This window comes from Cryptomeria japonica, unplaced genomic scaffold (assembly GCF_030272615.1).
Source record: "Cryptomeria japonica unplaced genomic scaffold, Sugi_1.0 HiC_scaffold_165, whole genome shotgun sequence".
Lineage (NCBI taxonomy): Eukaryota > Viridiplantae > Streptophyta > Pinopsida > Cupressales > Cupressaceae > Cryptomeria > Cryptomeria japonica.
In genome coordinates this window covers 252,665-324,753 of record NW_026728987.1, presented here as the reverse complement: position 1 = coordinate 324,753, position 72,089 = coordinate 252,665, and the positions used below count along the sequence as shown (strand labels likewise).

The 72,089-nt window shown below is 34.0% G+C and overlaps 5 protein-coding genes and 4 pseudogenes across 5 annotated transcripts; 7 read left to right on the top strand and 2 right to left on the bottom strand.

The window, feature by feature from the left end:
* The window catches only part of LOC131867212 (xyloglucan endotransglucosylase protein 1-like), a 1,382-nt pseudogene extending 599 nt beyond the window's left edge, over positions 1–783 (bottom strand).
* Positions 784–4,654: 3,871 nt separating this feature from the next.
* LOC131867198 (xyloglucan endotransglucosylase protein 1-like) lies at positions 4,655–5,146 on the top strand. Its single transcript, XM_059215503.1, has one exon. The coding sequence runs from the start codon at positions 4,655–4,657 to the stop codon at positions 5,144–5,146; it is 492 nt and encodes a 163-aa protein (XP_059071486.1).
* A 3,637-nt stretch (positions 5,147–8,783) lies between these two features.
* Positions 8,784–9,832, top strand: LOC131867197 (xyloglucan endotransglucosylase/hydrolase 2-like; the record flags this gene model as incomplete). Its single annotated transcript, XM_059215502.1, has 4 exons — positions 8,784–8,865; positions 8,962–9,062; positions 9,175–9,368; positions 9,485–9,832. Coding segments are annotated over 4 exons (558 nt in total), but the record flags the coding sequence as incomplete, so codon positions are not given.
* Positions 9,833–15,950: 6,118 nt separating this feature from the next.
* Positions 15,951–17,396, top strand: LOC131867211 (xyloglucan endotransglucosylase protein 1-like; annotated as a pseudogene).
* A 10,805-nt stretch (positions 17,397–28,201) lies between these two features.
* On the top strand, positions 28,202–29,604 carry LOC131057089 (xyloglucan endotransglucosylase protein 1). The gene is made up of 4 exons (XM_057991276.2): positions 28,202–28,437; positions 28,537–28,637; positions 28,753–28,946; positions 29,069–29,604. The coding sequence occupies exons 1-4, from the start codon at positions 28,275–28,277 to the stop codon at positions 29,433–29,435; spliced, it is 825 nt and encodes a 274-aa protein (XP_057847259.1). The 5' UTR covers positions 28,202–28,274; the 3' UTR covers positions 29,436–29,604.
* Positions 29,605–41,628: 12,024 nt separating this feature from the next.
* LOC131867207 (xyloglucan endotransglucosylase/hydrolase 2-like) lies at positions 41,629–43,368 on the top strand (annotated as a pseudogene).
* Positions 43,369–59,377: 16,009 nt separating this feature from the next.
* On the bottom strand, positions 59,378–60,752 carry LOC131867205 (xyloglucan endotransglucosylase protein 1-like; annotated as a pseudogene).
* Positions 60,753–64,623: 3,871 nt separating this feature from the next.
* LOC131867196 (xyloglucan endotransglucosylase protein 1-like) lies at positions 64,624–65,115 on the top strand. Its single transcript, XM_059215501.1, has one exon. The coding sequence runs from the start codon at positions 64,624–64,626 to the stop codon at positions 65,113–65,115; it is 492 nt and encodes a 163-aa protein (XP_059071484.1).
* A 3,628-nt stretch (positions 65,116–68,743) lies between these two features.
* LOC131867195 (xyloglucan endotransglucosylase/hydrolase 2-like) lies at positions 68,744–69,792 on the top strand (the record flags this gene model as incomplete). Its single annotated transcript, XM_059215500.1, has 4 exons — positions 68,744–68,825; positions 68,922–69,022; positions 69,135–69,328; positions 69,445–69,792. Coding segments are annotated over 4 exons (558 nt in total), but the record flags the coding sequence as incomplete, so codon positions are not given.
* Between the last annotated feature and the right edge of the window lie 2,297 nt (positions 69,793–72,089).

Sequence of the window (72,089 nt, the reverse complement as noted above, 5' to 3'; positions counted from 1 at the left end):
ACCACCATGATATATTAGAACTATAGATAATTATATCCATAAAATTACGAGTAATGCTTGTATTACATACATAATAATTTGTTGAGGATTCCAGAGTAGAGAGTAAGTGTGAAAATCGGCGGTGTGATCAAACCAGAGGTTAAATTGTTGTTCCCGATTGCCCTGGCCTTGAGAGTAAACATTTGTGTGCATAACGTAGGGATCTCCAGACAGGTTTCCCAAAAACTCGAAGTGAATTTCATCGTGGTTATTGCCTTGGGACGAAAGCTGCACCAAATATTTCAACACATGAATTTATCTGCCATGCTCAGCTAAGAAGGATAATATGTCCTATGTCATTACTAATATGAATACTATGATATATTAAGCGGACTTACATAGTATGTCGTTATAGTGCCTGCCGAGTTACCAGGAACCAACTTGATTTGCATATCGATGTTTTCGAACAGGTATTCCTTCTTGGATTGAAATCCCGAGCCTATCATATAACATCTAAATTAAGGTTCGACATAGAATTTGAATTATATACAATAAGGAAAGGATGATATGAGTAGAAAAATATGGTTTTTCGTTATACCTGAGGATCGGTCGAGAGTAAGCTACAACTGTTGCCCTTTGTTGAGTATATTAGCGCGATCACTACCCCATGTGATATCAAAATCGTTATAAAAATTTGCTGAAACATGGTGGGAGATTGAGACCATAAATATGAGGAAAAGCACGAGGAGGGCCATTGATAACAGAGTTGAAATGAGAAAGTCGAATTTAGGTAAGGTGTTAAGAAGATAGTGGATTTGTGATGGCTGAAAGCTACCAATCGCTTGTATATATATAGTACAAAAGTATGAATGAGTTGTCACGCCTTGGGGTTTATTTGGGTACGTGCAAGGTTTGGCTTTACAGGGATAACAATCTGGATTTTTTTTCTGGGGCCGGCTCATTTGTCTGGAAGCTCCCTTTTATCCTCATCTTTTCAACGTTTTGATACCAGAGCTCACATCCCATGATAATTGTAAGAGAAAGTGTTTTCTAGCTGTATTTTAGCTGCTTCATGTAAATTTCAGGTTGTTAAAGACACACAACTCCATGGCACGTTGTAGTCTCATGATTACCGAGAATTGATTAATGGAGAACAACTTGCAATAGATTTGAGCGATCAGAAACAAGTTGCAATTGATTTGGTCAAAGGTCTATTTTGAACAACACGCTCCTATTTGAGAAGGGAAAGGGAAGGGGCATGGGGCTTTCGTTATACCTACAACACTAAAAGTTATGTTTCTTTTCCCTCTAGGGTGGGGAAGGGGCTTGGGGTTTTCGTTATACACTAAAAGTTATTTTCCTTCTTTCTGAGGTGGCAAGTTGGTATCTAAAAATTTTACCAGCAATTTAATTCTAGTCTATTTTATGAATTTAACTGTAAGTATTTTATTAATTAAAAATTATTTATATAAAGAGAGAGGGGGTGGATGGATACAAGATTATACTCTAGGGTAAAAAAGTAGAATTCAAAATAAAACATAACAATAACAAAAAAATTAAGTGAAAAACAGTAATAGTTTTAATCCATTTTCGATAATACTTTGAAGATTTTTCTTTCCACTATAATATTTTTAACTATACTTAAATCAAATGTTGTTTTGATAGCTATAATCAACAATGTCAAATAATATATTTTTAAGAAAATCTAAAATTCTTCAAGAGGCTATCAAATTTTAATTAGAATAATAAACCTTATAAAAGTTGTGCTATTCTTAATGATTACCTTATGTAGTGATATAGTATAGTATTTATATTAATATTTAGTCTTTTAAATAAGTAATATTAAATTAAGCTATCAAAAATTATAATTATATTATAGGTAAAACAAAAAAATAATTAGGCATGGGCTGAGTTTGGAACTTTTATAATGTTTGTTCAATTTAATTTATAATGTGCTTCTTTAATGCTAAACTTCTTAGTTTACCAATTAAAATAAATAATATTTAAAAATTAATAAAAAATATCATATTATGAAAATAATAACATGTGTACATTAGGGTTGCATTTTGAGAAATAGATCATTTTTTTAATACTTTTGTCTTTTGTGGTCCCTTTAATTTTGATTTTATGTTCTCCTTCAATTTTATTCTGTATGGATTACATTAAAATGAAGTGCATTCTATCGATGACTATATTCCTATTATTAATTTCTCACAATGATGTCTCTACCAAAAACCTAACTCTACATCTAAAAAATATTATTATGTTTTGATTAATAAAAAGCAAGATAGGCCTGCACCATTACATAAATGCTAAAAGTGCTACGTAGGGCACATGAGACATGCACACCAAGCAAAAACACAAAAGAGGCAAAACCTTTTTCGAAAAGAGGCTTTTGACCATAACCCCAACTAGTGGAAACAATGTCCCAAACACAGGAAATCACCTAATGAAAATGGAGGGGGTTAGGAGTGTGCCCCAAACCATCCTCTTGAAAAACCCCCTTAAACTAAGAGCAAACTAGCCAAGGGATAAAAAAATCAAAAGCAAATTTGAAAGACATTCTACAACCTTTTATGATTAGGGATACTAGAGAACACTGATCTGGAGACACCCACGAACCTAGTAAAAATAGAAACTCCTAGCCATTCTATAGCAGTAACAAGAAAAGACATCATGGAATGGACTAGCACAAACAAACACAAGGGGTTTTGAAAGGCACCCCAGAACCTTTTTCATGATGAGTAGCCTGCTAACAAAACATCAAGGGTCACCTCAATAGACAAGCTGTCAACAAAAATATTGGCAGACAAATCCCCAGACAGAAAAAATATAGGGTAGAGACCCTAGCCTTCAACCCAGTGACAAGAAGATCTCAACTCAATCGCCAATCTAGAAGTTCTAAGCTAATTGATCCAAACATGCCCACTACATGACGAGGGTAGTAGAAGACAAAAGCAAAAATTGTCAAAAATAACATCTTCTGAAATAAGAAAGAGTCTAGTGCCATCGCGAGGATGACAAAAATAGAGCCCTCTCTGGTTAAACTCCCATAGGGTAACCAACCCTCAGCACTCCTCTGGAAACCACCCGCCACAACATGGGAAGAATTGCCTCCAAGAAGAACACTATCATTCTCAAAAAATACCAAATCCGACCCCCAAAAAAAGCCATCAACAAAATAATATTTAAATAACAAAACACCTTCAAGGCCCATCTCCATAGGAACACTAAAAGAAGTAGAGTAAACATCATGTCAATTACCCTTCCCAACTAGGAGAGGAGTCCCAAGAGGAAGTCTTAGAGAGAGGAAGGAAAAGCTACCCCACTCCAGAGAACCTCAACACCACAGGAAACCATCCATCCTAGCACAAAATCCCACCTCCATACGATCAGTACTGAGCAGGGGAGCCCAATGCAGCACGCAACCCACCAACAAGAACCAACCCCAAACGAAGTTGCTCCACCAATGAGTGAGAGAAAATTAGGCACACTCAGCCCTGAATAGAATCTAAAATCCCCAATCAACAAAAGCAAAGAGAAGACCACATAGGGGCACACATTAAACACCATAGAATGAAGGGTTGTCACCAAAAACAGACCCTACAAAGTAGGCCCAACCACCAGAGACTCTCGACACCCACCAAACTTAGGAAGCAAGGCAAAGAGATGAATAGAAACCCTGCACCCACCAACGACTCTCCTTGCATACTGTCAAGAAAGATTCACTGATTATAGGAAAAGGAAAAACAAGGGCCCAATCCAATAGGGAAGAAAACCATCATCTATTAGGGGCCACTTCCTAACCAATGACCCAACATGAAATAAGCATAAGGGAGGCACGATATGAGTAGATATCGAGACCCCAGAAAGCGAAAGGGGCGTAATGTCTCTCCAAGCAGAAAACCAAACAAGGAGCACTGAAAGAGCTACAACCACTATCCAAGAAAAAACCAAGCTACTAGCCACCTAAATCCCCTAACCATCCTCATCGTCGCCCTCACCTCCATCCTCTACATCGTACCCTGAAGAACCTACACCTCTAGAAACCCTAACACTCCTCGCTCCTCCTTGCTCCATTGAATCTTGGTGTACTAGTTCATTTCTTATAAATACTATTATGTTTTTCATTGTAATGATGAGAATTAAATTTTGATTATAAAATATTTGATTCACCAACTTGTCATTGAGCCAATCTACTTTTAGCACATACTTAGAGATATATTTGCAATGTGATAGATATTGACTCCATTATGATTGTCAATCAAACAAGGGGAGGTTTACACTATGTGGTTTAGCATAGAAGCAAGAAGACTACAATTTCTAGAAATGGGGTTTTCCTTTGGGTGTTAAAAGCCCAATTTCATTCCCTTTCACAGTGGAAAATCTATCCACTTTGCCTCTATTTTAAATAAAAGGCTATACATTCCTTGATTTAGAAGCTTTCCCTCATTCTATAGTTGCTTAGATAAAAAATAATAATTAATTGCTCCTATTTTAACCCTTCTATAGTTTTCGACGATTGAGAGGACACAAAACTAACAAAAATAGAGTTCTTGGTTACATTAACTTAAAAAATTTATAAATTGTAATCTTAATTTGACAAATAATTTGGAATGGATAAATCCAATGTAATATTTTTGTGAATTATTGTTATTTACAAATTTTGTAAGCAATGCTAAATTTACCCTTACCCCTTCAATTTAAGTGCTTAACATCCCTCCGGGCTAAGGCTCTGAAGTATTACCGTGCCCGTTTCAATAACATAAATTATTTTGATGTGATGGTATTGAGCAGATTTTCTTTGGATGGAACTCCCGTGAGAGTGTTTAAGAACAACGAGAATGTGGGTGTGGCGTATCCAAAGAATCAAGGCATGAGAATATATTCGAGTCTGTGGAACACAGACGATTGGGCAACTAGAGGTGGGCTTGTGAAGATAGACTGGAGCAAAGCCCTCTTCGTCGCCTCATACCAGAGTTTTAATGCACAGGTGTGCAGTACTTCTTCCTCTGACTGCTCTGCAAATGCATGGTACAATCAAGCAGCATTGGATTCGGGTGAGCAGCAGCAACTTGAATGGGTGCGCAAGAACTATATGGTATATGATTACTGTTCTGACACCAAAAGTTTTCCACTGGGCCTTCCTACTGAATGCACCCGTTAGACATCAAACGCTGAGTCAATCAACTCTACCTTCGAACAGGAAATTTTTCCCTCCTCTTTAATTGTACAATATTCACACTCTTTCATTCTTTTAACTTTCCCACAATTTCAATGTATTATTTCTTTCAACATGGAATAAAAGAAGGCTTCACACCTTTGGTAGATTATGTGGATGTAAAATCTTATATGAACAAATGCACACGAGTGCCCACCTGATTCCGTCCAGTAATTTCGGTTCTATTTCATAATCATGAATGCTTAGATTTATTTCTCATTTATTTCTTTTATAATCCCTCTCATTCCAAGACAATATCAATCAATGATACTTCTACACATGGTGATAATAGAATCATAATTCCAAAATCAACAATCAAGTTTACAAGGCAAGTCCCAAATTCCTGCAAGAACACTTTATCTATCAATACATATAAACAAGGTTAGATATAAATATTCCTTTAATCAGATATATTTCCTAGTGATCTAGACATCACCAATTTATTCCACATACAATATCAATTTTGTGTTTAGATTGGTCATGGATACTGTGCTTTACAAAGGTCATGTATCATGTTTGGGTTGCATAAAATTTTAACTTAGAAATAATTATGAAACAAATTTTGACTCACAGATTAGTCACCCAATTTTATCAAGCATTGATCATATGTGACAGTGTGATCAAGAGAAATAGAGGAAGGGGGAGATATAGGGAGACAGAGAAAAATAGATATAAAGAATTTGATTATTTGCTTAAGTTCTTGCTTAACTACATAATACTAGAATGGTTCTTTTCTTGATTGATTGTGAGTAAAGGATCAAAATTCTTCAACCCTAATGTATAATGAGATATTTAGTTATATAATTTTCTTAATCACTTCCTTGAGTTACTTGTAGAATTGGATGATGGCTAATTTTATTTTTTATTATTTTGAAATTGTAAACTATGCTTCTCTCTTTAACATGGTAATTTCAAGTGTGCCAAAGAATATTTTCTTCCTATGCCATTTATTTCTCTTCTCATTTGTTGTTGGATACTCCTAAGATTAAAAAGTTAAATAAGATCATTGGTAGTTTCCTTTAGTTTATGGTCAATTTAATAAAGTTAACATGGTATATAACATCACATTTTGACTTATCTTAGAGCAAGTGAATTTGTGGCGCCTTTTTTACAAAGTGTGGTTGCAAAGGTGATCATTATGATATTTACAATGGTTCAAATTTAGTTGCTAGAATGAAGGTGGGTAGTTCAACATAGTGTACTCCATCAAGGACAATTCCATGAGAAAGAAGTACACCATCCCCTAATTTTTATCTGATCTAACTACCCTAAGAAATCTCCTCATAAACACATAAGGAGTTGGAATGCTAGCAAAACATTGCAAATTACTAAGAATGGATATCTCTGTGTGCAAAAGTCCAGCTTTTGTGTAAGCTTTGTCTAGATAATGTGAATAAAATCTTCAACAAGAGGAATAGAGATTTCTTCATATTTTTCTCCAATCTATAACCTCTTGCAATCCTTCTCATGGGCCAAAGTCAACAATGAAACTTTGCAAAGATCAACATGGAGAGATACCAAGACAATTCAAAACAAACCAAAACTAAGCGCAACAAATTAAAAAATGTTTTTGGTCAATGTGGATTGCTTGTCTACTTACGTGCTCTTGCACCAAATTCAAACTATTATGTGGATCTTTAAAATTATTCGGGGATTATTAAGTAGAGATTTGCATTAATGAAGATAAGGTGCATTTGCGAGTTTGATCTTTGTAAGGTAAAGCCAAGTAAATCAATTTCATTTGAAAAGTAATTTCTTACACTATCATTAGGGTATCCACCTAGGGTAGACTCTATGTTGCAAGATTAGGCATCAATTAGTCTAGAAGGTCAACCATTCATTCTCATAAATCAAGAAATCTTGCAAACTTTTTAAGTTTTTACACTTCCTTTACTTTGATTATACAACCTATTGTTGAAAATTTCTATTAATTTTATGGTGATCTTTGATTATTAAAAGCCTAGAGGATTGTTTATAGTCTAGTTTTCACTATCTCGATGATGTATACAACTATCATTGAAAGTATTTAAAGGATTTCTGACGTAATCAATATTTAGTTGCATTAGTTATCTAGATGCTTGAAACAATGCAACAATCCTTAGCAAAGAACAACAATCACAATTAAAGTATAAAGTCGTAGTTTTTGGTGTAATTGAGATATTTATCAAAATTCAAGTGTAGTTTTTCGAGTCAAACTCATTGACCCATATTTCATGGGTAGTGGTTCACAAGAACCCATCTCTCATGAGAATGAATGGTACACTTAGCACTTATTGCATTAAGATAAAATTTTAGTATTGGATCTTTTCCAAGATGTCACCCATCTGAAATGTACTCCTACTCCAACTGAAATGTTTTTAACAATAGAAATTCCCAAAATTAATTGCACTTAACTTGCTATCCTATTTGATAAACTTTCAGCAAGTGTTGTGAGTTCCCTTTAGTTTATTAATTGATAATAACTAGGATATAGAAATTACAGAACTGAAACTGAATTAAGTCAAACATTTAAGACCTGCAATCTTCTTCAATATTCGTATTCTTCACCGTAGCATAAAATTATCAAGAACAAATTTAACAGCCAGTTCCCTTTGGCGTTCATTAAATGAGCTCAAACTAACAGAGGTGTAAGGTGCAGATTCATTCCAGGCAGTTTGGAGTAAATATTGACTCTCCCGTACAAAACACTAACAGGAAATTCGAATGTCATTAAGCAATTCTGTTTTCTAATGGAATGATGATTACGAGTGTCTTCAATGACCAAAATATGACACCTCAGACGTGGACGACAAGAAAATTCAACAAGTCCGACTTCCCCGAGATTTTACGGAAACTAACGCAGCCGTGTACAGTAAAAAAGAAATTCGAAACTCTGATAACAAGTCAAATTTGAGATATATATTAAATTGTCTTGGATAGCATTTGTTACACACAAACATAGATTTATCTGATAAAATTACGCGTCGCAATCATATATTTAATACAAATTATATTGCAAAATTTTTATTTGACAATAATCTTTTTTTAAATTTCTAACATTAATATTGCATTGTATGTAATACTCACCCATTCACATAATATAATATTTTATCCATTATTAAATCATTCCTTTTAGAAAAAAGAAAGACATTGGTACACAAAATCTAACACTAGCACTTGCACCAAAACAAGGTGCGAGGGTTACGCCGATAGCAATGTATACTTTCAATGATAAATTGGAGGGTACAAAATTACATAATGTTAAAATTGCATTTATTAATGATAATTTTTTATTTAATGTAATCAAATCGATTTTAAAATATAAAAAATATAAATACAAATGAATGCAAATTTATCCAGGATATTATAATTTCTTGTCTTGGTTTGAGGCAACTCTACTTTTCCCTTATAAGCCCTTTCTAGTGTTTCAACATTTCTTATCTCGATGTGCCTATTTAATTTGTCATCCATCGCATGACTTTCCCTCCAGTCAACTCTTACCCTCTAACCCTAAACTTTACCCTTATCCTAATTCTAACCTTAACCCTTACTATATCCCCAATTCTGATCCTTAAATTAAACATAATTCTAACCCTAACCATACTTTGACATCACATGGGGAAATGATCGTGCTAAGATACTTGACAATGGCCAACGTTTGCAGCTTACTCTCGATCAGTCCTCAGGTATATTCATCTCTTTTGCCTACTTCATTTATATGATTTTAATAGTATGCTGAACCGATGCTTATCTCCTCCCCTGCCTCTGCTGTATGAAAACAGGTTCAGGGTTCCAATCCAAGAATGAATATCTCTTTGGCAATATTGATATGCAAATCAAGCTGGTTCCTGGTAACTCGGCTGGTACTGTTACTGCATACTATGTAAGTCTCTCCCTCCATTTCATTTTGTAGCCCTAAAATTAGTACTGGGTAGTACTAGTATTGTTGTGGGAAGTTGAGCATGGTCTAATAAAATGGTGATGTTCTGTCGCAGCTCTCTTCACAAGGGAATACACACGACGAAATAGACTTTGAGTTTCTGGGAAATCTGTCTGGAGATCCCTACATTATGCACACTAATATTTTCTCTCAAGGCGAAGGCAACCGCGAGCAACAATTCTACCTCTGGTTCGACCCCACTGCAGACTTTCACAGTTACTCTCTGCTCTGGAATCCCCAACAAATTATGTAAGTTAGTATTTTCCCTACAACTTCAAATCAGCTACTGAATGTCCTCTTTTGCCTAGCCCTCCAGTTTTAACATCATTGTTGTACTTATATTGTGCATTTCTGATAGTGTGCAGGTTTTCTGTGGATGGAACTCCGGTGAGAGTGTTCAAGAACAGTGAGGATCTGGGCGTTGCATATCCGAAGAATCAGACGATTGGGCAACAGAGGCGGTGCAGTAAAGATCGATTGGAGCAAATCCCCATTTGTGGCATCTTATGGAAATTTCAAAGCAGAGACATGCTCTGCCTCCTCTAATTGCTCTGTGAATTCATGGTATGCTGCAGAGGCATTAGAGTCAAGTGAGCAGCAGAAACTTGAATGGGTGCACAAAAATTATATGATTTACGATTACAGTCGCCAGGCGTCCAACTGAGCTCAAAGGACAAATACTTTAACCAAATTCATTAATTCAAATTCTTTTATTCTTTCAAATTTTGTGGCGATTTTGAAGCCAAGGAAGCTATATATGTAACGATTGGATCCCAATCAATTGAATATGTAGCTCAATATTCATTTTGTTAGCATTTGAAGAGATTCAGAATTCTTTCTACTATGGACCTCTTTTTTTGAATTTTGTTGTTGTCGTGAGTAATGACGTTTGCTTGAAGTCAATTATGATTAAGGAAAAATCTATATAAGGGAAAGGATCCATTAGTTGTGCACCCTAACTTCGCGCTTCTCAAAATCTTACTTGGAAATTTCAAATCACTCTGATTTTTTTACAGCAGCTTACTTGGCAAGTCCCTTGCTTATAACTAAGGTTTCAGGGCCACATCATCAAATATGATGCCACATCAGCATGCTTTTTGCCAAGGTGCCCAAAACAGCCCCCCAAAAAAGTGAGACCACTACGCTGCAAAAGAGACCGCAATAGTTGTGCAGCTGACATGGCATCACCTAATCGGTTACTTTTTACAATATTAGTACATTTTTAACAACTATTGGTACATTTCCTAACAACTATTGGTACATTTGTTTCAAACAATAGGTTTTATTTGTTCAATTTTTGGAACAAAAGGTATCAACAACCCTTACAACAATTGGTACATGCTCAACTACTGGGTCCTTTCCCCTATCCTAACTTATACGGTCATGGTAACACATTTTTTGAACTATTTTTTAAAGTATTTATTTGGTTAGTTTAGCAAAGCTTAATTAATATATGTACATCTTTGATATACATAATCTTAAAGAATAGTTTTAAGCTCATAAGTTACATATAAAGATGTAAAAAAATTTGGTGAATATTAAATAAGTTAATTGGAGATTGATAAGTTAGGATGCAAAACTATTTGATTCTCTTCCCTACTATTACCCAAAGGTTGAGCTATTAATTTCAAAGAGAAAAACATATACTAGCTATTAATAGGTGTAATATGAAATTCTATATGTTACAATTGAAAAGAAGTTTTATGATGGTAAAATATTATGTATGTTGCACTTGAGGTATTTGCAATAATTTTTGTGATGGTGAAAGTCTTTTTAAAAAAGACAAAATAATATTTGCTTAACGAAGAAGTATTATTAAGTAGTAATTTGGAAGTCAATTAGTAATATATGGAAAACGTTTGTAAATCAATTATGTATGTAATTGTAGTGGTGAAATTTGCATATCATGATGGTAGTTCAAGTAAATTGGTGGTTTCGGGTGGTAGGTAAGCATGATAGATAGTTAAGAGTTAAAATGTCTTTCTTTTTGAAAATTTTGGTAATCTTTATACTTATATTATGAATGAAATATTTCAATTACCAATAGAAAAAATGCATGTTGATAAAATAAATAATTATAATAAAAAATTATTATTTTTTTTATAGTCAAATCCTTAATTGCATATAAAACTTGATACAAAATATATGTAGTCCATTAAATGCTTCAATTGATTATAGAATAGAAATAAATGAAATAAATTTTATTACAGAACAATAAAAAACTAATTAGAACTAAAATCATGTAACATAGCTAAAATTCTATCTCATATAACATTTATTAGAATTCAATTTTATCAATTATATAATTTTAAATTCGGTATCATGGTTCATCTCAACATGAATGTACCTTAAAGTCTATGTTGGAATTGAAATGCATGTTGATAAAATTTGAAATTTTTCATCATGAAGGGACAAGTGGCTTGGTGGTGGATAATTTTACCAGCCACATGAGTGAGTTCTAAGTTTGACGGTTAGGGCATTCAATATTCTCATTAATGCACATATATTTCCTTGTAGAAATACATATAATCATTATCATTGAAAAGGGTCCCAATAACTATTGTTTACATGACAATGTACATTCACTCCAAAATTGGGAGTAAATATACACCTTTAAATTGTTTAGTAATTTGAGCTCCTTGAGTGAATGTTAGTCCATTCAATGTTTAAGAGAGAAATGGACTTCATTAATCACCACATTCTGGTAGAGATGAAGTGTAAAATTGCTATTGACCAATTGACCACTGAAAAGCATGATGTTCAATTAAAGTGTAGATAGATGGGACACTTTGTGCAAAAAACCTCTCTAAATATTGTATTATGTTTATATTGTGATTGGCATGGTAACATAAAATGGCTAATTTAAAGAAATATACTCAAAAATGGTATCTTAATCTTTGGGTCATAACTTAAAAACAAAATTAAAATAATCCTTTCAATATTTTAAATAATATTAAATTTGAGAACAAAGTTAGTACAATACCAAAGAATATTAAAGTTGAGAAGGAAGTTAATATAACATTAAATTGTCAAATCATTGATCAATATTGTGTGCAATTCAATCTAACACATAAACAAAAGATTTAAATAACAAAATCTAAACTTTTTTTCACACCTAAATACAAACTCAAGAGTAAGATCGAGAACTTGCAAGAAAGGATGATAGCAAACAAGAAAACTCTGAAATAAAGATTTGGTGATGTGAAGGAAATTGGAGACAACAAAAACATTGAAAGAAAATTTTGGGTTTATGCAAATCTTTATAAAATTGAGCTATCATTAGGCCAAGCATAATTGCAAAAAAATCAAATAAAAGTGTCACACTTTTTTGGTATAGGACAATAGAGGAGGGTGGTGTGGTTGTCTCCTCATCTTTGTGATCCTCTCACATAAGAAAGGTCAGTGTCACCAAGGAATTTTTTCAAGCATGACATATAATTTCATCATTAAATCTTAATTGAAGCTGGGCTCACTACATAGGTTGAAAATATCCCTATGTTCTTGCATCAACGCTTCTTTTTTCACATACACAAAATCCTCTTAATAGATATTTTTTTGGCAAAAACAATAAAGAAAGGGAAAAGGTAAGGTACTCTTTTGTTGGTAAAACCAAAGACTATAACATAGCGAGGAGTGTTTTTTATCATGGATCCATCTTATCATCTCCAAGATAGCCTTCCCATCTTTGGTGTAGCCCAAGAAGCTATAAAGGAAGGTATGCAAACATATGATCAATTAAATAATTAAAATATGCATAACGAAATATGTGAATGATGTTTACACCTTGTGACATAAAAAGAGAAATGGTATGCTCTTATTGTATAGGAAAATAAGGTGGTTGGAAGCAAGAGAATGTATGTTCATTCTAAAGAGAAGATCTCCATTGGAATCAAAGATGGTGAATTTATTGTTATAATTAATAGAATTTGATAAAGATAAATAGATAATTCTGATAATTGAGCCAAATTGGAGATTCTAGCTTGTGAAATCAAAATGTAAAATCACATAATTTATTTTCTATAAGAATATAATCTTTTTTTTGTTTTCCGTAGAGGTATCCTCATGACTCATCCCAGAATTTCCCACCAAACCTTGCCTTGGGCTTACTTTTTGTCAAGTTGGGGTGTTAGTGGGGTGAGAGGAGACAAGACTAATCCCCTAGAGATGTGTGTAGTCGCCCAAAAATCACACACATAGGTTTAATCAGGCTAGCGAGAATCAACCTCAGGACCTATATGAGAAGAACCTAAAGCCCTTAGCCAACTACGTTGCCATGCGGGCTTCGATAATAATAAAATCTTAAATTGTTTCCTCAAAAAATAATAAGATTCTATTAATTCTTCTATCATGTTTTTTCAAGAAAATGAAAACATGTGTAATTTTACCAATTTGAGGACATGCACAATCCTTAAAAAATAGAATAATTTCCACAATAAAAGTCATATGTTATCTCCTTTTAATTCTTTCATTGTATTGTGATTGAATGACTGGATTATATGGTTATACTCTCTCTCTCTCTCTCTCTCTCTCTCTCTCTCTCTCTCTCTCTCTCTCTCTCTCTCTCTCTCTCTCTCTCTCTCTCTCTCTCTCTCTCTCTCTCTCTCTCTCTCTCTCTCTCTCTCTCTCTCTCTCTCTCTCTCTCTCTCTCTCTCTCTTCATCACTTTTCACATATCTATCTGGAACTTATTGGAGGTGCGTTTTAGCCAATTCTTCAGCACTCTCAACTAGAATAAGAGATCTTCTCCAGTTGGGTGAGCTACCCAAATCAATTGAAACCATTATACCTCTCTTTTTCAAAGCTGATAAAATATTCAACCTAAGAAATTAGTGTGTATCTTGAAGATACAAGAAACACCTTTTGTGGAAACAGAGGTTCGCTAGTATATTTATAGCAAGTTAGGTGGGCAAAGTTGAAATTTAAACACATAACAATGAGGAATTCTAAAAAACATGTAGTTTAGACACCACAAATTAAATATTTAATTATCGCATGCTCTGTTTAAACAATGCTCAAAATTTCTTACTTACGACATTCTTGAAGATATCATTGGGATTTGTTGCATGCATGCAAATGCTTGAGCTTTAGGTAAGCAAATAATTGTTAGTGCTTGCAATATTCTTGTTAGGTCTTGTAGTTGGACACATTATCTAGGTTGGACATCCTACTGCGCTAGGGATCAATGGAGATCCCAACTCCCCGTCTCACAAGTCCTTTATTGGATCATAGGAATCATAATATTGGAATGCTAGCCCTTATAGTTGACAACTTAACATCGATTCAGCCAGACATTAAAGAAGGAAGTGCCCCCATTTCAGGGGAGCAGGCTCCTTCGACAACTATTCCAACATAAACAAAAGAGACTGCAGGTTCATCACAACAACCAAACCTGGAGGCCTCTCTATTCAAGGCGATCCAGCAACTAAAATCACCATACCCAAAATAGGCCATGCACACTTGGATCTGCCTCTGCGACCCTTTTTTATATAGTTGTTTCGTGGGGAAAATGACAAAATAGAGGAAGCAAACAAATGTTTAAATCGAATATTTCATTGATTTAGCAAACAAAACCCTACTTGCAAGAACAACAAAGAAATGAAACACAAAGAAACCCAACAACTGACAAATCTACAAGGTAGGGTTTCAAGCAAACATACGAATCTCCAAAAGTGCCCATGTTCCCCTATTGTATGGCTCTGCTCAAAGTTGGAAGAATCACTTTGTGAAAAAAAATGTTTTTGCCACTCTTGACCCGGACTTCTCTTTTTATCTCTTTCATTTGTTGTTTCTCTTCATGGAGATGGATAAAGGGGCTAGAATAGTTCACCCTAAATCTGATTTCCATTGACAAAAATCCACCATGCTAGAATCCTTTGAGTTCAAAAACACCACCAAACCAAAATAAAAAGAAACCCAATAACCTATAATCTCCGGGATAGGGTTTGAAGCAAGTATACCTCACAGTCTGCATAGATACATTCTCCAACAAACAACCGCACAGCCCTTGAACGTGGCAAAACGTCTAGGGTTTGAGTCGCTTATGATTCAACTACTTGTCGTCGAGAAGACACACCCAAGCAAGTAGGATGACAAATTTCAAGCAGTAACTGAAGAATTTGCACAATCACATAATTTCTTCCATTGAACCCTAAGATATTAACAAACGCCACCAATCGACATAAATGCCACTGTCAAACTACTGGAGTCATACAATTTCACTGCTAGATAATAAATGATGAAACACATAAAATCAAGTGACTACCCAAACAAAAACATGGCATTGTCTGAAAATGAAGAGTGGTCAGAAAGATGTCAGAAGTCCGATAATTACCAGAGCGCTGACACTTTGATGGACAAAAGCCCAAACAGAGAACCTATCAGCTAAATATAATATTCTATCAATTATTAAACCATTCTTCAAAAAAAAGAGAGACATTGGTATACAAAATCTACGGTTACAATTAAATACTATTCCAATAAGTATACCAGCGTCCTCCTCACATGTTTGAAGAATATTAAAAAAAACACGCGGTATGTGGCGTTTGACCGCTTTGTGGACAGGTGAGATGTCGACATCCAAGAAACTACATTTTAAGTAGCCTCGGAACTGCACCCACACTTATGGAATACAACTCCTCTTTCATAATCCGCACACCTATGCCAGCTGTTGCATAATGCACACAGCTATGCTGCCTGTACTCAACACTACACTCTTCCAGCTGGATCTCCGAGTGCAACAAATCCCAAAACCTTTACTCGCTGTAAATACAAAGCGCGCACTAACTCATCCACGTTAACAACTCTAGGTGAAATTTCTTGCTACTTTCCATTTCTTACCTGACCCTGCCTATGTATATAAATTCCATCGATTTCCTTCTGCAATCCAACATTCACATCATCTTTACCTCTATCAATACTCATACGGTTTGCATTCTTGTCTTCAGTTGTCAATGGACCTCATTCTATGTGCTCTCCTCTTAAGCCTTGCACTTGCATTCTCCCACCTTGTATCTGCAAATTTTTACAATGACTTCGATATCACATGGGGAAATGATCAGGCTAAGATACTTGACAATGGCCAACGCTTGCAGCTTACTCTCGATCAGTCCTCAGGTATTTATCTCATATGTTTACTGCATATATAGATATATGATTTTTAGGGTATGTTGAATGGATCCTTATCTCCTCTGCCTCTGCTGTATGAAAACAGGTTCAGGGTTCCAATCCAAGAATGAATATCTATTTGGCAAGATTGATATGCAAATCAAGCTGGTGCCTGGTAACTCCGCCGGTACTGTTACTGCATACTATGTAAGTTTGCCCCTTCGATTCACTCTGCACTCCTGAAATGAGTAGTGGGTAGTACTAGTAGTATTGTTGTGGGAAGTCGAGTATGGTCTAATAAAATGGTGATGATCTGCTGCAGCTCTCGTCACAAGGGGATAAACACGATGAAATAGACTTCGAGTTCCTGGGAAATCTGTCTGGAGATCCCTATATTATGCACACCAATGTTTTCTGACAAGGAAAAGGCGGTCGGGAGCAGCAATTCTACCTTTGGTTCGACCCAACAGCAGACTTCCACACTTACTCCCTGCTCTGGAATCCCCAACAAATTATGTAAGTAATTTTTATATAATCCCTGCAACTTCAAATCAACTATTGAATGTCCTCTCTGGCCTGGCCCTCTACTTTTAACATCATTTTTGTAGTTGATAATGTGTATTTCTGATATTGTGCAGGTTTTCTGTGGATGGAACTCCAGTGCGAGTGTTCAAGAACAGCGAAGATTTGGGCGTTGCATATCCGAAGAATCAAGCGATGAGATTATACTCAAGCCTGTGGAACGCAGACAATTGGGCAACCAGAGGCGGTGCAGTGAAGATCGACTGGAGCAAATCTCCATTTGTGGCATCTTATGGAAATTTCAAAGCAGAGACATGCTCCGCCTCCTCTGATTGCTCTGTGAATTCATGGTATGGTGCAGAGGCGTTGGAGTCGAGTGAGCAGCAGAAACTTGAATGGGTGCGCGAAAACTACATGATTTACAATTACTGTTCGGACAGTAAAAGGTTTCCACAGGGCTTACCTGCTGAATGCACTCGCTAGGCATTCGACTGAGTTCGAAGGATTGAGATACAACAAGTTTCACCAAATCCATTAATTCAATTCTTTTATTCATTCATTTTTTGTAGCGATTTTCAAGCCCAAGAGGCTATACTTGTAACTATTAGATCCCGGTCAATTGAATATGTATCTCAATATTCATTTTTTAGCATTTCCAAAGAGTTTAAAATTTCTTTCAACCGTGGACTTTTTTATGGCTATAGTTAGTAATGATCTTTTCTTTTAACTTTAATTTTAATTCATATCAAAAGAACAATCACCCTATGGTAACTAATAGGGCGATACTATTGTAATTTTTGAACGGTTCTTTTTTAAGTGTTCTTTTGGACAGTTTAGCAGAGTCTAAACTATTATATCTACATGAACACTATCCGATGATGCATTTATCATGCTTGTTGAGCATTAATTGCATTTGGCTTTTAAGAGTTTGTGGTCTATTGGTAATTAAACATGGTTTTTAGGGACTCAGTCATAATTAACATTATGATAAATCCTATCTCTACAAATTCTCTTTAAAACCCTACCTCGTTTGATCCTACCTTTCTAAGTGTTCTCATCAGTTATGTGTTTCATCAATTCATTTCCTCTTCGTGGCATGTGTTTGTTTGTCATTTGCATCCCATGGTTCATTTACCCGTCGTTCTCATCTTCCTTTTTCTTTTGAAAATTCTAGATATGTTTGAAATGGCATAGCCCAAGGTATGCTTATCTATCCATCAAAATTTTAAAATCCAAATAGTTTCCAAAGGGGTATAGTAAGAAAAAGAGATCCAAATAGTTTTCAAAGGGGTATAGTAAGAAAGAGAGTGAACCAAGTACTCATTATATTGCCACTACTTCTATAAAGTTATTTGTTTCATGCCTTGAATTTCTACAAAGTTTACCAAGTTGACTAGACCTATTAATCATGTTCTTTAATAGACTTTACTTAATTCTAACTTGATTAATCTTCTTCCTACTTTCCAATTAGATCTGTCTAGAGGGTTGTACTTGATATTATAATGATAATTCATCCATTAGTTATCTTAGAGTCAATGGAAATCATACACAAATTTATATGGTATTAAATAATATATGACTCAATTAACAATAATATGATTAATTTGAAAGTGTTAATGATGGGAAAACCTTAAGTTAACTACTTCCAATCAAAACATATTTGTATACAAATCCTTTTACTTTGTATAATCAATCTCACAATATGGATATATTCTTTAGTTGTTTGAGTGCCTCACTGCTAATATGACACATATGCATATAAATAGAAACAAGAAAGATCTGATATAATGTTAATTTTTCAACATATCTAGTTACATAAATTCTTTTGTGGGTATGTCGCATGATAGAGATTTTCTCCTCCCTCTTCTTCGGTGATTTCCTTTTATGATAATGACATACCAAATAACAAATAATATGAATCATTGTACGTGTATGGTCAGATAGTATCTTTATTGACCCAATAAATTCGTATAACATTTTATGATAGATTTTTTACATGACCATCATTTTCATCAATATAGCTATATACATTATAGAATTTCATTTCAAATGACCAATGCCTATTATGGGTTACATCATCTTTCCTATACAAGTGGGTCTTAAAGTGACGAATATCTTATTCAAATTATCACTTTTTTTAGTAGATTATTTATGTCATGTGGTATACTATGGCTTGAATAGTTAAAATAAGTATCTTATATGGTACACTAATGTTTGAAATATGTTCATTGGGATAATATTGTCAAAGTAGAGAGAGAACCATGTGTCCTTGCTTATGAAATATCATTTTATTTATTAAATATATGTCTATGAATAAGTCATTATACATACGTACACATACACATACACACGCACACGCACACACACATGAACACACATGCACACACCCATCCACACACACATACACATATAGAGACTTCTAACAAGCTTATTTATAAGTGCTCAAAAAAAAAAAAAAACATGATTTAAATACTATACATTTTGATGAGAATTGAAGAATCAATGATGAGTTATATGAAAGAAAGACGCGAGGCCTAAAATAAATTGCATTTGGAACCCTTCCTAAGAGAGAAAATTTTGATATTGATGAGCCTCTTGAGGACAATGGATGTCCTTATTTCTCACATACAATTACAAGAGAAGAAAAAAAACAAAAATTTAATTCTTACCCTTCACATGAAGACAAATAAGAATATTTCATTTCTCATTAATCACAAAAGAAAAGCAAGGAAGATTTCATCCTTATCTTCCACAGAAAGCAAATAAACTAATATTTAACAACCTGATTGCTTCATCTTCTAAATATTCTACTACATGTGTTCCAAAACAAAATTCCATTGATAATAAAAAACAAACTACATCCATGGAGTCACATCCAAAAACATTATGTAAAGAAAGATAAAGTACACATTGCACCTATTTCAACAATCTTTACTAAGAGAACACTTTCCTATCACAATGAAAGCCACTTCCTAGAGGGTGTTTACAAAGAACATAATCAAGATGAAGATAATTTGATTGATGATAATCACATATTTGAATCTTGGATTATCCATGCTCAACCCAAATACATTAACTTATTTTCATATGTTATATTGCATATCTCCCACTTGGAGAATATATCCTCTATAGCATTCAACATATTTCTATATTGATGATGGTATGTTTACACATTATATGATCTACATAATTCTCATGATTGCATCTACCAATTAGTATGCTTGGTTGTATATTTTCAATCACATGATCTTTTCTTGTGATGATTATGTTTTCCTTTATTCTTGTTACGGTTATATCTTATGACTATCACATGTTTTTGATAACCATGGTTTATCTTATGATTATATCTTATGACTGCCACATATTTATCCTAACCATGGTTATATCTTATTTTAACATGTCAATGATGATTACACTTTATCCATGCTTATCATGATGTCATCTCACACTTATCATGATGATCATCATATACTACCACTACCATGCTCACAACAAACTTTAATTTCTTTAGGTGACAGGCGTTGTGTAACAACATGGGAACTCTCGCATACCCACCACTATCATTGTACAGGACATCATCTGTGTTACTCTCCCTCTTTCTTTTCCTACCTGTTGTTTTCTTCTGAAAAACATATTGTAGGTACTCTGACTCATCATGTTGCTTTGTTGACACTATTTTCCACATCTGCTCTGCTCATTAAAAACACATTCGAGAAGAATATTGCTACAGGTTTCCTTGTTTGTCACGGTAATACACCCGTGGTTCAATTTCAAACCCTATTCCTCCTATTCAATATACACACAAAAATCCATCAGTCAATTTTTTAGGAGAGGATACATGATAAAAATCAAAGAGGAAGTTGCAGACAAGAAATAAATTCACTTACTTTATAGAAGTGCAAACATAGTTGCAGTGGGGTATGGAGGAAGAGAAGAAGAGAAAGAGGGATGGGGTATGGAGGAAGAGAGAGAGAGAGAGAGAGAGAGAGAGAGAGAGAGAGAGAGAGAGAGACCTTGTATGCGTTTGAGAGGGAGAGATGATACACTTACATGTGTATATATATGTTTAATATATTATATATATACATATATTATATGTATATAAACATATTATATATACAATGTCATATTATACACATATTATATGTATATACACATATTATACATACAATGTCATATTATACACATATTATACACAGAATATCATATTATAAAATAGCGTGTACATTCTGTTTATAGTAAAGGTAGCGCGTACACGCTGTTTATAGGGAAACAAGCACATACGCACTGCTTACACTATAAGTACCCCGTACGCGCTTTTTAAACCATAAGTACCCCGTACGTGCTTTTGACTGTTTAGGCTTGGAAATTGGCCTGGATGACAAAGCTATGGATTGGAAGTTTGATTTCCCTCCATTTCTCTCATTTTTGACGTGTTTTATTTTATCAACTTGGTTTATCGACTTTGTCATCATCAGGTTTACACTTCATAAAGTGGGTATTTCTAAAATTGCCACCATATTTTCACCCATCTTTTGAGCTTTCTAACCATATAATTTGTTTTCAATTTGAACAACAACAACATATTATTATTGAATTTCTTTTACTAGTGTCTCCATAGTTCTCACAGACATAGGTGCACCATTTTTTGAATAACTTTTGATATACTTATCCAAATTTAAAAAACTTTATACATTGTTGTAGCGCACTTTATTCTTTACAATTTAAAAAAAAAAAATTGTATTTTCGATTTGTTTAGTGCAACTTATGCTTTGTGCACAAACAGGTACCTAATTTTCAGGATGTGCTCGATTGGAAAAATCATTAAAAAAAAAAAATACTCAACAAAAAATTACAAAAAAACACACATCTTCTAGTGCCCACTCTTAACTATCTTTATGCCAAAGGATTTGTCAAAATACTAAATCTAACTATGAATTTTTTGATGCGCACGTCAGACACTATGTTATGTTTTTCAGAAAAAATCAGGGTCAGTTTTTCGTGTGAGAAGGATTTGACCCCCTTAATCTTATCCAATTTTGAAAACGTTTAGTAGTTTGGAAACTAGATTTAGAGTAATACAATATTTGTTCTTTGATTATCTTCATATCTTGAGTGGATGACTTTCAAATTTTGCCTCCAAGTTCAGGTTCACCTGATTTCAGAAAAAAAAAAAAAAAAAAAGAGTGTCCACTTATACCCCCCTTTTTGACCACCATCTTTGTGCACTTACCCTAGAGGCAAAGAGATGGGTGAAGAATTGGCATACGGTTTTGAGGTGGAGTACAAGCAGTTGTTGTTCTGATGGCTACAATGTTTGTGATATTGTGAACAACTCTTTCAATGTTTGTATTTGGATTTGACTATTGTTGTGAGCAATTCCTTCAACATTTAAATGTTTCAATGTTTCTATCTGATACCATAACTTAAAGTCTTACATAGACTATACTTTAGCAAAAAGTCATTTAATCTACAGCTATGAACAATTCCATCAACATTTGTATTTGTAAACCAAAAATCAGAAGCTGAAAGTAAATAGAGAAAATATATACTAAATCCATAATGATGAAAACTAAAAGTCTTAAATAGACTAGGATTAATGGAAAAGTTGTTTAATCTAATAATTTAGTATAATATTGAAAATTGTTAACTGAATTGATTCCTTGCAACCATTGTGCATTGTCATTCAGTTTTTATATAGTTTTTTAGAAGTACGTTCCTCTAGCATTAGTACAAACAAGGGAAAGAAAAGTGAAATTATATGTTCCCCAATATGCAGTACTTCAATATGGTAACGGTTATAGAAGTGAATCCAATAATTAACCGGAAGAGCTTGGCAAAGTTTGAAAACAATATCAGACAACAGTTTTGAATCTTTTTTCCGATTGGTCAATAACTGAGACGGAATGATGGAAATGAGGAGTGGACCGGGGAGAAGCAAAGGAATTTAGACAAGAAGGAAAATCTCAATGAACCTATCTTGTTACAATATAAATCAAATCCTCTATAACTGCTTTGGTTTTTAACGGATATTTATTGTGTGTTGTATGTTCTTTTGCCTTATTCTTTTGAAACTTTTTAGTCTGTTGCATTTGTTTTTAATCTTAAGTTAGTTTGACAAGTTGCATGACATAAAGGAGTGTATGCATCACAAGTCAGGCATTGAGGATGACCTTGAATGGTAAGTGTAATGGGCACGGGGAGGACTGAGGTGGCCAATAGACGCACAATGTGATTTCCTTTCCAAAATTTTAATTTGGTGATTAAATTGAAATTTAAATTGAAAGAGTTGGTTTTGAATTTCAAAATTTGAAACAGAGTGTAGATTGAATGCTCTGATTACTTGAAATTTCTTATTCTCCCAACAACATATTTCAAACTTCATCTACCAATGTATTGAACTACGAACTTTTATACTGTTATTGCCCACTTTCTAATAGCATAGAAACATTTTTTAAAGCAAATAGCTTTTAGTGTATGGCAATTATAGTTGCATTCGTTTGTTGTAAGTCCAAAACACATTGCGACCATATTTTCATATTAATATCTTGATCTATTACCAAAGATGATAAGGGAAAACATGTGATACAAGTGAAGCAAGCCATGAATACAACTTTTATTTTCCCCATCTGAGTGCCAACACCGAGGCAATCAGAATACAAAGCTTTCACTACCCTAATCTATGCATAAATTTACCATACCTCTCCTATTTGTTGTATGCATTGACTTATTATGCTTCTATTTGCTTTATGCTCCTATTTTCTTTGTGGTTATTTTATTATGTTGTGATCCACTTCCTAGATTTGTGTCTAGACTCTATGGATCTTTGGTAGTCTTGACAGAAGCCTGAACCACAAAACACCAAACCAAAGTTTTAGAATAATAGTGCTTAGCTATATCATCAAAATCATTTGGTAATGCTAATTTCATCAAACAACATAATAAAAGATTATCTAAAGAAAAAATAATGATATAGAAGTTCCACAATTGTATCACACACTTAAATTGCAGGTATGTTGTGGTCAATTTCTCAATTATTTATGAGAGATGGACTATAATGAAGATAATGATCCATAGATTTATTTTTTATTTTTAATTAATAATTATTAAGATTTCAAATCTCAACTCGCCCCTTAAGGATACCACTGGCGCAACAACAAAAATAAAGATTTCAAATCTAAAAGCTTACTTTTTTCAAGAAAAAATATTTATTAGTATATATATTTCATCAAAAAAAAAGAAAATATCCATCCAATCTACTTTATCATGTTGTGAACCACTTCTGGTATTGGTGCGTGGATTCTTTGGCTTTTTGGTAGCCTTAACAACATCATGAACTTCAAAACACCAGACTAACATTTTAGAATAACAATAGTTGTATCATCAAAACCATTTGACTATGTTGAATTCATCAAACATAATACAAGACTATGTATAATTAAAACTTGTCAATTGTATCACTCACATAAACTATAGGTATGTTGTGTTCAAATTGTCAATTGTTAATGAAAGGTTGATTGTAATGATGATAATGACGAATTTATTTTTTTTAAATTAATATTTTAAATCTAATTTTTTGTATAAACAAGTTGAGACTCTTTCAAAAACCACTCTTTTACCTCAATTTAAAAAAAAAACCATTAGCAAAAGTCTGATACTACACTACAAAACCCATAGCAAGAGAAAAATAGTGCATGACTTATTATGCCGGGGCACCAATACTTATATTTGAATAAACTTGTATGGCTCCTCTCATGATAGCAACATATCTCTCTCCTCTCATAATAGCTTTCTCCACCTAGTTCACATATTCTAAGAGATGACAGAGAAAATCAAATTATTGGTCTTAGAAAACCAAACAAACAACATTACAAAATAAGATAAATTATAGCAAAGGATGAAATGAAGTGGTTGTATCCAAGTTGATTTTCATGTGTTTGACAAATACGTTGTAGCCAACATAGTGTTGTACACATAGAAATTTGTTTGTACTAATTACGAACTGCTAAACATTTCACCAAAATAAGGATTCTGACTATCTCAATACATCTTCACTTTATTTACTATTAATATAATTAAAATTAATAATATATTAGTAATAAACATTTCAGATTTAGATGATTTCGACTCACGACAGAATGAGAGTATGTTTTCAGTATATGGAATGAAGGGTTTATTGGAGAAAAGCATTTTAGTGTAAGGTTGAAAGAGATTTGGAGGCATGGTTTTTCAGATTTGAAGTTCTATGAAAGAATGGTTAAGAAGAATATTTTTTTTATAAATTTAGTGTGAAGGACTGCTTCTAGGGTTCAAAGTTCTCCAGATATCTATTGTCATGTATTTTTTTTTGTCGAGTGCTTGGTCTTGTACTATTTAATATTTTTTTTGGTGGTACCTACTGCTTTTCAATATTTGTGTTGTTGATTCTTGTAACAATTTCACCATTATTTGTTAGACTAAATTTAATTGATCTTATCTTTGCAAAAAATGTTTGTTAAATCCTTTCAAAACTCTATCAATGTTTAATAATATTAAATATAGTTAAATAATAATAAAAATAAAAGATAGGATATTAGAGCTGTCTAGAAATGACTCCTCGCAATAGATCTCACATTACAGATTGTTAAAACATGAAACAAAAACTTTAGTCTTGTTTCTGAAACAAATTCTTAGTATAGATTTATTTTTAGTCAATAAAGACAGAAATGGAATATCTAGGAAATCTTATTGATTTTATGGAAAATCTATATTATAATATGTGAAAGAATCCCCATTCTTCAGAAGCCTTGGCCATTTTTTCGATCTCTTCTTCTCTATGGTGTTCTTGTGCAATCTCACACATATCAATGACAATATTATTTTTCTGAGTCAAATAGATCAAATGCAAATTCAATGATTGCTCATCTCTCTTCATCACTTTTCACATATCTATCTGGAACTTATTGAAGGTACGTTTTAGCCAATTCTTCAGCACTCTCAACTAGAATAAGAGATCTTCTCCAGTTGGGTGACTTGTTGAAATCAATTGAAACCATTATACCTCTCTTTTTCAAAGCTGATAAAATATTCAACCTAAGAAATTAGTGTGTATCTTGAAGATACAAGAAACACCTTTTGTAGAAACAAAGATTTGCTAGTATATTGATAGCAAGTTAGGTGGGCAAAGTTGAAATTTAAACACATACCATATAGTTTAGACACCACAAATTAAATATTTAATTATCGCATGCTCTGTTTAAACAATGCTCAAAATTTCTTACTTACGACATTCTTGAAGATATCATTGGGATTTGTTACATGCATGCAAATGCTTAAGCTTTAGGTAAGCAAATAATTGTTAGTGCTTGCAATATTCTTGTTAGGTCTTGTAGTTGGACACATTATCTAGGTTGGACATCCTACCGCGCCAGGGATCAATGGGGATCCCAACTCCCCATCTCACAAGTCCTTTATTGGCTCATAGGAATCACAATATTGGAATGCTAGCCCTTATAGCTGACAACTTATCACCGATTTAGATAGACATTAAATATTTAGTTTAGACACCACAAATTAAATATTTAATTATCGCATGCTCTGTTTAAACAATGCTCAAAATTTCTTACTTACGACATTCTTGAAGATATCATTGGGATTTGTTACATGCATGCAAATGCTTAAGCTTTAGGTAAGCAAATAATTGTTAGTGCTTGCAATATTCTTGTTAGGTCTTGTAGTTGGACACATTATCTGGGTTGGACATCCTACCGCGCCAGGGATCAATGGGGATCCCAACTCCCCATCTCACAAGTCCTTTATTGGCTCATAGGAATCACAATATTGGAATGCTAGCCCTTATAGCTGACAACTTATCACCGATTCAGATAGACATTAAAGAAGGAAGCGCCCCCATTTCAGGGGAGCAGGCTCCTTTGACAACTATTCTAACAGAAACAAAAGAGACTACAGGTTCAACACAACAACCAAACTTGGAGGCCTCTCTATTCAAGGCGATCCAACAATTAAAATCACCATACCCAAAACAAGCCATGCACACTTGGATCTATCTCTGCGACCCTTTTCTATATAGTTGTTTCGTGGGGAAAATGACAAAATAGAGAAAGCAAACCAATGTTTAAATCGAATATTTCATTGATTTAGAAAATAAAACCCTACTTGCAAGAACAACAAAGAAATGAAACACAAAGAAACCCAACAACCGACAAATCTACAAGGTAGGGTTTCAAGCAAACATACGAATCTCCAAAAGTGCCCATGTTCCCCTGATGTACGGCTCTGCTCAAAGTTGGAAGAATCACTTTGTGAAAATTTTTGTTTTTTGTCACTCTTGACCCAGACTTCTCTTTTTATCTCTTGCATTCGTTGTTTCTCCTCATGGCGATGGATAAAGGGGCTAAAATAGTTCACCCTAAATCCGATTTCCGTTAACAAAATGCCAACATGCTAGAATCCTTAGAGTTCAAAAACACCACCAAACCAAAATAAAAAGAAACCCAATAACCTACAATCTTCGGGATAGGGTTTGAAGCAGGCATACCTGACAGTCTGCATAGATACATTCTCCAACAAACAACCACACAACCCTTGAACGTGGCAAAACATCTAGGGTTTGAGTTGCTTATGATTGAACTACTTGTCGCCAGGAAGACACACCCAAGCAAGTAGGACGACAAATTTCAGGTAGTAACTAAAGAATTTGCACAATCACATAATTTCTTTCACTGAACCCTAAGATATTAACAAACACCACCAATCGACATAAATGTCACTGTCAAACTGTTGGAGTCGTACAGTTTCACTGCTAGATAATAAATGATAAAACACATAAAATCAAGTGACTACCCAAACAAAAACATGTCATTCTCTGAAAATGAAGAGTGGTCGAAAAGATGTCGGAAGTCCGATAATTACCAGAACACTGACACTTTGATGGACAAAAGCCCAAACAGAGAACCTATCAGCTAAATATAATATTCTATCAATTATTAAACCATTCTTCAAAAAAAAAGAGAGACATTGGTATACAAAATCTACCGTTACAATTAAATACTATTCCAATAAGTATACCAGCGTCCTCCTCACATGTTTGAAGAATATTAAAAAAAACACGCGGTATGTGGCGTTTGACCGCTTTGTGGACAGGTGAGATGTCGACATCCAAGAAACTACATTTTAAGTAGCCTCGGAACTGCACCCACACTTATGGAATACAACTCCTCTTTCATAATCCGCACACCTACGCCAGCTGTTGCATAATGTACACAGCTATGCTACCTGTACTCAACACTACACTCTTCCAGCTGGATCTCCGAGTGCAACAAATCCCAAAACCTTTACTCGCTGTAAATACAAAGCGCGCACTAACTCATCCACTTTAACAACTCTAGGTGAAATTTCTTGCTACTTTCCATTTCTTACCTGACCCTGCCTATGTATATAAATTCCATCGATTTCCTTCTGCAATCCAACATTCACATCATCTTTACCTCTATCAATACTCATACGGTTTGCATTCTTGTCTTCAGTTTCAATGGACCTCATTCTATGTGCTCTCCTCTTAAGCCTTGCACTTGCATTCTCCCACCTTGTCTCTGCAAATTTTTACAATGACTTCGATATCACATGGGGAAATGATCAGGCTAAGATACTTGACAATGGCCAACGCTTGCAGCTTACTCTCGATCAGTCCTCAGGTATTTATCTCATATGTTTACTGCATATATATATATATATGATTTTTACGGTATGTTGAATGGATCCTTATCTCCTCTGCCTCTGCTGTATGAAAACAGGTTCAGGGTTCCAATCCAAGAATGAATATCTATTTGGCAAGATTGATATGCAAATCAAGCTGGTGCCTGGTAACTCCGCCGGTACTGTTACTGCATACTATGTAAGTTTGCCCCTTCGATTCACTCTGCACTCCTGAAATGAGTAGTGGGTAGTACTAGTAGTATTGTTGTGGGAAGTTGAGTATGGTCTAATAAAATGGTGATGATCTGCTGCAGCTCTCGTCACAAGGGGATAAACACAATGAAATAGACTTCGAGTTCCTGGGAAATCTGTCTGGAGATCCCTATATTATGCACACCAATGTTTTCTCACAAGGAAAAGGCGGTCGGGAGCAGCAATTCTACCTTTGGTTCGACCCAACAGCAGACTTCCACACTTACTCCCTGCTCTGGAATCCCCAACAAATTATGTAAGTAACGTTAATATAATCCCTGCAACTTCAAATCAGCTATTGAATGTCCTCTCGGGCCTGGCCCTCTACTTTTAAGATCATTTTTGTAGTTGATAATGTGTATTTCTGATATTGTGCAGGTTTTCTGTGGATGGAACTCCAGTGAGAGTGTTCAAGAACAGCGAAGATTTGGGCGTTGCATATCCGAAGAATCAAGCGATGAGAATATACTCAAGCCTGTGGAACGCAGACAATTGGGCAACCAGAGGCGGTGCAGTGAAGATCGACTGGAGCAAATCTCCATTTGTGGCATCTTATGGAAATTTCAAAGCAGAGACATGCTCTGCCTCCTCTGATTGCTCTGTGAATTCATGGTATGGTGCAGAGGCGTTGGAGTCGAGTGAGCAGCAGAAACTTGAATGGGTGCGCGAAAACTACATGATTTACAATTACTGTTCGGACAGTAAAAGGTTTCCACAGGGCTTCCCTGCTGAATGCACTCGCTAGGCATTCGACTGAGTTCGAAGGATTGAGATACAACTAGTTTCACCAAATCCATTAATTCAATTCTTTTATTCATTCATTTTTTGTAGCGATTTTCAAGCCCAAGAGGCTATACTTGTAACTATTAGATCCCGGTCAATTGAATATGTATCTCAATATTCATTTTTTAGCATTTCCAAAGAGTTTCAAATTTCTTTCAACCGTGCTTTTTTATACCTGTAGTTAGTAATGATCTTTTCCTTTTAACTTTAATTTTAAGTCATCAAAAGAACAATCACCCTAAGTTTTGAACGGTTCTTTTTTAAGTGTGCTTTTGGACAGTTCAGCAAAGTGTAACTATTATATCTACATCTTTGATACTCATAATCTTGTTTACGATAAAATTTCGGTGAACATTCAATAAGCTAATTAGGAGATAGCTTAGGAGATTGAGATGCACAAAGGATCCAAAACTATTTGGATTCTCTCTTCTACTATTACCTACTTAAAAAGAACACACAATTCATAATTCATCTAGAAGTTTTTAATTTTTAATGTTAAGATTTTTAGTGTAAATAAGATATGATATATAAAGATTTCTAATCTCATTTATTAGAGGAAAATTGTCAATTTAAAATAGAATTTTTTAATGCGATATGTGTTAGGTAATAGTTCAATAACATTCATATTGGACAAGAGTTAATGAAATGTCATTTTACATATACGTGTACAATATATGTTATGTGCACATATACATATATGTCAACAAGTATATGTGCATATGTATGTGTGTATGTGTTCATAGATTTCAATTAAGTCAAAATTGAAAAAAATAACAAAATTTTCATATAATGTGATTAGTTTTCATGAGAAGATGTTCGTTCGATCAAAAGCTATGATAGAAGGCAATTTAAAATCTTTTTGACGTTTAGTTTCGCATAATCAAGCTCTAATTTGATTGTTTAATTTCTTGGTTGGGTAATTGAAGAATTTGTTTTTAATCTCCAACCTTTTAATTGTTATTGTTAATTATCAAATTCTATTTCAAAAAAATCAAATAAAAGTTTCAGTTATTAAAAGAAAGCGGGGAATAGATGAGTGTCAACTAATTTGGTGAAATATCACATAAGATAGTGTTGCCAATCCAAAATAATCGTGAAAACATAAAGTTTTTAAAAGAATAAAGAATGCTATTAGAAGAGAAGTTTTTAATGCTAGATTCAAGTGTGAATAAGATACGACATTGTGAGGATTTGTAATGCCATTTATTGGAGGAAAACGTAGATTTAAAATACATATTTTTAATGCATATGTGTTGGGGAATAGTTTCTATTCAATAGCACTTATATTGGAATGTCAGTGGAAGATCCCAAAAGAGGGAAATAAAAAGTGAGGTCTCCTTCTATAACACCTTGTAAGGTTATTATTGGATGTTTAAAAACACGTGTAGAGAGAAGTGTTCAGCCAAGCTAGAGGATGGTGATGTGAGAAGAATATAATTGTTGTATCTTGCATCCAAACATTATTTTGTTCTTTCCTTGACAAAGTGGGGTGGAGGGATGGGGGGGGGAGTTCCCCACTCCCCATATTTTTTATTCCCCTTTCTTGTTTGTTCTTGTCTTGGTCCTTTTTGGTTTTTGTTTTCTTAATCTTGTTGTTTGTTTCTTTTTTAATATTTGGTGTTCATCGTTTTGATATGTCAAATGCATTAGCCCCAGTCCTCAATCTCTCTCTTCACCTCATTAGCCTTGTCATTGTGAGCATCATTGTTCTTCATTTTAACATGCTAAAGACAAAAACCCTAATCCCTAATTTAGTCAATGATGATGATGATGATGATGATGATGATGATGATGATGAACACACATGAACACACATGCGCACACACATACACATACACATACACATACACATACACATACACATACACATACACATACACATACACATACACATACACATATAGAGACTTCTAACAAGCTTTTTTATAAGTGCTCAGGAAAAAAAAACATGAATTAAATACTATACATTTTGATGAGAACTGAAGAATCAATGATGAGTTATATGACAACAAGAGGTGAGGCCTAAAATAAATTGCATTTGGAACCCTTCCTAAGAGAGAAAATTTTGATATTGATGAGCCTCTTGAGGAAAATGAATGTCCTTATTTCTCACATGCAATTACAAGAGAAGAAAAAAAAAAAAAATTTAATTCTTACCCTTCACATGAAGACAAATAAGAAGATTTCATTTCTCATCCTTCACAAAAAGAAAAGAAAGGAAGATTTCATGCTTATCCTCCAGGAAAGAAAATAGATTAATATTTAACAACTTGATTGCTTCATCTTCTAAATACTCTACTAGATGCGTTCCAAAACAAAATTCCATTGATAATAAAAAATAAACTACAATGGAGTCACATCCAAAAAGACAAGAACATTATGTAAAGAAAGATAAAGCATACATTGTACCTATTTCAACAATCTTTACTAGGGAAACACTTTCCTATTACAATGAAAGCCACTTGCTAGAGGGTGTTTACAAAGAACATAATCAAGATGACAATAATTTGATTGATGATAATCACATATTTGAATCTTGGAGTATCCATGCTCAACCCAAATACATTAGCTTATTTTCATATGTTGTATTGCATATCTCTCACTTGGAGAATATATCCTCTATAACATTCAACATATTTCTATATTGATGATGGTATGTTTACAAATTATATTATCTATATACTTCTCATGATGACATCTACCACCAATTAGTATGCTTGGTTGTATATTTTCAGTCACATGATCTTTTCTTGTGATGATCATGTTTTCCTTTATTCTTGTTATGGTTATATCTTATGACTATCACATGTTTTTGCTAACCATGGTTTATCCTATGATTATATCTTATGACTACCACATGTTTATCCTAACCATGGTTATATCTTATTTTAACATGCTAATGATGATTGTACACTTTATACATGCTTATCATGATGTCATCTCACACTTATTTACTAGACCTAACATTCATTATTACTTTCACTTGATTTATGAACCAAATTCGGGATACCATGTTCCTATGATTATTTATTTTATTATGATTTTTGCAACTTTCAAGGCTTACCTCATTTACATATCTTTTCTCCTTTCTTCCAAGTTTATTGGATTATTTGCGTGCAAATTTTTTAAGGGGGGGAATATAAGGTTAGTAACATTCCTTTCATGAGTATGGTTGTAGTAGCCAATGTACAATTAAGGCCATTTCATATGGTATCACATTGCTTTTGTTACTCCAAACAATACTTATTAATTCTTTTGACCTAGGTTGTATAATATTGCAATCTTCTCGCTTCTTTCTTTTGGTCATAGATAACGCATACCTATTTTAAATACTTATCAAATGCTCCTCATTAAGTTTTTTATTTTTTCTAGTTTTCTAAGACGAAACACTCATCACAAGGTGGATGTACCAAAAGTGGTATTGATATCCATATCCGTATCATTTTCTAGGTTGAGATATTTTCTTTCATATCTATTAGTTTTCTTACTTTGACAAGAATATTAATAGTAGTTCATATGCAAGTCAAAGTTAGGACAAAATATAATGGTGAAAATTGCATACATGCACATTTTCCATTTATTTTGGGCTTATTGTGACTTAATTATTAAATATATGCAATGACTAGTGTCAATGTGACATGATTTATACATAAAACTTCTCATATAACTTCATCCTTACTTGATTCCATCTACACTCGCTCCTAGTTCCCATTCCCTAACCTTCATTCACCCATCCTCCACTTAAGTTCAAATCCATAATTTGCAAGATTGACCTAGGTCAATCATGTGATTTACAAAAAGGAAGCATAAATTCAAAATTTAAGTTTAAAAATAGACTTGCATCGATACCTTCCAAAGTAATTGTTGTGTGTTGAATTAATGTATGAAACATTTTAGTTGCACCTTGCATAGTTGTATTTAAGGACTATCCCTAATCCATTTGAAGACACATAAGAGATCTCATTCCTACTTCTATATTTAGTATCATAGAGCATCATTACTGCATTATTTGCTTACACCGACATGCAGGGCATACTATGCATGCCTTCTTGTCTTCCATATTTATTAAAAGCCATTAAATTAGTGTTACTAGGGGTGTGACAAAAAGAGAATAAATTATTGCCTAGCAAACTCCCCAAATGTGTTCCTAAACACCATTAATTGGCTAATACAAATCACAAACACCAAAACAAACTTTAAAAACATATATAAGAAGTTGGTAGAGTTGAAATCTATATACTAAAGTTGAAAGTTGTGGGCTAAGTTAAAATGCACAATCACAAAGATTGTTTCTACAATTGTAGAAGTGAACTAAACAAACTTATAATAATCCTCTAGATTCTAAGGCATTCATTTGATTAAGCTTAATTTTTCTTCACATGAACGAATCACCTCTAAACATCCATCACAACATACCTACATTAAATTTTCAAATAAATACACTTATTTATTTTCATATATTCATTTTAATATATCTAAATTAATTAATTTAATTAATCTAAAGTGTTATTTATTTTCCCTTTGTTGTCTTGAAGGACATTGACATGATATAGATCTCAATTAGATTTGTCGTCTTTAAAGACATTGACATGAAAGTTTTTATTGACATTCATGAAACCAACCAATCTATAGAAATCAAAGATTGAAATTGAAACCATCCAAAACACATGACAACCCCACCATTGATTTCTTGTTGATTTCTAACTTTTTGTTGATTTTACTTCTTCTATTGTAAATTTTGTCACATAACTTTATCAAGTTTTTCCATCTTTTCTCCTATTCAAACTAAATCATTAAAAAGCTAACTTATAACATATTTATATAATTATACCGAATATTCTCATATATCTTACATTCCATAATGTAATGTCAATCTACCTCCATGCAGACACATCCTTTCCATCGACCCCTCAACAAATTAAGGAATTGAATTCATGGTCATTGGGAAAGCTCATCTACCACCCCCACACAATTCGCAGCTAAACAAAACACGACAACACTAGGTACAATCAAATAACAACAAATGCAGATTTCTCTCAGTACAAACAAAAGGTACAATCAAATAACAACAAATGCAGATTTCTCTCAGTACAAACAAATTACAAACTCTCCGAACAGGGATTTAATGACATTTAGCCTCTCATTACACTACTTCGGGAGCTCCGGAAAACAGGAGCTCTTCGTTTTCTCTTTTACTCTTTTTTTTCTGCAGGTCAACGGATCGATCCTCGGGGCTGCCGGCAGTTGCAGCAGAAAATAAAAGATAATGGCTCTGATAAAGGCAATTCTGAAGTTCCAGTCCACGACTTCAGACATCAACAATTGCATGCGCTAATAATAATACTTCTTCTTCTTTTTCTCCATTGTTAAATTTTTCATCTGCAGCTAGCATTGAGGCAGAGAAAGCCGTCACAAATGGCCCAAGATATGACTGGACAAGGCCACAGATTCAGTCGGTTTATGATTCTCCCCTCATGGACCTGCTTTTCCATGGAGTAAGTTTTTCTTATCGTTTCGTTTTTACCATTTCAGCCCGCATGTGCATCAGGCACATTGGATTAGTATTTAATGCTATTAGGTTATCAAGCTCAATCTTAAAGTTTAAATGTTGTTTCAGTTTTCCTTGATACTCGAATCTGTTTACCTACACCAAAGTATCAAATGTCGTCGGTTCTAGAACCGGTTTTCTTGTAAATTGAAATTTACACCAAAATACCGTTCAATGTTTGGGTGAGACATTTAACGAGTTCTTTGATTAAGAGTGCTTCCACAGTCCATAATTCAACATTTCATCGGTATATAAGGGTTTTAGGTCATTGTCCTTAAGCTTAGAGTTCAAATTTCTCGTCATTTGTTCTCTGTTCTAGACTTGGGTTAGTTGTAAATGGAAATTTACACCAAAATAGCAACTGCTTGTAAATTTAACATACACTAAAACACCATACACCATGTTGGGGTGAAGCACTTGCAATTTTTTTATTTATTACGAATTTCAAGGTTTCCACAGTCCATCATTTACCATTTGGTTAGTATTCTAAGGTTATTAGGTTATTGTCCCTTATCTGAATGCTCCAATGTCATATCAGTTGCTGTTAGTAATCAAGTCAGTTTGATTGCAATTTTAAGATTTAGTCTAAAATGCATACAACAGTTGCATGAGGCACTTACAATTTTAAGAATAAGTTTTTGCTGTCCAAGTCTATAATTGAGGGCTATTAGGTTATCTTTCTTAATCCTAAAGCTGAAGTCACATATCAGTTGCCCAGTACTCCAATCGGTTTAGAATGCAAATTTACACCAGAATATTGGGCGAGGCACTTAGAATATTATGAATCAAGATTTTTGTGGCTTCCAAGGTCCATAACGTAACATCTTGTCAGTATTTAAGGTCATTAGGTTATTCTCCTTAATCTTAAAGTTTAGATGCCATATCAATTGTCCTCAGGACTCAAATTGGTTTAATTGCAATTGTAAGTTTACACCAAATGCCATTACTGTAGTGCTGGATGATGCACTTTTTAAAGCTCCCATAGTTTGTGATATGACATTTGATAAGTACGTTAAGGTTATAAAGTTTTTGTCCTTAATTATATATTTTAGATTTTCTCAGTCAGGCATAATATCATGTATATGGACACCACTGTTTATTGTCCTTAATCTTAAAGCTCAAATGTCATATCAATTTTCCTTGGTACTCGATTTTGTTTTGTAAATTTAGATTTACATCAAATACCAACCATGGTGTTTGGTTAGGTACTCACACTTTTTTGATTAAAGGTTTTAAGGCACCCACAGTTCATGCTTTAACATTCAATCAGTTTTTAGGGTTTTTAGGTAATCGTTCTTAATCTTAAAGCTTAAATGCCATACCAATTGCCCTTAGTACTTGAACCGGTTTACTTGGAAATAAAAATTTACACCTAAATAGTTAATAATAGTACTGTACCCCAGTATTGGGTGAGTCACTTAATTTTCTGATAAAAGTTTTTTGCTTTTATGGCTTCCAACATCCATAATTCAACATTTGGCCCGTAGTGAAGGTTACTATTCTGTTAGGTTATTGTACTCAATTTTTTTTTTGGATAGATAATTGAAGATCTTTTTCAGGGATCCTCACCTTTAAGTGTACCTATGGCTTTAAAAGCCTTGACATGTGTCTGAGCTGCAATGCCGGAATCAAACTGTCAAATATTATACTATTTGATAGCTGAACTTAAAATGGTAGATATACTTTTACAACAAGATTATACAAAAGCGAATCCAAGCACAGACAAAGAAACTTCTTATGCACTAAAAACAAAACAAAACAAAACAAGAGGAGTCCATGATGAGGTGGGTCCTTAAGCCAACCATTTGTTTTCATTGAGGTCATCCTGGTGATTTCAGCCCAAGTTTGTGCTGGGCCCTGTTGCCACATCATCCTCAATGTCCATCGTCTGTTAATCCACCACCATATCTTCTTGTACATCATTGTGCTGATTAAGTATGCTTTGCCTCGACAACCTCTTCTTCAATAGTCTTTACCTTTGCCAGTACCACCTCTTGCTCATCTGTATTTGCCTGAGAGGATTTCTGTTTAAAGATCAATAGAAGGCTTCTTGCCTCAAAGGCCCACAAGGAGAGATTCACATTTCTTGTTCCATTTTGACCTTAAAAGTAAAGACACAGTACACTTTCCATGTCAGTTCTTGGGGTAGGATTTCCTTAGTCAAATTTTGCCTAGCTGGGGGCAGGGACACAGGTACTGGTACAGCTATTATTGGTTTTGTTATGCAAGAATTGGTGCCTTACTTTCACTCTGGTTGTTTAAAAACCAGATGATAGAGGGCACTATCAAACAAGAAGGCTGCCCTCATGAGCAATCATAATTTGTTTTAATTTATTGGATTTCATGAAGGCCATAGTGCGGTTCTTCAACGGTTTGAAATTTAAGGGTTGAAACCCTAGCCACGATGGCTTGCTCCCATGGCTGACTCTATTTTGTGTCCTCTCTAGTAAAGTTATCCTACATGAGGTCAAGGTCCTTCTAGTTCAATTGGTAGTATTCCTTCAGTAGTTCATCCATTGTCAAAAATACAAATCCTTATCAAGAATTTTGCTAGCCAAATTGAAAACATAGTCATCTCAATATGCCACGCTAGCCATGATGGTTTTCTCCCTTGGCACCCTCTACTTTGTGTTCTCTCTAGCGAAAAATAAACATTATTTTCCTAATTAAATAATTATGGAAAAATAGGGTTCGTGACACATCTATACCATGAAATGATGGTTGCATATTTAATAAATGTTATAAATATTAAATGGTGCAATTATTTGTCAATTCTACTTTTAACCACTAGGTAATATATATTAAATATCAGCTATAGTGAAAATTGTATAGGTATTTTGAGTAGGAGGATTAATTGTTCCTATGAAATTAATGGCCCATTTTTCAAATGGGGACACACTCAATATTAGTTGAAATTGTATTTCATCCTTTATAGTTGGATTACTAATTCTATACCAAATATAACATTTGTGTGTATATTTATTAGAATATCTAATTAAATTAGGACACCAAAATTTTGTTAATATAAACTTGGTGCAGTCATGGTTAGGAGGGACCTCAAAGATATCAATCTGGACTGTGCAATAGAAGTAAAACACAATGGAAACAAGATAAGATGATAGACGCACTGCATAACTATTTGAATTGTATCATGAAAACCAATTACAATTTATCGGTGACATGCGGGCTACAAGATTTGGATCCCTAGCCTGAACACATGCATATTCCAATTACAGTATTGGCCAACTCTGGACCTCTTAATCTCAAGATAGATCTTCTATTTCTAAAGACTTGATTCTACAAGCTATATTACATTGATTTATATGATCTAGAGGGATCCATGTTGGCCCAAGAAGAATCAAATGCCAATGAACAAAATGAAATGTGTAAAACCACCAGGTCAACCTCCACCAAAGAAAATCCTTTGAAGAATCCAAAGAATGAAGTGCAAACCAAAGGCAAGGTCAATCACATGCCAAGGAACGTTGGTACAATGAAGTAAAGCTCTACAAGCTACGGAAAGGATTTGCAAGATTCGCTAATAGCATAATAGGTCCAAACAGTTCTGATGTTCTAAGCTTAAAAACTGTCTCAAAATCCGAAAGCGATAACTTGTCGGAAAAAAATCCAAATGTCCTACAGACGTGGGGTAAGGGAGATAATCATGTCTAGAAGAAAAAACCAGCTCCGCAAGATCTAGTGAGCAAATACAAGAAAATGCAAAAAGAAACGTTGAAACTGCAAAACAGGAAACAAACTGAAAAAAATTGGTTTTGGCTGATGCAAGATTGCCAAGAACTAGGGATGCTCTTGCATCAAAACTTTGTTCTAGTGCCATCACAAAAAATATGTCCTCAAAAGATGCATTCATTATCTTATTTCAAGGCTTTCTCTTTTTCATGTTCCATATAATTGCTCTTCATGATCTCTCTCTCTCTCTCTCTCTCTCTCTCTCTCTCTCTCTCTCTCTCTCTCTCTCTCTCTCTCTCTCTCTCTCTCTCTCACACACACACACACACACACATATTATTTTGTATGAGCTCCCCATAACATATAATTTTCCTTTATTTTGTATTTTGCTATGGAAAGTGCATGTCAAATGATGAACCTAGATAATAAAGAATTAGTAAGGTCCATTAGTTGATATGGATTCCTATGATATCCTTTGATTTTTTATTATCTATAGGTTACCCACATGTTTGTGTTCTATATACTTTAAGATACATGGTCATTCAAGAATTCACATGCGCATAAGAGTGGAGGTAAAAGACAATAATGTGGTTTAGACACCTATGAGATTTTGCTTTACTTTTGTGTCTATTTCAAATGGTAGACTATATTAATACATGTATATATTAATAGATGACACAATGTTATTTATTATTGGGCTCATTCCCCTATCTTTTACCTATACATGTAACTCCTTAACTCTATGCAAGATTTACACTCTACCTTAAGTTGAAACAGTGGGTTTGGGACTTCTATATATCCACTTATTTTTCTCTATGGGTTTGATCTTTTTAAATTTGAAGATTTTCTCTTTGAATTGGTTTACCTTTTTGTGCTATACCATTTAACTCGAAATATCGGCTTGGTATCTAAAATAACTTTGGAGGGATAACAATGCATTTCGAAGAGACATATTATCTTAGTTCAATTTGGAGAAAGATTAAGTAGAAGATAAAAATAATATACCCTGGCCATGTACATGCTCTAGAGTGATGTGATGCAAAACTAGGCCTGTTTAGGTACTTTAATCAAAATGTTTATAACATGTCTCTTTTATACATGTAAATGGTATTCAATGTTATTTGATGATTTATAAAATAAGCGCAATTAAATATGTTTAAATACAAGTACATAATTGTTTACTCAAGTTATAGTGGGGAAAAGATAGGCAACATTCAGCCAAATTTTGAAATTGAATTTAAAAAAATTATGGGTCATATCCATGATTGATGGGTCAACTTCATCTTTTGGGAAATGTATTAGGACATAGATATAGTCAAATCAAATGGATAATAGAATGATAGGGAAATTTGTATGTATAGGCATAATAGATTCATAATGTAGAGTCTAGACAAATATTTTAGGATTTATGTGTTTATGTGGATAAGGTGGGAGATAAGTTAAAAGGAATTTGTGCAAATAGATGGGTAAAATCAAAATGTAAGAAACCCAAATTCACATAAGATTACTTTGTTTGTCAATATGTAAATCTATTAAGGCATTATCTCAAAATGGAGATAAAAGTAAATCTAAATGGTAGGGTTATGTAAATTTCACAATTGCATTTTCCTCCTACTTTAAGGCATGTGTGAATTCTAGAATGATCACATGCATGTCAAAGAAATTACTACTCATAAACATACATGCAAATGAAATTTTAGACAAGAAAGGATAACACAAGGATCTTATAAACTAGTAGACCTAACTAAATGTCATTGTGTTGGTTAATTCTTTGATTGTAGGAAGCAAACACTAGGTTGTGCATTTAATTTGGCTTGATTAGGTGCAATTTCTTGGTGTTTAAAAAAACAATCAATTGTGTCACTATTGTCAAGACAAGTGAAATACATAATAACTATACTAGCAATATATGTCAAGTAATGTGACTTAAGAGAGTACCGACATATTTAAGGCAAGAACAAAATATGAAAATAGTTATTTATTGTGACAATAATTTTATAATTTCAATTAAAAAAAACCTAATTTCATAATTACATTAAACATATAAAAATCTAAAATCTGACATCATTTATCAAAAGTCTTTTTGAAAAAAGATAAATTGAACAGAAATTTTCTAGAATTAATGACTACCTCGCTAATTTATTTAGCAATGTGAGAATAGTAGTGAACGTGATCTTGGAACCTTTATCGTCATAATGAATTTTATGTTTCAGACCCTTAGAGCTTAGGTGATTATTCTTGGCATGTAACAGTTCCATTGATCATCATCGTGAGGCAATAAGGGAAGAAATTGACGTTATGTTACCTGTTTTTCCTCACTTTTAGCTGAAGAAATAAATTTGGCCTGGATTACTACGGAGGGACCCGACGTGGAAATGGTACTGTCTACCCAACCCCTACTATGCACCTGCATGCAATTATATGTCTATGTAAAATGTATTATATGCATAGGATGTGTAACATGTATTGTATGCATAGGATCCTATGATGCACGGCATGCAGTTATATGTATATTCAACATGTATTGTATACATAAGATGTGTAACATGTATTGTATGCATAAGATGTCGGTGCATCGTAGGAACTGGATAAACATTGCCCACACGAACATCTCATTACATCAGGAGGGCAACATCCAAGACAATCATTTTGACTAGGCTTTCCAAATTATGAAATACACCTATTTTATATTGCACACAGCTAAGCCAGCCGTATGCAATGCGAGAAACACGCTCTTCTTCTTGCTAGAATTCCGCGTGGAGCGAAACTCGAGTACCATAAAATATAAATACAAAGCGCGCTCCAAATCATCCACTTCAACAACTCTCTGTGAAATTTCTCGCTACTTTCCATTGTTACCTGACCCTGTCTATATATAAATCTCATTTGAATTTCCTTATCACCATTCAACATTTCCATACCTCCATCACTATTACAACTACTACGTTTTCTACTCTTGTCCTGATATTCCAATGGATCTGTTACCATGTTTCCTCCTGGTAAGCCTTGTACTCTCCTCCTCCCACCTTGTTTCTGCAAATTTTTATAACGACTTTGACATCACATGGGGAAATGATCGTGCTAAGATACTCGACAATGGCCAACGCTTGCAGCTCACTCTCGATCAGTCCTCAGGTATATCATCTCATTTGCTTGCTAAGATATTCATCTCTTTTTCTTACTCCATATATATGATTTTAACAGTATGCCGATTCCTGAACCCCTCCTCTGCTGTACTAAAACAGGCTCAGGTTTCCAATCTAAGAATGAATATCTCTTTGGAAAAATCGATATGCAAATCAAGTTGGTGGCTGGTAACTCGGCCGGCACTGTCACTGCTTACTATGTGAGTTTCTCTCTTACTCTTCCATACATATTTCTATTGTAGTCCCCAAATCAGTAGTGGGCAGCAGCAGGGAATTGAGTATTTATTGTCTATGAGTACGGTGTCATAAAATGTTCATGGTCTGGTGCAGCTGTCCTCACAAGGGGATAAACACGACGAAATAGACTTCGAGTTCCTGTGAAATCTATCTAGAGATCCCTATGTTATGCACACCAATGTTTTCTCACAAGGCAAAGGCAACCGTGAGCAGCAATTCTACCTCTGGTTCGACCCCACGGCAGACTTCCACACTTACTCCCTGCTCTGGAATCCCCAACAAATTATGTAAGTTAATATTGTCCCTGCAACTTCAAATCAGCTACTGAATGTCCTCTTTTGCCTTGCCCTCCAGTTTTAACATCATTATTGTAGTTTAATGTGTATTTCTGATTCCCTGCTGGTTTTCTGTGGATGGAACTCCGGTGAGAGTGTTCAAGAACAGCGAGGATTTGGGCGTTGCATATCCGAAGAATCAAGCGATGAGAATATATTCAAGCCTGTGGAACGCAGATGATTGGGCAACCAGAGGCGGTGCAGTGAAGATCGACTGGACCAAATCCCCTTTTGTTGCCTCCTATGGAAATTTCAAAGCAGAGTCATGCTCCGCCTCTTCTGATTGCTCTGTGAATTCATGGTACGCTGCAGAGGCGTTGGAGGCGAGCGAGCAGGAGAAACTTGAATGGGTGCGGAAGAACTACATGATTTATGATTACTGTTCGGACAGTAAAAGGTTTCCACAGGGCTTTCCTGCTGAATGCACTCGCCAGGCATCCAACTGATTTCAAAGAAGCAACCTACATAAATTCTTTTATTCCTCCATTTTTTGTACCGATTTACAAGCCCAAGAGGCTATACTTTAAACGATTGCGATCCCACCCAATTAATTATATATTTTAGAAAGACATTACATCCAACTGTTAGCATTTAAGGAGCTTCAATTTCTTCCGACTGAGGACCGCCTCCTGTGAAATTCTCTAATACCAAAATTAATACATAATAATTCAATAATCAAACTAGCAAAATTAAATGGGATGCAAAAATTATGCTAGACAAGACCAATCTCTTAATACACACAATTTGCTTCAATATAACTAGCGGTTGCACCTGGGTAAGGTGCAATGTGTACGGCCGATAGGAGTTTATATCAAGTCTATGTTGTTAAGATAGATCTCTCCTAACTAGGGTATTGATGGATTTGGAAGTCAACGCTAATTCCAATACCTTACCTTCTGCCATACTTTGTAAAGAATCCTCAAAGTCAAAGTTTTTGTATTTCAGCTAGATTAATGTTTGAGTTTAGAAAATAAAGATAAATTGTAAGGGTCATTTTGAGTCAGAACCAAGGGGCCTACAAATATCAAAGCTAAATCCTTTTTATTCAATTCATGTGGTCACTTTCTTGAGCTTCTTACCTTTAGTAGAATTGTAGAATTATTGGTTTCATGGAAAATAATTAATACTCTGCAGTTTCTTTTTTTCTTAAGGAAGCGTTTTTGTTTGAATGCAAGCTTGTAATATTGTCTTTATATATTTTAAAGAAAAAATAGCAATAGCATTGGCTTTCTTTATTAGAATACTCTTAATATAATTAACAACCACACTGTGGTAATTCAAAGAAAAGCATATGGCTAGAAATTAAAAGTTTCTAAACAGAATAGCTTGAGAAGAAATGATAAAAAACCAAATCCCAAAATCTTTTATAGGTTTCATAGTTAAGGAATGTAAAGATATTCAAACACATCTTTTGGTGGAGACTTGTAACCAAATATATCAAGGTGTTTATTGAAAGTGAAAACAATAAGAATGTCCAAATCTAATGAGTATGGTTCTTTGAGAGTACATATACGTCTATGAGACAAGGGTGAGAAGCTAGACAGAATATAAGTTGCACAACAAAATTTCTGGTGAAAGTACTCTATTGGCTAGGCCCTAGGATATATATTATTGAGGAAAAAAATTCATTCATTTTAAAGAAAATATATCAAATCCTGGACAAGATTATGGCATCTACTTGAATCAATAAATCACGTGACACTGTATTAATGCATAAAATAGAGCACTATTGTTTTGCTCTATTTTCTCAATGCAATATGACTCAAAATAAGGGCATCTTGTAATGTACCTAAGCAGCTTACACAAGTGCAAGGCCTCCATTCCATTATAAACATGGCATCTTAACTTATAGAACCAAAAGAACATTGTCGACAAAGGAGATTATTCTAATGGTTAATATATCGCTAGAAACCCATATTTCTTTAGTTGATTGAAAGGTGAGTCAACAAGTATGCCTGAGCCATGCATTTGTATGTGGCCCACTTAAAACTAAAGTGTGTTCCATTTTGTCTTCAATTTAACTCTTGCAAATTGAATCGTAATTGTTATGAATATTGTATCATCTACCTTAATATTTATTAAACTTGGAAATTGTGTTACAATAGATGCATTGCTAGAAAGTATACTAATGAAAATGTCCTAGGATCCATATCTTGAGATGGTCAAGTGGTGTGTAGTTTTCAACTATTGTAACAAATTTATTTTATTTTTTGGTTTTGTCTCTCTTGGATAGGTCTTATTTTAAATTTACACCAACATTATTAGAGGTCTATAAGCTTTCTTCATAATAATATTAAGGAAGGTGTGTTTATGAACCAATTATTTGAATTATTACTTGATATGAAAAATAAAACTGAGTCCTCGATTTTTTTGTCATATATCCATATCTAGTCATCTGAATATGATCTCAGGGTTTTTAAAATACTAAATTAGACAAGTTATTGAAATTATATTTATTGATTGTAATGATTATTTTTATTGCAATTATTCATTTACATGTTCAATGTTGGACTAAGGGTTTATTGATGTGTTAATATTAGTGGGAAGAAATGCCACATTACTCTTGAAGGTGAATTTGTTGTTTTTCCTCATATCGTTTTAAGGGGAAAGATAGGGGAAAGATAGCTCACTTTATGTTGTAGAAGAGGAGTGAAGAAAAATGAACAAGTTTGGTCACTCAATACCCACCTAGCATTTTGTAGATTAGTAAGTAATAAATTTCTTTTAAAAAGAATAATTGCTTAGAGATAGAAGGATTTTAGAAAAGAGTAAAGTGAGACATGAAAAATAATGGCTAAAAATGCTTAATCAAACTATTTGAAATTTTGAAGTGCATACCAATAACTGAATGTATATAGCTAGCTAAGAAATTAGCCTTCAGTCCTCCTGCAAGTGTGTAAACAATGACACAAAGTGGGATTAGAAAGCTAGCAGCATATATATTTACTCCAGTCGGAGAATTTACAACAGCAGATCTGCCCAGTAGTATCATTGTTATCAGAATGATGTTTGTCGAAAAACAAAATGTGAGGAAGACCAAGTTTGCGGCAGATCCCCATCTGTACATTACCAATGCAAGCTTCAATTAGATAGGCAATTCAAGTTACAAGTTCATTTAAGTTAGTTGACAATATTATAATTCACCAATAGTTCACATACCTAGCACGTACAATCTCACAAACATTGTGTGCATATGAAGCCTTTCTTTTTATTTCAATAGCCATGATTTCAATCATCTTTCATTATGACAGAGGAGGATCATAATATAGAACATTGCATGCTTCAGAAAATGTCTCGAAGAAGTTTATACCACTAATGTAAGGGAGGTAACTAATATAACATTTCAGGTGATAAATATTATTTACTTTAGAGAATACGAAGACGACTTGTCATGGTTGTGGAAGACATTGATTTCAGAAATGTGAATCGTTCCATCATTTTAACGCAAAATTTTGCACACTGTTTTAGACATGATCGAGTAATAATGAAGGGACTTATACACAACATATTAGAAGGCAGATTTAAAATCAAATACCATCATGCAAATTCAATATGAATAAAAATAATGTGGAAGTGCAAACAATGTACAAGAATTGTTTGACAAAATGCCACCAGATAGTATCTTCTCAGGGGACATGCTTGTTGGCACCATTAGTGAAAACGTTTTTCTAAGAATAAAAAAACTTTCAAGTAAATGTTACCGGAAGCCACCTCCATAGTAGTGCCAGACTGAGTGCTCTAATGGATATTCAACAATATTGAAGAGAAATTCATCAAAGCACTATAGAAGGGTAATTTTGTCAAACGGTCTAAAATGAAAGCCTACCAAAGGCATTAATGGAAACTTAAATTCTTAAAACCTCTAATGAATTACTAATCCAACTCAGTAGCTGAATGATCATTGTTTAAATTCTTTTAGAAAAGGGCTTTCAAAGCTTTCAAGGAAAAACACAATTGGCAGGTGTAAAGTCGGATTCTTGGAAGGTGTAAAGTCGGATTCTCTACCAGGGTCTGATGCTTGAATCCGAAAGGAAACCTTGGAAAAGGGTTTGGACATTCATCAAGTATATATTAGACGGGAATTTTTTATCAAAGCAATGGTGGGAGCGGTTCTAGTAGACGTCTATGTAAAATGTGGGAGTACAAACATGACATGGAAATGTGTGTGATCTAATTAAATTATGTTTCATGATCTTCACAGATAAAAGAGCAAAAGGATATTTGAGAAGAGTTATGTAAATCCTCTTATGTGAGAAAATAAGGATTTTCTTAACGATCATAATAAGCAATAGCGATTTTACTCTAAAATCGAATGAAAGCAATGAATTTAACTGTGATTTGACACGCAATGAATATTAGCTACTCTAAAAATGCCCCCAAACTCTACAAGATTCGGGAAGCCCATGAACAAGCTTTTACAAAACCAGTAAAGCTGAACCCAACACATGAGTTGATAAGACTGTCTCTAAATTAATTTCGGAAACATACCCACTAGTCAAATTTCTTAGTTTAAATCCAACTGAATCAAAAAGAAAATGGTAAACATGGATAATGGGTTTACTGTCACACTCACTTGCAACAATTTGCAAGCACATCTTTCCTTCAATACTAACCCCAATAAAAGGCAAAAATATGGCTATCGTGAACGATTTGCAGGGGCGATGGTGGTCGCTAGCAAGGTTGGACGCCATGATGGAAACGTGTAGGGCGCAGGAGGCACGTGGGCATGCAGAGCAATTTCTAGCACAATGTTAACCATTTACCAACGCGTTACACGAGAAATCCCTCCCACTCGTTAGAGGAGAAACCCTAGCCACGCGTATCGCAAGTCTTGCCCGGTGATCTGCATCTTCTCCCGGTTAACCCTACATCAGAAACAACCACCATTAAACAACAAACCATGCTCAAAAAAATGTTTTCAGGAAGGCGGTTCCTGGCGTGAGACCATTCCGGTGGCGGGGCACCCCCACAGGGGATTGCCTATCAGCAAATTAACTTAATCAAACTATGTGATTGTTAGACTCATTACTATGCTCAGTTTTATCTCTACTTTACCTAATATCTTAAAATATATATGTGAATTCAAAATCCACTTATATGGAAAAGTTAAATATGTGTGATGATAAGAACAAAGGTATTAGTAAAGTGTATTGAAAAAGCTTAGAGTTATTCATAAGTTTAATTGGTGGTAAATTAATAAAGTGAAATTCTAAAAGTTTTTCAATAGTATACACGTGGAGTTATCTAATATCCTTTGGTTTGGAACATACATTGTGATCATCATGAATATCATCAATTACATCCTCATTGCCCCTATTTTTAAATTCAATCACAATATTAACTTGTGGAAAAAGGGGAAAGTGATATTAACAGATTAAATCCAATTTAAAAGTGGAGTCTCTAATAAATGATAGTCATGATTGTATATAGTAGTATATAATTATAAAAATAAATAATGAGGTATATTATAGATTTAGTCCTTAAAGATTTGTATTAAAGCCTCCATTAACATATCTTTAAGTTCATTATTGTACATGAAGTATAACTCATGTTAGTAAATAATGTTTGAAATTGTGATATGTGATCTACAATTAGTTCCCATTTTAATTGTTTTCATTTCATGGGTTCAAGATCATATATGTTACACTCAATTATGATTATTATATTTCATGAAGACAATAGCTAAATGCTCGAAAAAAGTAATAAGTGTATGTTATAATGAATACAACTATGCAAGTGAATGATCAATTGAACTTGATGGGAATATGTTAGCAAGAAATTATTCCTCATGAAAATAAGGGAGGCACTATATTGGAAGTATTGCAAGCATTACAATGGGTCACCTATGCAAGTGCATGATCAATCGAACTTGATGGGAATATGTTAGCAAGAAATCACTTGTCGCGAAAATAAGGGAGGTCGCCTTTGCAATCACACTTATGAAAAAATGGACCACAAATTCACTTGGTGCAAGATACGTTGAAACACGTAATGTAATGAAGGATTTTTTTTTATTGTTTTGGTTTGATCAGGTATTGTTTAAGTCTTTGGTTCTAATCATTAATGTACCTTTTAGACAAGACTTTCCATTATTGCTAATGAGGTGGTTTTAAAGAAAGTTCTCAATAAATCTCCTATAATTGTGAGTTATTTCATTTCACTATATGGTTGGATCTAGTCCTTAACTAGATATTATCTTTGACTACATTAGAAAGCAAGCATGCTTTGAAATAAATTTTTCCCTCTATGACCTTATTTATTTTGGGTACTATAAAGATGAAGATAATGTAACATTCATGATATATAGGAAGTTACATTGTGACTGGCATGAATATCATAAATTGCATCCTCGTCACTCCTATGTTAAATTCAAACATAATATTAACTTGTGGAAAAAGGGGAAAGAGATATAAATACATTTAATCCAATCAAAAAGAGGAGTCTCAAATAAATGGTGGTCATGTTTGTATATAGTAGTATATGATTATGATTGATGTGGTATATTGTAGACTTGGTCCTTAAAGATTGGTATTAAAGCCTCCATAAACATACCTTGAAGTACATTATTGTACATGAATCATAACTCGTGTTAGTAAATAGTCCTTGAAATCATGACATGTAATGTATAATTAGTTCTCATTTTTATTTATTTTTATTTCTTAGGTTCAAGATCATATGTCTTCGGCTGAATTATGATTAATATATTTCATGAAGACACTGGCCAAATGCTTAAAAGAAGTAATATACGCACGTAGTTCAAATTCATAGTATCAAATAAAATATATCTAATGATTCACTAATGAGATGAATCATTTGATTACAAGAGCAAGTATTTGTTTCGACCATGTATTAAGATAAGTGTATTATATCAGAAGAAAGGGCAATAGGGAGGAAAATTTGCCTCAACTTAAAACTGGTAACTCTAGGAGGATGATAAGGTAATGTATCATGTAACGTGTGGGAAAAGGAACAATGATGTAAATATATAAAAAAATGCAAAAGGTAAAAGGAGGGAGTGTGCAAAATCATAGAAATAAAAGTATAAATTATAACAAATGTGAATGGTACCTCTCTATTTATGAATTTCCTTGGACTCTATGTTAAGACATACTTTGTCCTAGGTTCAATGTGCAAGTTTAGGCCTATTCTCTAGTCACAAGTTCTTCCTATTTGTGTGAATTTAATGCTACACAATTTGTATTTCTAGTTTATAAGTCACCCAAATGATCCATATCTACTTTTTTCTTTTTTAAATTTCTGAAGATTAATATTACTTTTAAGTACATTGGAAATGTTGTCATTATGTTGGAAGGGGACATGTTCGCCTAGCCCAAACTTAGAAACATGACTAAAGGATAAAACACAATACAAATGTGTCTCAGAACAAAGTATTCTAAGTTATCATCCAAACATGTATCTATTCAAGATAAGAATATGGAAGAGTAGGTTGAATTTGATTTTAAATTTTGAAAATGCAAGGTTTAAATTTGTGCCCATAGGGTTGACCTTTTAAATGTGGAAATGATATTGGATAGATGAATAATTATTTTAAAACACATTTTAAGAATTCTAGCATGGACCAAACTCACAAGTCATTACTTTAGAGTTTTAATTTTACCTAGACAACAAGAAAATTGATATTAAAAGACCGAAAAAATGCCCTCTTTAAGTTTAAATTCATTATTTAATGCTTAAGAAAGATAAATCAAACCACAACTTAATAATATTAAATTAATAAATTAATCAACATAAACATAAACATAACACATTTATAGAAGAATACCTTAATTGCCTCTTATGATAAGGCCTAGGTACACCAACGAATCTTGATAATGGTTTTCTTCGATTGGTCATGAAATATTAACCTACAAACTTGTAGGTTAAGATCAGTATATAGCTGAAATAACAATATTTATTGAACAGGAAAAATCACATAGTTGATGAAACGCCACCTCCATGGAAAAGACAAATGCATTGATGGGCCAAAAAATGAAATAAAAGATTCAATGATGGAAGGATTGGATGCTACAATTATATAGAGACATCATAATCAATAATATATGCATAGATGGAGGGTAAGGATAATGGTATATGAGAATCCATGCATCAAGGGATGTATCAATGATGCACAATAAAGGCTAGGTGTGATACAAACTAAAGTAACAAAGGTGTTAGAGATTTTTGTTAGCATGAGCTTGTATGGTTGTCGCTGATGTCAAACTTGGTTATCCGAATGGATATTTGTTTGGATATGCTTTGTCAGATCTTAGTTATCTGGATGGATGTTGGTTTGAATACTCTTTTGGTGTTGGTTTTATCATCCTGTATTTAGGGTGGTTTGGAATGCATTTGGTGCCCTCTAAATATGTTGTTAATTACATTGTAGTTTATTACATCATGTTCCTTTGTTCTGGCTATGTGTTGGAAGATGCCTTGAGATGTTTACTTGGGTCTCACCTTGGTGTGTGGATATTTGCATGGAGTATTTTGCATTGGAATTGGTTATGTGGCCGACTAATTGATTATGTCTACATATTATCATTTTTAATGTCCTTTGGAGTATGTGTGAGCATTTGTGGATTGTCAAATCATTCATGGAATGCTAAATTATAATATGTTCTGGTTCCCTCTTTCTCTTAGAATGGACCAATCTAAGTATTTTAGGTAAGGGTGGCTTATTTTGTGTAATATTTCTTATTCTATTTTGGTTGAGCCTTAATTCGGATTTCAATGTTGCATCTCATATTTAAGATGTGTAGATGGATAAACTAAGTGTGGATGAGAAGTGAATTGTGTGATAATTGTATGTGAATGATTTACAAACAGATTTGAGTTTGTGGTGATGAGAAAGTCAATTTGAGAAGAGATTTGAACTTCATATATTCTACAAGACATAATGTTGTGACAGTGAAGATTATTACATATGTTTTCCATGTTATTGATCACTAGAATATTGTCCAAGAACAATTTCATGATCAGGAGAATCCTTCTCAATTTTAGTTCAGCTATTTCATTCGTTGTTGATTGATAGTGGGTCCTTTGGTAGCAGTTTGTATTTTGTCTTGAAGAAGTGTTCTTCAGTTGTACAAGTCCTTCTTGTATCTTGCCTAAGGTAGTGCACCTTCATTATGCAAGTCCTTCAGGTGTTGGTACTCCTTGGTTTCAAGCCTAAAACATTGTAAACATTGTTATCCATATTGTGAGTTATATTCTCCGTGGTTTTTCCCTGTTTGGGTTTTCCATGTAAATTTGGTTTTCATTTGTTATGTGTTTATGCTTGATGTGATAATGGTTAAAGTGTTGTTGAATAATTTGATTAATAGTTGTTGTTGAAGTTCCAGATCAATTCACCTTGCCCCCCTCAATCCTATCGCGTGTTCGACAAAAGGCCCTAGAAAGGATCAAAATAGTGATATAAGAATGACCTAGGACTAATAAAGAATAAATAAATTATTCAACAATCAAATATATGAAACCTAATGTAAAAAACCAAAGAAAAGGTGGATAGGGTGTGAAACATCTAAGATTAGGTAATGATAAGAAAAAACCCTAAAAGAAGTAAAGAAATGAATGATCATACATGAGAAACATAAAAATATAAAAAAATCTTGTATGCAAGGTAAGTAATTAGAAACATTAACCTTGAAACCCTAATGAAGGGGAAGAAACCTTAAGGGAAAATTCTTTGTCATGTTAAAAATATAAGGTTAAAAAAATTTAAATAAAATTAATAGATTTTCATTATAAACTCATTAAATATATGCAATCGATTAACAAATAGCAAACCTAGTTAATTTAGAGGTGGAGCTAATAATAGAATTAAAATAAACATGATCTACTTAAATAGGGGTATAAGTGTACATAGCTCCAATATTTATGATGGATAAATAATATTGTTGTTGTTATGGAATGTTTCACCTATGATGTAAATATTTCTCTCTTTCCCGATAAATAAATTATTATTCTATAAATTTGATCAAAATTTACAGCTATTATATCAAATATTATAGTAGATAAAAGTGCATATCGTGCACTAAAAGACGTCTTATTTCATGCCACTTTGTGTTGATGTCATGGATATATGGTATCAATGTTCAATTGACTTCAAAAAGTGCACTATTTGACCTAAATTTGTAGTCATCTCTAGATTTGTTTTATGTCTTCAATTATAAAACAAAATTGATCAATTTTTATAACGTTTTACCATACTATACTAGGTCATGTATACACTACTATCACTTCTATAAAACCATATTTGATCCAAATTTCTCACTTCTCATACTAAATTTTCAAGAATATGATCACAATCAATTGACATTGAAACTCTTTATATTAATATCTAAACCTTAAAAACATCTGAAATCATTTTTTTCATTCAAAATTAACATCATAATACATCTCACAGTAAACTATAATTACTTCAATTTAAAAAATCTTAATCTCGATTACATCAACATTTTGCATTCTCTCCTGGACATGTTTTAACTTCTTTACTATAGGATGTTTTTATTAGCTTACAAATGGTTTCAAACCATTAGACCCGTCCATGGAATGGTTGCTTCCACTATCAATTGTTACCTGCCTAAGTGAGATGATATTTTGACGATCCAGCTTTGTAGAAAGTGCTGAGACGATGAGGGCTCCAGTTTTTAGTAGCCTCAAAAACTGCAAGAAACAAACTATTTTATAATGCTCACAGCCTGGCCAGCTGTACGCGGAACACGCTCTTCTAGCTGGACCTTCAAGTGCCAATCTGCCACATGCAATCTTCGTTTCTTTTTGCTAACACCAAATCTACCGTCACTATTATAATACACAGGCGTTCTCCGACCCATCAACTTTCCTGTTACTTTCCCTTCTTTCCTCTTTTCCTTAGCTGAGACTGCTTCATACCTATTTATATCTATCCCAGGGATCTTCATCAGCCATCATTCTACGCTTTACTCATTATTAATATGGAAACATCCAGCGCTGATCACAGAAATCCCTGATTCTCCGGAGCTGTTTCCATTTTCTGCAGATCGCTCTGTTCTCTTTGAGCTGTTTCTATTTTCTGCATTCTATTCTCATCTGTTTCTATTCTTTGTAACGATGGTTATTTAAAACCTCTTGACCCAATGTTCTGAATATAGTAGAATACGTAAAGTATTTTCTGTCTTCACATCTCTTATCTCAACGGAAGTATACACTTGATCTTCTCAAGAAGACAAAGATGGACGGTGCAAAACCGGTTCGCACTCCTATTTGCAGCTAAGAAAAGTTGTCTAAATTCATCGGCTCTGCCTTCAGCGATCCAACTCTATACAGGAGTGTTGTTGGTGCTCTTCAGTATCTCACCCTTACGAGACCAGATATTGCCTTCGCTGTCAATAAGGTATGCCAATTTATGCAACAGCCCACTGATGATCATTGGAATGCTGTCAAGCGTATCCTGCGGTACCTAAAGGAAACTCTCTCTTATGGACTGCAACTCAGCAAGTCTAGCCCTCTCACTCTTAATGCCTTTTCTGACTCAGATTGGGCTGGCTGCCCCGATGACCGTCGTTCTACTAGCGGTTACTGCATCTTCGTTGGCCCAAATCTGATTTCATGGAGTGCTCGAAAACAAAAGACTGTCTCAAGGTCTAGTACTGAAGCTGAATGTAGACGAGCTGCCATAGCCACTGCTGAGCTAATTTGGATTCAATCCCTCCTCTCTGAACTTGGATATTCTCCCCCTACTCCCCCTATTCTATGGTGTGACAATCTTGGTGCTACGTACCTCACGGCTAATTCAGTCTTTCATGCACGGACTAAGCACATTGAGATTGATTATCATTTCGTTCGTGAGAAAGTTGCTAAAAGAAGAGCCAAAGAATCTCACTCCCCCATATTCACCACTAACAAAAAATTGAAAAACTAAAACTAGGCCAAGACTAAAAATGGCCACATTTTTCAGCCAAAAGAGAAAACACAAAAACCCTTTCACAAAAATAGAGACAACACCACCCGAATAAAATAAACAAAGAAAAACAGGGGGGAAATATCTCCTAACCAGCCTCTAAAATTGAATACCACAAAAGATAGGGTAAACACAAAAGATAGGAAGAATGGGGTCATAGCCTCCAAAATATACCTCCAAGCAGGCCTGGAATTTGACGGCCACCCCTACCTGTCATATACTTTTTTATGACGGTTTAGTAATTTTAATGCCTTTCATTTTACGTTTTTTAAAAAATGTTAAGTGTCAATTTTTTTTTAATTTGTGAATAGTTTAATATAAATTCTTTAAGCTTCATAGAATTGAAGTTCCAATAAAATTCAATTGAGGTGAAAAGAAATAATTCCATAAAAAAAAGTAAAACTTTGAAAAACAATGATAAATTAGTAATGCACTTAAAAAATTTTAAATTTACTTGTAAGTTTCTAAATTCAACCCAAAAGTCTTGTATTATAAAAATAGAAACCATTTTAGATTTTTTTATTACAATATTTAAAAAAATTAGAAATGATTATATCTTATCATTTCAATTGTTAGAAGTTTCTATATTGATATTTAAGACAATCTTTAAAAAATATTAAAAACTAAATTGACAAAGTTTCTAAATTTATATAAGAAAAACATACTAAAAATTCATATAAAAATAATATAAAATTAGAAATAATTATATCTTAATCATACCATTTTAAAATATTCTAAATAAATTCATATATTTATAATAAACATTGTAAAATAATATATATCAATATATATTACCTATTATAATATTTTACGGCTTATTAATAATTTTATGTGTCATATATACGGTTTGTGGAAAAAATAGCATGTCGATACTTACGGTCCACTAATTTTATTAGTTGTAATATACGGTCTAAAAGTGCAAAAACGGCCATATAGCCTGTCAAATTCCAGGCCTGCCTCCAAGGACGGACAAGATAGTCCAAAAATGAACCATGAAAGTCATGCCCACAATCAGCATCGAAAGATTTGACAGAGAGATCCCAACTCAGGGAAAGGGCATAGAGAGGAACCCCCCACCTCCACGAGCAAAACCATGGCCTCTCTAGGGCACAAAAGGTCAAAACCATGCAAACCCACTATTGGTCAAGGGCATTTGAAGCAGAAACCACAATAAGATGGAAACCATGATGCTAAGAAAGAGCCGCAAACATATATAAATCTAATGAAATATATTATTAAATATATATGGAAACTGTGATGCTAAGGGCTGCAAACATATATTTATTTTTAAATATATTATTAAATCTAATGAAATATATAATAAAATTATGTTCATTATTACATATTATATGAAATATAATACATGCCATTACTTTAAAATATTATTACATAATATTTTATTAAATAATGATATTAAAATTAAACATAAATATAATATAATATATATAATATCTACATATTTTATAGAATAATAGTAATATTAATATATTATATAATATTTTCTTATTACTTTTAAGGATGTGTACACTCTATTTTAATAATAATTTGGATAATTCACTCTCCAATTGTTGGACTTACTTAGGCTCTTTCTTGCATTTCAATTTTTGATTATATTTTCAAAATTTAATGCACCTCCTTTATTTCTCATTCTTGCCCCCTCTATCTCTATCTTCCCATCTCTCCCTCTCCCTTTTTATCTATATATCCAATCAATAACTACATGTCTATAATTCAAGTTTAGTTCCAAACTATAAATCTTGTGACTACAAACATAAATTTATAGGCATTTTATGGGTCATTTCTACCATTCTATCTATTCAACTATCTCTCCCTCTCTCCCCCTTTCCTCTCTCCCCCTCCCTCTCCTCCTCTCTCAATCACTCTATTTTTCCCTCCATCTCTCAAACTCTATATCTCTATATCTCTATATCGCTAATTCTATCTATCTTCCCCTCACTCATCTCTATATCTTTCTATCTATATCCTTTTGTACCTCTATCTCACTATCTCATTTTATATCCTTCTCTATCTCTATGCATTTCCCTCTATCTATATCTTTTCATCTATTCCTCTCTCTCTCACTCTCTCTCTCTCTACCTCTCTCCCCCTTTTCTTTCTCTATCTCTCTCTCTCTACCCATCTCTCTCCCACTTCCCTCTCTCTCTCCTCTTCTCTCTGCCTCTTTTGCATGTCCATATCCATGTATCTCTTATCTATCTCCATATCTCCCTTCCTTACGCCCTCCCTAAACCCATATCTATTTCTCCATCTCTTCATCTCTCTCCCTCCCTTTCTTCCTCTATCATTACTCCATTTCTATGTCCATCTCTCATACTCTATATCTATATATCTCAATTTCTCTCTATCTCCCTCTCACTACTCTATATATTCACTATCCATATCATTCACTACTCTTTATATTTTTCCTATCCCTCTCTTTCTCTATATATTATCCTCTATCTACATCTCTCCCCCTCTTCCTTTCCCATTTCTCACCCCCTCCCTCCTTCGTCTATCTCTCTCTCCCTCTCGCTCTCCTCTACCCATCTCTCTTCCTCTCTCCCACCTCTTCTATCTCCCTCTTCTACTTATCACTCTTTCTTTATCGCTATATTTCTCCGCACATCTCCCTTCTTCTCTCCCTCTCTATCCCCTAACTATCTCTTTGTCTCTCTACTTTTCTCTTCCCATATATCTCTCTTTGTACCCTCCCATTTATCTCTGCCTCTCCCTTTTCCTCTCTCATTCTCTCTATCTCCCATTATTTCTCTTTTTCTCTCTCCTCTTCCTAGACTTCTATATCTACATCTCTTTCCTCTCTACTTCTATATCTCCTTATTTCTTTGTCCATGTCTTCTTCTATCTCTATCGCATTATCTATCCATCTCTCTCTAGCTAAATGTCTCTCCCTCTCCGAGCCACATTTCGTAATTTATAAATTTTGTTTCAATCATCATTGGATCTCTATATCCCTATCTCCATATCTCTCTCGCACACTCTTACACACATACCCCCTATTTATTCCTTCCTATCTCTATCTCAATATCTCTCTCTCACCCACACATATGCATGAGCACTCCCTATTTTTGCTTCCTTATCTCCATCTCCCTCTCCATCTCCCCACTCTATTTGTTTGTCTCTCTATTTGTCTCTTTGTCTTTCCTTCCCCCCTCTATATCTCCCTATATCTTGACCTCTAAATCACTCAATCTCATCATAGACATATCTATATATATATCTCTACCTCTCCCTCTTCCTCTATATCTCTTTATCTCACCCAATCTATCTTCCTGTATCTATCTTTATCTCTCCAACCCTCTCTATCTCTCTATTTATTTATGTCCCTCTTCATCGCTACCTCTATCTTCCTATTCCCTCCTCTATCTCTAGACATGTCTCCCTCTATCTATAAATCCATCTCCCTCCCTCTCTCTCTCCCTCTCTCTCTCCCTCTCCCTCTTCCTAGATCTCTATATCTATATATATTTTCCCTTCTATCTCCGTCTCTCCATTTTTCTTCTTTAATCTCTCCCCCTATCTCCATATCATTATCTATACCCTTATATTTCTCTATATATATATCACTTACTGTCCCTATCTTTATCTTTCTACATCTCCCTCACTAAACCCCTATTTATATATCAATCTCTTCCATCTGTCTATATCCATGTCTCCTCTTTCTCTTTATCCCCTATCTTTATCTCTATCTCCCTCTCTATCTATATCCCCAATCTCTATCTCCTTACCTCTCTCTCTCTCTCTCTCTCTCTCTCTCTCTCTCTCTCTCTCTCTCTCTCTCTCTCTCTCTCTCTCTCTCTCTCTCTCTCTCTCTCTCTCTCTCTCTCTCTCTCTCTCTCTCTCTGAGATGCTTCCCATCTTAGTATGCAAAACATAGACCAAAAAATTTATGATTAGCTTTCCACACCTTTTTGATGTACCCATTGCACACTAGGGTGCAATTGCTAGTTTAATACCACTTGTAGATATGAATTCTCCCTTTTTTTCATATTTGATTAGATAAATATTATACTAATAATTTATGTATTAGCATTCGCGGTCCATCCTATAGTATGATGGTTAAGTGGTTGCATTATTAATGGTGCAACTTATGCCTTTGATGGGCTATCAATGTGGATGTCTTGCTAGTGATAGGAGAATTAAGGTAGACATGAAACAAGATGGAGGATGTGGAGGTATATCAGCTAGCCATTAATGCCAAATGTAGATGTGTAGGAGGAGGTGTGTGTTGGTGGTGGAGAAGAGACAAGGCAGAGAAATGGATGGCTAGGGCAAAGATGGACGGTCAGTGTTAATGTTAGGGATGAGGCCTCTCATTTGTGGCCTCACTTAGAGCTTGGGCCAATTCTATTGATGGAGGAGAGACAAGGAGGAAAGATGGACGGCTAGGGAAAAGGTGGACGATCAAGTGTTAATGTCAAGGATGAGGCCCCTCATTTGTGGCCCCACCTAGAGCTAGGGCTAGTGTTGATGGTGGAGGAGAAACAAGGAGGAGAAATGGATGGCCAAGGCATAGGTGGGCGTGTTAATGTCAAGGTTGAGGCCCCTCATTTGTGACCTCACCTAGAAATGGGGCTAGCATTAAAATCTTACTGCCTTAACTGATCAAAAAATTTATTTAATATATTTATATAATAGATCAAGAAAATTTCCTATAATATATTTTTTATGTATTCACTTTCATGTCATTTAAAGATATAAACTTTTTGTTATTATTATATATATTTAATTTTGGAATCATTATTAACGTATGTAATTATTATATAAACCTAGAGGAAAGTAGCTATTGGTATTCGAACCTAAATCTCTCACAAACCAACAACTTTGGTGACTGTTTTACACGCACTCATTTATATACAAATAAAAATGACATTTTATCAACTTTTTTCCAATTATAATTTAAAAAGGTAACCTCTTCCTCTAAAAATAGGGATGACGACACAATTTTAAGTAGCAATCACAACTACGTCGCAACCTTAATATTCATTCCTTTGTAATGAGTACACATGGGATTCTTACACAAAGTGGGTACGTTTTATTTGATTTCAAGTGATCGCAGTTCGTGATATCCCAGTCTAGTTATTGCAATCTCAAACGAATTGATAGAATTCAATGATAGAAAAATTAAAGAATATTTGATAGATCTCAATGCTATGCTCTGTCAACTAAGACTTTATTTAGTTTTTTTGTTCAATTAACTCTCTGGATGGTGCATTCTGCAGGAAGGCCCTACAGAAACCTTTTTCTGTCCAAGCAGTAATCATAAATCATGTAATTCTTGAGCACCCATTTCAGTTTCTGTTCCTGACTGAAATCCAAGGCCGCCTGACTCCACCATGAATTTGCAGAGCAAACAGAAGACTTTGTGCACACCTATGCATTAAAATTGTGGAAAGAGGCATCGAAGGGTGCTTTTCTCCAATCAGTCTTCATTGCCCCGCCTCTGGTTGCCCAATCGTCTGTGTACCACGAGCTCGAATATATTCTCATTGCTTGATTCTTCGGATATGCAACACCCAACTTCTTGTTGTTCTCGAACACTCTCACCGGTGTTCCATCCACGGAGAATCTGCACAATACGACCACCATGATATATTAGAACTATAGATAATTATATCCATAAAATTACGAGTAATGCTTGTATTACATACATAATAATTTGTTGAGGATTCCAGAGTAGAGAGTAAGTGTGAAAATCGGCGGTGTGATCAAACCAGAGGTTAAATTGTTGTTCCCGATTGCCCTGGCCTTGAGAGTAAACATTTGTGTGCATAACGTAGGGATCTCCAGACAGGTTTCCCAAAAACTCGAAGTGAATTTCATCGTGGTTATTGCCTTGGGACGAAAGCTGCACCAAATATTTCAACACATGAATTTATCTGCCATGCTCAGCTAAGAAGGATAATATGTCCTATGTCATTACTAATATGAATACTATGATATATTAAGCGGACTTACATAGTATGTCGTTATAGTGCCTGCCGAGTTACCAGGAACCAACTTGATTTGCATATCGATGTTTTCGAACAGGTATTCCTTCTTGGATTGAAATCCCGAGCCTATCATATAACATCTAAATTAAGGTTCGACATAGAATTTGAATTATATACAATAAGGAAAGGATGATATGAGTAGAAAAATATGGTTTTTCGTTATACCTGAGGATCGGTCGAGAGTAAGCTACAACTGTTGCCCTTTGTTGAGTATATTAGCGCGATCACTACCCCATGTGATATCAAAATCGTTATAAAAATTTGCTGAAACATGGTGGGAGATTGAGACCATAAATATGAGGAAAAGCACGAGGAGGGCCATTGATAACAGAGTTGAAATGAGAAAGTCGAATTTAGGTAAGGTGTTAAGAAGATAGTGGATTTGTGATGGCTGAAAGCTACCAATCGCTTGTATATATATAGTACAAAAGTATGAATGAGTTGTCACGCCTTGGGGTTTATTTGGGTACGTGCAAGGTTTGGCTTTACAGGGATAACAATCTGGATTTTTTTTCTGGGGCCGGCTCATTTGTCTGGAAGCTCCCTTTTATCCTCATCTTTTCAACGTTTTGATACCAGAGCTCACATCCCATGATAATTGTAAGAGAAAGTGTTTTCTAGCTGTATTTTAGCTGCTTCATGTAAATTTCAGGTTGTTAAAGACACACAACTCCATGGCACGTTGTAGTCTCATGATTACCGAGAATTGATTAATGGAGAACAACTTGCAATAGATTTGAGCGATCAGAAACAAGTTGCAATTGATTTGGTCAAAGGTCTATTTTGAACAACACGCTCCTATTTGAGAAGGGAAAGGGAAGGGGCATGGGGCTTTCGTTATACCTACAACACTAAAAGTTATTTTTCTTTTCCCTCTAGGGTGGGGAAGGGGCTTGGGGTTTTCGTTATACACTAAAAGTTATTTTCCTTCTTTCTGAGGTGGCAAGTTGGTATCTAAAAATTTTACCAGCAATTTAATTCTAGTCTATTTTATGAATTTAACTGTAAGTATTTTATTAATTAAAAATTATTTATATAAAGAGAGAGGGGGTGGATGGATACAAGATTATACTCTAGGGTAAAAAAGTAGAATTCAAAATAAAACATAACAATAACAAAAAAATTAAGTGAAAAACAGTAATAGTTTTAATCCATTTTCGATAATACTTTGAAGATTTTTCTTTCCACTATAATATTTTTAACTATACTTAAATCAAATGTTGTTTTGATAGCTATAATCAACAATGTCAAATAATATATTTTTAAGAAAATCTAAAATTCTTCAAGAGGCTATCAAATTTTAATTAGAATAATAAACCTTATAAAAGTTGTGCTATTCTTAATGATTACCTTATGTAGTGATATAGTATAGTATTTATATTAATATTTAGTCTTTTAAATAAGTAATATTAAATTAAGCTATCAAAAATTATAATTATATTATAGGTAAAACAAAAAAATAATTAGGCATGGGCTGAGTTTGGAACTTTTATAATGTTTGTTCAATTTAATTTATAATGTGCTTCTTTAATGCTAAACTTCTTAGTTTACCAATTAAAATAAATAATATTTAAAAATTAATAAAAAATATCATATTATGAAAATAATAACATGTGTACATTAGGGTTGCATTTTGAGAAATAGATCATTTTTTTAATACTTTTGTCTTTTGTGGTCCCTTTAATTTTGATTTTATGTTCTCCTTCAATTTTATTCTGTATGGATTACATTAAAATGAAGTGCATTCTATCGATGACTATATTCCTATTATTAATTTCTCACAATGATGTCTCTACCAAAAACCTAACTCTACATCTAAAAAATATTATTATGTTTTGATTAATAAAAAGCAAGATAGGCCTGCACCATTACATAAATGCTAAAAGTGCTACGTAGGGCACATGAGACATGCACACCAAGCAAAAACACAAAAGAGGCAAAACCTTTTTCGAAAAGAGGCTTTTGACCATAACCCCAACTAGTGGAAACAATGTCCCAAACACAGGAAATCACCTAATGAAAATGGAGGGGGTTAGGAGTGTGCCCCAAACCATCCTCTTGAAAAACCCCCTTAAACTAAGAGCAAACTAGCCAAGGGATAAAAAAATCAAAAGCAAATTTGAAAGACATTCTACAACCTTTTATGATTAGGGATACTAGAGAACATTGATCTGGAGACACCCACGAACCTAGTAAAAATAGAAACTCCTAGCCATTCTATAGCAGTAACAAGAAAAGACATCATGGAATGGACTAGCACAAACAAACACAAGGGGTTTTGAAAGGCACCCCAGAACCTTTTTCATGATGAGTAGCCTGCTAACAAAACATCAAGGGTCACCTCAATAGACAAGCTGTCAACAAAAATATTGGCAGACAAATCCCCAGACAGAAAAAATATAGGGTAGAGACCCTAGCCTTCAACCCAGTGACAAGAAGATCTCAACTCAATCGCCAATCTAGAAGTTCTAAGCTAATTGATCCAAACATGCCCACTACATGACGAGGGTAGTAGAAGACAAAAGCAAAAATTGTCAAAAATAACATCTTCTGAAATAAGAAAGAGTCTAGTGCCATCGCGAGGATGACAAAAATAGAGCCCTCTCTGGTTAAACTCCCATAGGGTAACCAACCCTCAGCACTCCTCTGGAAACCACCCGCCACAACATGGGAAGAATTGCCTCCAAGAAGAACACTATCATTCTCAAAAAATACCAAATTCGACCCCCAAAAAAAGCCATCAGCAAAATAATATTTAAATAACAAAACACCTTCAAGGCCCATCTCCATAGGAACACTAAAAGAAGTAGAGTAAACATCATGTCAATTACCCTTCCCAACTAGGAGAGGAGTCCCAAGAGGAAGTCTTAGAGAGAGGAAGGAAAAGCTACCCCACTCCAGAGAACCTCAACACCACAGGAAACCATCCATCCTAGCACAAAATCCCACCTCCATACGATCAGTACTGAGCAGGGGAGCCCAATGCAGCACGCAACCCACCAACAAGAACCAACCCCAAACGAAGTTGCTCCACCAATGAGTGAGAGAAAATTAGGCACACTCAGCCCTGAATAGAATCTAAAATCCCCAATCAACAAAAGCAAAGAGAAGACCACATAGGGGCACACATTAAACACCATAGAATGAAGGGTTGTCACCAAAAACAGACCCTACAAAGTAGGCCCAACCACCAGAGACTCTCGACACCCACCAAACTTAGGAAGCAAGGCAAAGAGATGAATAGAAACCCTGCACCCACCAACGACTCTCCTTGCATACTGTCAAGAAAGATTCACTGATTATAGGAAAAGGAAAAACAAGGGCCCAATCCAATAGGGAAGAAAACCATCATCTATTAGGGGCCACTTCCTAACCAATGACCCAACATGAAATAAGCATAAGGGAGGCACGATATGAGTAGATATCGAGACCCCAGAAAGCGAAAGGGACGTAATGTCTCTCCAAGCAGAAAACCAAACAAGGAGCACTGAAAGAGCTACAACCACTATCCAAGAAAAAACCAAGCTACTAGCCACCTAAATCCCCTAACCATCCTCATCGTCGCCCTCACCTCCATCCTCTACATCGTACCCTGAAGAACCTACACCTCTAGAAACCCTAACACTCCTCGCTCCTCCTTGCTCCATTGAATCTTGGTGTACTAGTTCATTTCTTATAAATACTATTATGTTTTTCATTGTAATGATGAGAATTAAATTTTGATTATAAAATATTTGATTCACCAACTTGTCATTGAGCCAATCTACTTTTAGCACATACTTAGAGATATATTTGCAATGTGATAGATATTGACTCCATTATGATTGTCAATCAAACAAGGGGAGGTTTACACTATGTGGTTTAGCATAGAAGCAAGAAGACTACAATTTCTAGAAATGGGGTTTTCCTTTGGGTGTTAAAAGCCCAATTTCATTCCCTTTCACAGTGGAAAATCTATCCACTTTGCCTCTATTTTAAATAAAAGGCTATACATTCCTTGATTTAGAAGCTTTCCCTCATTCTATAGTTGCTTAGATAAAAAATAATAATTAATTGCTCCTATTTTAACCCTTCTATAGTTTTCGACGATTGAGAGGACACAAAACTAACAAAAATAGAGTTCTTGGTTACATTAACTTAAAAAATTTATAAATTGTAATCTTAATTTGACAAATAATTTGGAATGGATAAATCCAATGTAATATTTTTGTGAATTATTGTTATTTACAAATTTTGTAAGCAATGCTAAATTTACCCTTACCCCTTCAATTTAAGTGCTTAACATCCCTCCGGGCTAAGGCTCTGAAGTATTACCGTGCCCGTTTCAATAACATAAATTATTTTGATGTGATGGTATTGAGCAGATTTTCTTTGGATGGAACTCCCGTGAGAGTGTTTAAGAACAACGAGAATGTGGGTGTGGCGTATCCAAAGAATCAAGGCATGAGAATATATTCGAGTCTGTGGAACACAGACGATTGGGCAACTAGAGGTGGGCTTGTGAAGATAGACTGGAGCAAAGCCCTCTTCGTCGCCTCATACCAGAGTTTTAATGCACAGGTGTGCAGTACTTCTTCCTCTGACTGCTCTGCAAATGCATGGTACAATCAAGCAGCATTGGATTCGGGTGAGCAGCAGCAACTTGAATGGGTGCGCAAGAACTATATGGTATATGATTACTGTTCTGACACCAAAAGTTTTCCACTGGGCCTTCCTACTGAATGCACCCGTTAGACATCAAACGCTGAGTCAATCAACTCTACCTTCGAACAGGAAATTTTTCCCTCCTCTTTAATTGTACAATATTCACACTCTTTCATTCTTTTAACTTTCCCACAATTTCAATGTATTATTTCTTTCAACATGGAATAAAAGAAGGCTTCACACCTTTGGTAGATTATGTGGATGTAAAATCTTATATGAACAAATGCACACGAGTGCCCACCTGATTCCGTCCAGTAATTTCGGTTCTATTTCATAATCATGAATGCTTAGATTTATTTCTCATTTATTTCTTTTATAATCCCTCTCATTCCAAGACAATATCAATCAATGATACTTCTACACATGGTGATAATAGAATCATAATTCCAAAATCAACAATCAAGTTTACAAGGCAAGTCCCAAATTCCTGCAAGAACACTTTATCTATCAATACATATAAACAAGGTTAGATATAAATATTCCTTTAATCAGATATATTTCCTAGTGATCTAGACATCACCAATTTATTCCACATACAATATCAATTTTGTGTTTAGATTGGTCATGGATACTGTGCTTTACAAAGGTCATGTATCATGTTTGGGTTGCATAAAATTTTAACTTAGAAATAATTATGAAACAAATTTTGACTCACAGATTAGTCACCCAATTTTATCAAGCATTGATCATATGTGACAGTGTGATCAAGAGAAATAGAGGAAGGGGGAGATATAGGGAGACAGAGAAAAATAGATATAAAGAATTTGATTATTTGCTTAAGTTCTTGCTTAACTACATAATACTAGAATGGTTCTTTTCTTGATTGATTGTGAGTAAAGGATCAAAATTCTTCAACCCTAATGTATAATGAGATATTTAGTTATATAATTTTCTTAATCACTTCCTTGAGTTACTTGTAGAATTGGATGATGGCTAATTTTATTTTTTATTATTTTGAAATTGTAAACTATGCTTCTCTCTTTAACATGGTAATTTCAAGTGTGCCAAAGAATATTTTCTTCCTATGCCATTTATTTCTCTTCTCATTTGTTGTTGGATACTCCTAAGATTAAAAAGTTAAATAAGATCATTGGTAGTTTCCTTTAGTTTATGGTCAATTTAATAAAGTTAACATGGTATATAACATCACATTTTGACTTATCTTAGAGCAAGTGAATTTGTGGCGCCTTTTTTACAAAGTGTGGTTGCAAAGGTGATCATTATGATATTTACAATGGTTCAAATTTAGTTGCTAGAATGAAGGTGGGTAGTTCAACATAGTGTACTCCATCAAGGACAATTCCATGAGAAAGAAGTACACCATCCCCTAATTTTTATCTGATCTAACTACCCTAAGAAATCTCCTCATAAACACATAAGGAGTTGGAATGCTAGCAAAACATTGCAAATTACTAAGAATGGATATCTCTGTGTGCAAAAGTCCAGCTTTTGTGTAAGCTTTGTCTAGATAATGTGAATAAAATCTTCAACAAGAGGAATAGAGATTTCTTCATATTTTTCTCCAATCTATAACCTCTTGCAATCCTTCTCATGGGCCAAAGTCAACAATGAAACTTTGCAAAGATCAACATGGAGAGATACCAAGACAATTCAAAACAAACCAAAACTAAGCGCAACAAATTAAAAAATGTTTTTGGTCAATGTGGATTGCTTGTCTACTTACGTGCTCTTGCACCAAATTCAAACTATTATGTGGATCTTTAAAATTATTCGGGGATTATTAAGTAGAGATTTGCATTAATGAAGATAAGGTGCATTTGCGAGTTTGATCTTTGTAAGGTAAAGCCAAGTAAATCAATTTCATTTGAAAAGTAATTTCTTACACTATCATTAGGGTATCCACCTAGGGTAGACTCTATGTTGCAAGATTAGGCATCAATTAGTCTAGAAGGTCAACCATTCATTCTCATAAATCAAGAAATCTTGCAAACTTTTTAAGTTTTTACACTTCCTTTACTTTGATTATACAACCTATTGTTGAAAATTTCTATTAATTTTATGGTGATCTTTGATTATTAAAAGCCTAGAGGATTGTTTATAGTCTAGTTTTCACTATCTCGATGATGTATACAACTATCATTGAAAGTATTTAAAGGATTTCTGACGTAATCAATATTTAGTTGCATTAGTTATCTAGATGCTTGAAACAATGCAACAATCCTTAGCAAAGAACAACAATCACAATTAAAGTATAAAGTCGTAGTTTTTGGTGTAATTGAGATATTTATCAAAATTCAAGTGTAGTTTTTCGAGTCAAACTCATTGACCCATATTTCATGGGTAGTGGTTCACAAGAACCCATCTCTCATGAGAATGAATGGTACACTTAGCACTTATTGCATTAAGATAAAATTTTAGTATTGGATCTTTTCCAAGATGTCACCCATCTGAAATGTACTCCTACTCCAACTGAAATGTTTTTAACAATAGAAATTCCCAAAATTAATTGCACTTAACTTGCTATCCTATTTGATAAACTTTCAGCAAGTGTTGTGAGTTCCCTTTAGTTTATTAATTGATAATAACTAGGATATAGAAATTACAGAACTGAAACTGAATTAAGTCAAACATTTAAGACCTGCAATCTTCTTCAATATTCGTATTCTTCACCGTAGCATAAAATTATCAAGAACAAATTTAACAGCCAGTTCCCTTTGGCGTTCATTAAATGAGCTCAAACTAACAGAGGTGTAAGGTGCAGATTCATTCCAGGTAGTTTGGAGTAAATATTGACTCTCCCGTACAAAACACTAACAGGAAATTCGAATGTCATTAAGCAATTCTGTTTTCTAATGGAATGATGATTACGAGTGTCTTCAATGACCAAAATATGACACCTCAGACGTGGACGACAAGAAAATTCAACAAGTCCGACTTCCCCGAGATTTTACGGAAACTAACGCAGCCGTGTACAGTAAAAAAGAAATTCGAAACTCTGATAACAAGTCAAATTTGAGATATATATTAAATTGTCTTGGATAGCATTTGTTACACACAAACATAGATTTATCTGATAAAATTACGCGTCGCAATCATATATTTAATACAAATTATATAGCAAAATTTTTATTTGACAATAATCTTTTTTTAAATTTCTAACATTAATATTGCATTGTATGTAATACTCACCCATTCACATAATATAATATTTTATCCATTATTAAATCATTCCTTTTAGAAAAAAGAAAGACATTGGTACACAAAATCTAACACTAGCACTTGCACCAAAACAAGGTGCGAGGGTTACGCCGATAGCAATGTATACTTTCAATGATAAATTGGAGGGTACAAAATTACATAATGTTAAAATTGCATTTATTAATGATAATTTTTTATTTAATGTAATCAAATCGATTTTAAAATATAAATACAAATGAATGCAAATTTATCCAGGATATTATAATTTCTTGTCTTGGTTTGAGGCAACTCTACTTTTCCCTTATAAGCCCTTTCTAGTGTTTCAACATTTCTTATCTCGATGTGCCTATTTAATTTGTCATCCATCGCATGACTTTCCCTCCAGTCAACTCTTACCCTCTAACCCTAAACTTTACCCTTATCCTAATTCTAACCTTAACCCTTACTATATCCCCAATTCTGATCCTTAAATTAAACATAATTCTAACCCTAACCATACTTTGACATCACATGGGGAAATGATCGTGCTAAGATACTTGACAATGGCCAACGTTTGCAGCTTACTCTCGATCAGTCCTCAGGTATATTCATCTCTTTTGCCTACTTCATTTATATGATTTTAATAGTATGCTGAACCGATGCTTATCTCCTCCCCTGCCTCTGCTGTATGAAAACAGGTTCAGGGTTCCAATCCAAGAATGAATATCTCTTTGGCAATATTGATATGCAAATCAAGCTGGTTCCTGGTAACTCGGCTGGTACTGTTACTGCATACTATGTAAGTCTCTCCCTCCATTTCATTTTGTAGCCCTAAAATTAGTACTGGGTAGTACTAGTATTGTTGTGGGAAGTTGAGCATGGTCTAATAAAATGGTGATGTTCTGTCGCAGCTCTCTTCACAAGGGAATACACACGACGAAATAGACTTTGAGTTTCTGGGAAATCTGTCTGGAGATCCCTACATTATGCACACTAATATTTTCTCTCAAGGCGAAGGCAACCGCGAGCAACAATTCTACCTCTGGTTCGACCCCACTGCAGACTTTCACAGTTACTCTCTGCTCTGGAATCCCCAACAAATTATGTAAGTTAGTATTTTCCCTACAACTTCAAATCAGCTACTGAATGTCCTCTTTTGCCTAGCCCTCCAGTTTTAACATCATTGTTGTACTTATATTGTGCATTTCTGATAGTGTGCAGGTTTTCTGTGGATGGAACTCCGGTGAGAGTGTTCAAGAACAGTGAGGATCTGGGCGTTGCATATCCGAAGAATCAGACGATTGGGCAACAGAGGCGGTGCAGTAAAGATCGATTGGAGCAAATCCCCATTTGTGGCATCTTATGGAAATTTCAAAGCAGAGACATGCTCTGCCTCCTCTAATTGCTCTGTGAATTCATGGTATGCTGCAGAGGCATTAGAGTCAAGTGAGCAGCAGAAACTTGAATGGGTGCACAAAAATTATATGATTTACGATTACAGTCGCCAGGCGTCCAACTGAGCTCAAAGGACAAATACTTTAACCAAATTCATTAATTCAAATTCTTTTATTCTTTCAAATTTTGTGGCGATTTTGAAGCCAAGGAAGCTATATATGTAACGATTGGATCCCAATCAATTGAATATGTAGCTCAATATTCATTTTGTTAGCATTTGAAGAGATTCAGAATTCTTTCTACTATGGACCTCTTTTTTTGAATTTTGTTGTTGTCGTGAGTAATGACGTTTGCTTGAAGTCAATTATGATTAAGGAAAAATCTATATAGGGGAAAGGATCCATTAGTTGTGCACCCTAACTTCGCGCTTCTCAAAATCTTACTTGGAAATTTCAAATCACTCTGATTTTTTTACAGCAGCTTACTTGGCAAGTCCCTTGCTTATAACTAAGGTTTCAGGGCCACATCATCAAATATGATGCCACATCAGCATGCTTTTTGCCAAGGTGCCCAAAACAGCCCCCCAAAAAAGTGAGACCACTACGCTGCAAAAGAGACCGCAATAGTTGTGCAGCTGACATGGCATCACCTAATCGGTTACTTTTTACAATATTAGTACATTTTTAACAACTATTGGTACATTTCCTAACAACTATTGGTACATTTGTTTCAAACAATAGGTTTTATTTGTTCAATTTTTGGAACAAAAGGTATCAACAACCCTTACAACAATTGGTACATGCTCAACTACTGGGTCCTTTCCCCTATCCTAACTTATACGGTCATGGTAACACATTTTTTGAACTATTTTTTAAAGTATTTATTTGGTTAGTTTAGCAAAGCTTAATTAATATATGTACATCTTTGATATACATAATCTTAAAGAATAGTTTTAAGCTCATAAGTTACATATAAAGATGTAAAAAAATTTGGTGAATATTAAATAAGTTAATTGGAGATTGATAAGTTAGGATGCAAAACTATTTGATTCTCTTCCCTACTATTACCCAAAGGTTGAGCTATTAATTTCAAAGAGAAAAACATATACTAGCTATTAATAGGTGTAATATGAAATTCTATATGTTACAATTGAAAAGAAGTTTTATGATGGTAAAATATTATGTATGTTGCACTTGAGGTATTTGCAATAATTTTTGTGATGGTGAAAGTCTTTTTAAAAAAGACAAAATAATATTTGCTTAACGAAGAAGTATTATTAAGTAGTAATTTGGAAGTCAATTAGTAATATATGGAAAACGTTTGTAAATCAATTATGTATGTAATTGTAGTGGTGAAATTTGCATATCATGATGGTAGTTCAAGTAAATTGGTGGTTTCGGGTGGTAGGTAAGCATGATAGATAGTTAAGAGTTAAAATGTCTTTCTTTTTGAAAATTTTGGTAATCTTTATACTTATATTATGAATGAAATATTTCAATTACCAATAGAAAAAATGCATGTTGATAAAATAAATAATTATAATAAAAAATTATTATTTTTTTTATAGTCAAATCCTTAATTGCATATAAAACTTGATACAAAATATATGTAGTCCATTAAATGCTTCAATTGATTATAGAATAGAAATAAATGAAATAAATTTTATTACAGAACAATAAAAAACTAATTAGAACTAAAATCATGTAACATAGCTAAAATTCTATCTCATATAACATTTATTAGAATTCAATTTTATCAATTATATAATTTTAAATTCGGTATCATGGTTCATCTCAACATGAATGTACCTTAAAGTCTATGTTGGAATTGAAATGCATGTTGATAAAATTTGAAATTTTTCATCATGAAGGGACAAGTGGCTTGGTGGTGGATAATTTTACCAGCCACATGAGTGAGTTCTAAGTTTGACGGTTAGGGCATTCAATATTCTCATTAATGCACATATATTTCCTTGTAGAAATACATATAATCATTATCATTGAAAAGGGTCCCAATAACTATTGTTTACATGACAATGTACATTCACTCCAAAATTGGGAGTAAATATACACCTTTAAATTGTTTAGTAATTTGAGCTCCTTGAGTGAATGTTAGTCCATTCAATGTTTAAGAGAGAAATGGACTTCATTAATCACCACATTCTGGTAGAGATGAAGTGTAAAATTGCTATTGACCAATTGACCACTGAAAAGCATGATGTTCAATTAAAGTGTAGATAGATGGGACACTTTGTGCAAAAAACCTCTCTAAATATTGTATTATGTTTATATTGTGATTGGCATGGTAACATAAAATGGCTAATTTAAAGAAATATACTCAAAAATGGTATCTTAATCTTTGGGTCATAACTTAAAAACAAAATTAAAATAATCCTTTCAATATTTTAAATAATATTAAATTTGAGAACAAAGTTAGTACAATACCAAAGAATATTAAAGTTGAGAAGGAAG

Bases quoted from the DNA above. Each gene is read 5' to 3' on its own strand.
- LOC131867198 (XM_059215503.1), top strand. From the start codon at position 4,655: ATGCTAAATTTACCCTTACCCCTTCAATTTAAGTGCTTAACATCCCTC.
- LOC131057089 (XM_057991276.2), top strand. From the start codon at position 28,275: ATGGACCTCATTCTATGTGCTCTCCTCTTAAGCCTTGCACTTGCATTC. The intron at 28,438-28,536 runs GTATTTATCTCA...GTATGAAAACAG, and splicing joins TACTCTCGATCAGTCCTCAG to GTTCAGGGTTCCAATCCAAG. The intron at 28,638-28,752 runs GTAAGTTTGCCC...GATCTGCTGCAG, and splicing joins GTACTGTTACTGCATACTAT to CTCTCGTCACAAGGGGATAA.
- LOC131867196 (XM_059215501.1), top strand. From the start codon at position 64,624: ATGCTAAATTTACCCTTACCCCTTCAATTTAAGTGCTTAACATCCCTC.